Here is a 72,089-nt window from a genome sequence, read left to right on the forward strand (position 1 = left end):
GCGCAAGAAATGCCGATAGTTCCGGCCTTTTAGGTGCCATGGAATGAAGACTGGTCCTAAAATACGGTCGCCAATTATCCCGGTCCACACATTTCGGCGGCACCGATGCTGATGATTCACTGTCACCATACCATGGGGGTTCTGCGTAATGTCCTACAGATGACTGTTAAGAAAGTTGAAGATACTACTCCGAGTAAAGGTGGCCTCATCTGTGAATAGGATGGATGACACAAATCTCGGAATCGTGGTTGCCTGGTGAAGAAACCAGTGACAAAACTGTTCCCGATGTGGAAAGTCTGTCGCTAGTAAGCCCCGTGCACGCTGTAAGTGATAACAGTAGTAACAGGTGTAATGGGAAATGTTCCCCACGATCGTCTGGCTTACCCTGTACTGGCGGGCCAACTGCGTGGTACTGACACGGCAGCCGCCTTCCACAGTGTTAATCAAATTTTCGTCCAAGTCTGGTGTCCGAACATTTCTAGTACGTCATTCCTGATGTGCTGCTTCTTGAAACGATGCTGTCTCAGCCAAACGGCGAAATACTGTTGCTAACATTGACTACTGTGGATGTTGTCGGCGGGGGTAGGTCTCCTGATACAATCTTGCTGCCCGCCGCCCGTTGCAGTTTGCCTATCCGTAAGTAAACACGATGTCGGCAAGCTCTCGATTCGATTACGGACCTATTGTGTACAACACTGTATCACATCCCCTATAAGGTGAGTCAGCAAGAGAAGTGAATCGGACGCAACTTTACCAGTTACTATGGGAAGAGAGGGTACTAGGGCATGACGTATGAGGAAGAGTACCACCCTATAGGAGAAAACCACGCATACTGTAACTGTTGCTGCGTGGTACAGAGCGTATTAGACCGTATTCTCTGTAAGTGTAATTGAATAAATGGTCTCTAGCATGGAAACCATGCATTTCCGGACATAAGTTCATTAGACCTTTTTCGTTCCGTATTCTCTCATCGATCAATCCCTAGAGTTAGTACACGGTGGAGAAAATCACCCTGTATAATGGACGTGTGTGTAAATTTTACTCAGTATGTTCTGAACTTTAAGAGAATAGACTTGATAATTAATTCGATTTTTTGTCTGGCTTTTTTGCTACAAAATTACTGTACTTGTAAGATTTAAGTTTAGATCTAATTATGAACATAATTAGTTTCTGCATAACGTTTACAAAAGTTCCATTTATTTCATTACCATCAAGGGAAAGGTGAAACAAATAATGTAAATGATGCAGCCGACGAAGCCGGTGGCGTAAGATTGCGAGAGGATATTGAAAATCTCGCGCGCCGCAAACGTGCTCTAGCTTAGGTGGCTTTTGTAGGCTAATTGTTTGTCTCGAATTTCCATACATCACTGTGGTATGTTGGAAAAAGTCATCGTTTAGATCCAGAAGACATTATAAGATGTCTAGTACAGATCGCTTCAGGGATCCTGGATGGGCCTAGTTACATTTATTTCATTATTAAAGCGGGCAGTGCAAGCCGTTGGGTGGTAGATGATAGGTTCTCACACAATGAAGTAAACTCCGGGACGTCCTGTGTTTACTATGAAGCTGCAGTAGAAATGCTTGCGTCAAGTTTGTTGGCATTCTGGGGTGGTTACCAGGCCAGCGCGGCGTATTCTGAAGTTGCGGTTTCCGGGAGCTAATCTCTTACGTGCAGCCACAAGGATGACTTTGCCCCCAAATGCCGACTTTGAGATGTACCACGTATTTACTCAGCGCAGATGTTAAACAGAATCCCCGCGGTTCTCACGAAATTTGAGAAATTTACCTTTATGTCAACAGTGTTTCTGTTCCGCCAGTCCTGTGTATTGCCTCCCCTAACAGCCCCTATCTGTGCTACGTCTGCCAATAATATAAGATCGTTCAAATTAGCCACCAACCAACCTGCTAAATTTTTGTACGTATTTGTACGCCGTATCAGGGAAACTTTTGCACCGTTCCGCTTTATTTTGATGCTTTAGGCACTTTCTTGGTTGCCACATTGGCTACAAGCAACCTGTCGACGCGGAAAGAGAGTTTGGGCTGAGAACAGAGAACTATGTATTCTTATTTTTCGTTTCCTGGCGGTCGTCCTACGCTGACTGTGCAGTCTGGAGATGTAAGTGTTGCTTGAATGCTATAGGTATGAGCTGTGAGTTTCATGTTTCAGAGTTGTTGTTGTTTTTTAGGGGGAAGAGACCAAATAGCGAGGTCATCGGTCTCATCGGATTAGAGAAGGATGGGGAAGGAAGTCGGCTGAGTAACTCACATTTACACCTTGGGTGCAGAGCCGTTGGGTTTTTTTTCTCTTATTAAATTAAATTAAGGAACTCTGGTTTTGTTCTTCTTTCAGTCTCCCTCACGATGTGAATCAAAGTGCGCATAATTAGCTTCAGTATTACACGTTAGTTTTCTGTGTTTTTTTTTTTTTTAGAGTTACATTGCAGTAAGATTTCATGTTGGTTTTAATTTTGAATAAATGTTTGGTAACTGCGGACAACGGCCTTGGCGAAGTGGTAACACAGGTTTCCGTCAGACCACCGAAATTAAGCGCTGTCGGGTTTGGCTAGCGAATGGATTGGTGACCGTCTGGGTCCGTCGTACGCTGTTGGCAAGTGGTCTGCAGTCAGTCCCTTTAAGGTCGGTTGAGGAGCTACTTGATTGAGACGTAGCGGCTCCGGTCACAAAACGGCTGGGAGGGCAGTGTGCTGACCACATGCTACTCCATATCCACATCCAGCGACGCCTATCGCTGAGGATGACACGGCTGTCGGTCGGTGACGTTAGGCCTTCCGACGACTGTTTGGATGGAGTTTAGTTTCAGTTTAGTTTAATAACTGTGATATCGACTTCCGTTTCGAGCCCTACCTCCTACAGTTTCTCCCACGATTAGACGACCCTTATTTAACAAATATACAGGGTGGTCCATTGATCGCGACCGAGTCAAATATCTCACGAAATAAGCGTCAAACGAAAAAACTACAAAGAACGAAACTTGTCTAGCTTGAAGGGGGAAACCAGATGGCACTATGGTTGGCCAGCTAGATGGCACTGCCATAAGTCAAACGGATATCAACTGCGTTTTTTAAATAGGAACCCCCATTTATATTACATATTCGTGTAGTACCTAAAGAAATCTGAATGTTTTAGTTGGACCACTTTTTTCGCTTTGTGATTGATGACGCTGTAATAGTCACAAAAATATGGCTCACAATTTTAGACGAACAGTTGGTAACAGGTAGGTTTTTTAAATTAAAATACAGAACGTAGATACGTTTGAACATTTTATTTCGGTTGTTCCAATGTGATACATGTACGTTTGTGAACTTATCATTTCTGAGAACGCAAGCTGTTACAGCGTGATTACCTGTAAATACCACATTAATGCAATAAATGCTCAAAATGAGGTCCATCAACCTCAATGCATTTGGTAATACGTGTAACGACATTCCTCTCAACAGTGAGTAGTTCGCCTTCCGTAATGTTCGCACATGCATTGACAATGCGCAGAAGCATGTTGTCAGGCGTTGTCGGTGGATCACGATAGCAAATATCCTGCAACTCTCCCCACAGAAAGAAATCCGCTGACGTCAGATGTGGTAAACGTGCGGGCCATGGCATGGTGCTTCGACGACCAATCCACCTGTCATGAAATATGCTATTCAGTACCGCTTCAACCGCACGCGAGCTATGTGCCGGACATCCATCATGTTGGAAGTACATCGCTATTCTGTCATGCAGTGAAACATCTTGTAGTAACATCAGTAGAACATTACGTAGGAAATCAGCATACATTGCACCATTTAGATTCCCATCGATAAAATGGGGGCCAATTATCCTTCCTCCCATAATGCCGTACCATACATTAACCCACCAAGGTCGCTGATGTTACACTTGTCGCAGACATCGTGGATTTTCCGTTGCCCAATAGTGCATATTATGCCGGTTTGCGTTAGCGCTGTTGGTGAATGATGCTTCGTCGCTAAATAGAACGCGTGCAAAAAATCTGCCATCGTCCCGTAATTTCTCTTGTGCCCAGTGGCAGAACTGTACACGACGTTCAAAGTCGTCACCATGCAATTCCTGGTGCATAGAAATATGGTACGGGTGCAATTGATGTTGATGTAGCATTCTCAACACCGACGTTTTCAGATTCCCGATTTTCGCGCAATTTGTCTGCTACTGATGTGCGGATTAGCCGCGACAGGTAGCTAAAACACCTACTTGGGCATTATCATTTGTTGCAGGTTGTGGATGACGTTTCACATGTGGTTGAACTCTTCCTGTTTCCTTAAATAACGTAACTATCCGGACTCTTGGATGATGTCGTCCAGGATAACGAGAAGCATACATAGCACACGCCCGCTGGGCATTTTGATCACAAAAGCCATACATCAACAGGATACCTACCTTTCCCGCAATTGGTAAACGGTCCATTTTAACACGGGTAATGTATTACGAAGCAAATACCGTCTGCAGTGGAGGAATGTTACGTGATACCACGTACTTAAACGTTTGTGACTATTACAGCGCCATCTATCACAAAGCGCAAAAAGTGGTCCAACTAAAACATTCATATTTCTTGACGTACTACACGAATATGTAATAAAAAATGGGGATTCCTATTTTTAAAAACGCAGTTGTTATCCGTTTTTACCTATGGCAGCGCCATCTAGCGTGCCAACTATAGCGCCATCTGGTTTCCCCCTTCAAGCTAGACGAGTTTCGTTGTTTGTAGTTTTTTCGTTTGATGCTTATTTCGTGAGATATTTGTCCCGGTGACGATCAATGAACCACCCTGTACAGGTAGCGATCAACAAGTTGGCGTTCGAAGGCCGTACAGTTCAGAATCGGATGCCAATTAGGCATAAACGCCGTGAGCATTGAGGCAATCATCCCACGGACGTACCACGATGAAGGTACCCATCTGGTAAAACACCCTGTTTTTCTGCTTGAAGAAGTCCGTAACTCCCTGCTGCTTATTCTAGTCGGACAGGAATCATCGACCCTTCAAGGCTTTTTCAAGCAGTTGGGGACGTGACACTCGCGTGGGGAGAGATCTGGACTGTAGGGCAGGTGCTTGAATGTCTCCCACTTTTGAGTTTCTCAGTTGAGGCTGACCTCATAGATCGACCGCCATCTTGTGTCGAATCGCAAACAGCACGGGACGTGGCGCACCATTCAACAACCGTACTTTACGACAGGCATTCCATACACATTCTTCATTCAGCCCTTATAATCATAAGTACAGTAAAATGTTTCATTGTTGCGGTATCACCATTATGCAAAATGACTAAATTATTAAAAGAATGTTTCATAACAAGAAAAGCTGTTTATTGTGGTTACGAGAGGATGGCGCTCACAAGGTTTATGTTTCAGAGATCAAACCGTTAGTTATGCTGATTAGCTTCTACATCTACACCTATAGTCCGCAAGCCAACTTACGGAGCACGGCAGCGGCTACTTTGTCTACCACTGTAATTTAACCTTTCTCCTCTTCCAGTAGTCAATTATTCGCAGGAGAACGATTGTTGTAACCGTCCGCGTGGGCTCGACTCTCTCTAATTTTATGTTCATTGTTATGTGTGGAAGGACGCTCGATCGCCGTCGCGCTTTGCTCACTCTTCTCCCATCATTTCAGCACATGTATCAAATCAAAGCGTGCGCGGCGGGGGTTTCTCTACTTAAATACTACATCAGTAACATTTTTACATTAACGTCTTTCATCGGCTGGAGAGTAAGAAGTGTAACATGTTGCTCTGAAGGAGCAACGTGTCACACCACAGATACCCCTACAAAAATGAAATATGAAAACATCTTGTTAACTAATTATAAAATTTTTACTATCTATAACATTCGTTACACTTAAGGTCTCTTAAAATCGAATACTTTTCTCTTTTACAATAAAGACATGCCTAATCACATTTCTTGTCTCAGTTCTTTCAATTAATAAAAACAATGGTTCAAATGGCTCTGAGCACTATGGGACTTAACTTCTAAGGTCATTAGTCCCCTAGAACTTAGAACTACTTTAACCTAACTAACCTAAGGACATCACACACATCCGTACCCGAGGCATGACTCGAACCTGCGACCGTAGCGGTCGCACGGTTCCAGATTGTAGCGCCTAGAACCGCTCGGCCACCACAGCCGGCAACAAGAATGTGTGTGAAATCTTATGGGACTTAACTGCTAAGGTCATCAGTCCCTAAGCTTACACACTACTTAACCTAAATTATCCTAAGTACCAACACACACACCCATGCTCGAGGGAGGACTCGAACCTCCGGCGGGACCAGCCGCACAGTCCATGACTGCAGCGTCTTAGACCGCTCGGCTAATTCAATTAATAAATAACAATGTAAACATTATATTATGCATTTACTTGTTAGATAAGTTTTATTACCTAATTCATTTTATTTGAGGAATGGCACTGTGTCTTTTTAACATCCTCGTTTCTTTCTTAACATTATTTGTACAAACTGCTAGCGGATATTGGTTTAATCAAGAGACTGTTTCTTTTACTCTAATCCAGTAAAGACACGTTCACTACGTGTACAATTGTCAAAATAATTACTGTTATTACTCTCTGACTGCTTTGTTCATACATTGTTGCCCTGCCTTTAAAAAATACCACGAGAGATATTTGCTGTATTTGATCAGGCTCTATCATGATTTCAGTGTTCTTAATCAAAGATAATCTCATTTGATTAGCTTGTAACAGCCCAACATTGCAAAATTTGCTGAGATTTAAAAAACGTTAAGTCTTTATTTACAATAAGGAGTTACATGCTGACGTTTTCACCTACTCTACTTTCCAAGATTTCAGATTTGTGTTGAGTAAACATGTACGATAACGAAGATTCAACTATTTCGGAGAACATTTCTTTAGTGTGGTGGCACATACTCACTTTCCAACTTTTTGTCTCTGTAATACTCACACTTACACCTTATCCTTCTGACAGATTCTGTGTACATACGTTGTCGTCTTTGCGATGTGTTCCTTTCTTTTACACTTTCACACAAAATCGGTTCAGGTCATTCCTTCTATGATCCACCTGACCAAATGGTTCAAATGGCTCTGAGCACTATGGGACTTAACTGCTGTGGTCATCAGTCCCCTAGAACTTAGAACTACTTAAACCTAACTAACCTAAGGACATCACACACATCCATGCCCGAAGCAGGATTCGAACCTGCGACCGTAGCGGTCGCGTGGTTCCAGACTGCAGCGCCTAGAACCGCTCGGCCACTCCAGCCGGCCCACCTGACCAAGGATTTGACTATGCCTTACCTTGGTTTGCCTATCCTTCTTTTCTCCCATGCCTACACAAAGTCGGGTCCATCCCATCTTAAAAACTTTAATCTTATGAACAGCTTCTGACCCTTACGTTTATAACTTCCAATGGTGAAGGTACTGCAAAACCTAGTTACTGTAACGGACATTTCAAATGTGTGCCTAACTGCTTCTTTTGTATTCCTTTCTCTTCGTTACTATACCGTAACTCACGTTGTTCTTCCGAACTGTGCAAATACATAGCCATCTCTCGTGTTATCTTTCTTGTATTCATTTTCCCCTTTATTGTGCGTCACATTCTTACACATGTTGTCATAGACAATTCACCAACGATTTATTTACAGTTACCAGATTACTATGTTTTTATTTTTTATCGATAAAGCGGTCACATCGAACTCACTTTTACATAAATCCAGCAAGGAAAGTAGTTTTAATGATAATGCTCCATGTTCTTATATTCTTTACTTATTGTGACGCATTGCTGCACTCTATATCAAACGACTCTTCTCAAGTACTATTGAGTACATATTCAACGTTGCTCTTACGCTGTATTTATTCTTCTCCATAATTATAAGACAAGATATATCAGTAGTAGAGCAAGGACGCCACAACATCATGTTGCATTGTTGCAAAAATTTATTCGAGATGGCAGATTCAAGATTGCGGCGATGAATGTGGCAACATTGCAATGACATCATGGAGGGAAGTTAAAATTTTGAAGGGAAAACAGGTCACTTGGGCTACCTCCACTAACCTAAGAAAATGGCAGAAAAAGTTTGGTGGGAAAATACGTCAATTGGACTATCTACACTAACCTATCAGAAGACCACTAGCTTTTCCTTGGAATTGACGTGAAAAGACTCCGTATGTGGCCAGCTGCTGGATAGAGGAATTTGTGTACTTTATTGATTTTCAGTGGGATGTTGGAACTGTTTATTTAGGGATTGATTTCATATAGTTTATTTATCACCCTGATATCAAAACAGTCGCTCTGATGTGCTTGGGGTCACAATAAATAGCCTACAGACCTGCAATCTGCTCGTAAATTAGGCTGGCCGAAGTGGCGAAGCGGTTCTAGGCACTTCAGTCTGGAACCGTGCTGCTGTTACGGTCGCAGGTTCGAATCCTGCCTCAGGCATGGATGTGTGTGATGTCCTTAGGTTAGTTAGGTTTAAGTAGTTCTAAGTCCTAGGGGACTGATGACAACAGATGTTGAGTCCCATAATGCCCAGAGCCATTTGAACCATTTGCTCGTAAATTACCGAAATAACGCAGTACACTGATGTACAGACACGTTCACTACGCGTACAATTGTCAAAATAATGCATGTACAATGTTCTGCAAACACGCACACTATTTGCAAACTGTCGAAATAATGCACAGCCTACAGACATGTTCACAAATTAATGGAATACACTGATGCACAGCCACGTGCATTATGTGTAAAATTGTCAAAATAATCCATATATAACGCTGTGCGAACACGCTCACAACGCTGAAACAGCCGAAATAATGCAGTGCACAAACACTCATTGCATCGGACTATCGTTAAGAAATTCCACCGCGATCTATCAGCGAACTGTTCCCTATAGAGCTCTAAGGCGGAATGGTGACCGGATGCATTCTTCTTAGCGATCCTAATGGTGCAGCTCATCCCACATGCGAGATGCCTCTGGCTGCACATGTGTTTACCTATCCACCGTGGCTGGCATGGCTTCCATAGCGGCGGGTCCAGTGCCGAGCGACATGTTTGCGCAGCGGCTCACCCTCGCAGGCGCAGCTAAAAGGTTGTGAGTGTTATACTGACATCTCTTGTCTCTGTAAATAAGAGCCAAGTCTCCCTCTCGGAAATCGTAAAGTGTCACAGAAATAGTTAACGATCGCTTTTGTTGTTGTAGGAGCTTTCGTGATAACTCAGCTTGTCTGCATGGAAATTCTTGCCCTGACAGGAGTTTACGAAAATTGTCCGGAATAACACCGAATGCATTTTCCCTGATGGTCCTATCGAGGCATCCCTTGCTACCCTTTCCGGAAATCGTGACTTCCTGGTTTCAACATATGTCTCAGAAACGGTGAACGTTCTCACCGCTAAAAGCCTTCATCATGAATGTGCACGCTTGCGAAAACACCACTAATCGTAAAAGCATTCTTGTTGTTTGGAAAGAGAGCACAGACGGGAAAATCAGAACAATTACGCAAACAGAATTCGAAGCACTGTCTGCAGAAGAGATAAATGGCAGGAATTTTCGGTGTCCTACAGCTGTTGGTCTGAAGATGTCGTAAGCCGGCCGAAGTGGCCGTGCGGTTCTAGGCGCTGCAGTCTGGAACCGCGAGACCGCTACGGTCGCAGGTTCGAATCCTGCCTCGGGCATGGATGTGTGTGGTGTGCTTAGGTTAGTTAGGTTTAACTAGTTTAAGTTCTAGGGGACTAATGACCTTAGAAGTTGAGTCCCATAGTGCTCAGAGCCATATTGTAGATGTCGTAATGCACAATGGTGGATGAGGGACAGCATCCTGCCAAAAATGTATGGTCTGCTTCAACTTGTCTTTGAACACTTGAACAAAGAAGAAGACATCATGTTACTCTCAGAACTTTCCATAGCTTCCTTGCCTCCATCTTGTTCGAACCAGTCCGTAGAGGCTCCTTTGCCCCACCTTTCGGTGGGGAAATTGAGTTAGTACTTACGTATCTTCTGGTTGGCGCAGAACAATTCTTCTACATGGGAACGAGTATGTGACAGCAAGACGAATCCGAGAAAATCTTGACATGGAAGCACCGGGAACCAGGGAAACAATCACTTTTTTCTGTCGGGGCAGCATTCTACTCTATGTCTATCGAGGTAACAGTGATACACACGAGTTGACCACTGTACCTGACGCTTTCCAGGAATACAGAGAACCATCGCCCTCTGAACTTACGTGCATCTGCGTTTAAGGATGACAGAGAGTGGATGGATTGATCTGTTGAGGTGGAGTTGTAATGAGGTACGATTTAATGAAAGACTGATGATGCATTCTTGAGAGGGAGAGAGCTGTGGCTGCAGTCATTTGACCATTTTTTTCCGTTGTCCTGGCAGGATGCATCAGTTGTGTGACATAGTCTGCGTTCGACTCGAGTAAACCATGTGTTCTGTGTGTGACTTAGAGCTCTGTATACTTGCGATGCACAGCTACCGCATTTTTCTTATACATACGCAAATCCTTTATGAACTAGCTCTCACTTATCAGAGACACCATTAGCCTTTTAAACTAATTTGACTCCTCATCTGTTAAACAAGTCAATAGCTCTCAGTACTCTCTTGCTAGGGACAATTCCACATCCATCTACCGCCCCAGAATTAGCATGTTACACTATTTTAGTTTCACTGATATGTTAGCACGTCACAGTCTTCTTTAGAGACGAGTATCAACGCTCTTCCTTTTACCTTTTATTCCCCCCCCCCCCCTCCCTGCTCCGTTTCCGTATTTTAACGGCTATAAGAAGCACATTTTTCTTCGAAAATTGGGCTCCAAAATTCAGTTGCGTCTCATACTCGAAATTAATACAAAAATGTCCAGTGTTTAAAATTCCCGCCAGTCTTTAAAATTCGATGCTGCGGGAACCAGACTTTAAGGGTGGTGTTGGTTGGTTATACAGCTTTATGAAGCGTCATGGACTTAGTATGCGAACCGAAACCAAAATATCTCAGAAAATTGCCTCAAGAGAATAAAGAGAAAATGTCACTCGTGTCTTCCCATTGCTTTATTACTCAACATCGAAAGAAAAAAAAACAGTGTGGAACTAACCCAAATAGCAAATATGGACGAATCTCTATCTGGCGGCATTGCATTCCACTGCGTAACTGTGCAACAGTGTGCCGATGAGACGAACATGAGTTGCGGGGATTCACAAACTTGCTAACACTGCCTCCCTCCAGCCCCGCTTTCATGAAAGTGGCGCGATTGGACTGCGCAAAGGTTGGGAATTTGTACGGGTGCTGATAACCGCTCAGTTGAGTGCCCCACAATCATCATCATCATCCAGACCCGCCATCACAAACCCAGAACACTTTCTAGCATATGATGCGTCATTGCAGACTGTGGTGCCAGTGAACTTGAACTGAATCGGTTGTTTCTATTTTCTTCTTGTCTAAACTATTTATCGTCCACATTTCACTTCCATACATGGCTACATTCCACACAAATACTTTCAGAAACGACCTCCTGACACTTAATCTATACTCGATATTAACAAATTTCTCTTCTTCAGAAATGATTTCCTTACCATTGCCAGTCTACATTTTATATCCTCTCTACTTCGACCATCATCAGTTATTTTGCTCCCCAAATAGCAAAACTTATTTACTAATTTAAGCGTCTCATTTCCTAATCTAATTCCCGCAGCATCACCCGATTTAATTCGACTACATTCCATTATTCTCGTTTTGCTTTTGTTGATGTTCATATTATATCCTCGTTTCAAGACCCTGTCCATTCCATTCAGCTGCTCTTCCAAGTCCTTTGCTACCTCTGACAGAATTACAATGTCATCGGCGAACCTCTAAGTTTTTATTTCTTCTCCATGGATTTTAATTCCTACTCCGAATTTTTCTTTTGTTTCCTTTACTGCTTGCTCAATATACAGACTGAATAACATCGGGGAGAGACTACAACCCCGTCTCACTCCCTTCCCAACCACTGCTTCCCTTTCATGCTCCTCGATTCTTATAAAATGTTCAAATGTGTGTGAAATCTGATGGGACTTAACTGCTAAGGTCATCAGTCCCTAAGCTTACACACTACTTAACCTAAATCATCCTAAGGACAAACACACACACCCATGCCCGAGGGAGGACTCGAACCTCCGCCGGGACCATCGACTCTTATAACTGCCATCTGGTTTCTGTACAAATTCCAGTCAACATTGTCAAAACCTTTCTCTAAGTCTACAAATGCTAGAAACGTAGGTTTGCCTATCCTTAATCTATTTTCTAAGATAATTCGTAGGGTCAGTATTGCCTGAATTGCCTGACGTGTTCCAACATTTCCACGGAATCCAAACTGATCTTCCCCGAGGTCGGCTTCGACCACTTTTTCCATTCGTCTGTAAAGAATTCGTGTTAGTATTTTGCAGCAGTGGCTTATTAAACTGATAGTTCGGTAATTTTAACATCTGTGAACACCAGCTTTCTTTGGGGTTGGAATTGTTATGTTCTTCTTGAAGTCTGAGGGTATTTCGCCTGTCTCATACATCTTGCTCACCAAATGGTAGAGTTTTGTTAGGCCTGGCTCTCCCAAGGCTGTCAGTAGATCTAATGGAATGTTGTATACTATCGGGTCCTTGTTTCGACTTAGATCTTTCAGTGCTCTGTCAAACTCTTCACGTAGTATCATATCTCCTATTTCAACTTCATCTACATTCTCTTCCATTTCTATAATATTGTCCTCAAGAACATCGCCATAAAATAAAATTACGATATTGAACCATTATTCATAAGAGGAAAGGAAAAGTAGAAAATACCACTTACATACGAAACCCTTTTACATTATTCAGATGAAGCTTATAATCATTATTCACAAACGTATGTCCTTTATACTCAAATAAAATACTATTCTTGTTACTCTCACGCTTCAGGATAGGACAGTAACAGATGTATGTAGGATGGTTTAAGAGAAAAAAATTGCTTCACGGAAAAATAAAATGTGAAGTAATGAAGCATTAACTCGAACAGCCGACGGATATCATCACCCCACCGAATTAGCAAAAGGTGTAAATTCTCCTGGGGATTTACACACTTGACAAAAAAGAAGATTATATAACGTCATTTTTTCCACAGTTACCTAAATAAAACTAGTGTCAGTATCTTATTATCGGCTAACCCCATTCCATTTCAGGTAAATCTCTTGCCGTTTCTCTTCCTGGCAATACTGCAACCCAACGTAAAAGGAGCCTTACACATCACTAAAATAAACCTTCACCACTTTTAATATACGTTTAATGTTCAGTTCTAATCAAGTGAATACTAGGTTAAATACGTATCGACGCCTTAACGCCTACAAAACATTTGTTCAACTTTAAGTTTATACTTCGTTGCTGAACCAGCGATTACCTTTAACACTAAAAATTCTACAGCAGTAGACGATAACAATTGCACACCTAACAACATTCTTTAGGCGACGTAAATCTGTAAAGTTTCGCATATTATTCAATTTAAGAATCCATAAATAATAAAACAAGACTACCTTCGCCTCGGATAAGTAATTACAACAACGAAAACTTTTAAATCTCAATAACGAAACCATAAGGTAAACAAAAGTCTTTACCTTTCTGACGCAGATTATATGAGTAACACCACATCAGCAATGGTGCTACGTGCACTCAATAGAGGTTAACATTACCACCACGGGGGTTAGGAGAATAGATTTAAATTAATCTGATTTCTGGTCTTCCGTTAAATAGTTCCCTTTTCATAAGTATATACTTCTCATCTCAAAGACGTAGAATGCGTGTTTTTACACAGCATCTGTTTCCAATAAGCCTCTTTCTCTCACCCGATAGTAGTTCACGTAAAAACTTAAAAATTACACGTCTATATCATAAAGCATATTTACAAAATCATTGTCATTTAAACTACTGTTAACACACAGCTTAAACCTAGTACCCACATGAATATCAATACCAGTAAGTTTACTTCCTGAACTTGTAGTGAAGTCTAAAATCGATTCTTTATTGACTTTTTACTACAGCCTAAATACTTTTCATACGTTGGTTTACGATAATCGTACTCGCTGTGATATAGAAATTCTGTTATGGTTCAAATGGCTCTGAGCATTATGGGACTTAACATCTGAGGTCATCAGTCCCCTAGAATTTAGAACTAATAAACCTAACTAACCTAAGGACATCACGCACATCCATGCCCGAGGCAGGATTCGAACCTGCGACCGGAGCAGTCGCGCGGTTCCGGACGGAAGCGCCTAGAACCGCTCGACCACCGCGGCCGGCTTGTAGATAGTCCTCCAAACTATTCACATTTTTTGGGTCACAAATTACTTCACCAAAGTCTTTACTTTCTTCTGATCTCCACCCGACCTCACGAAATTTAGATTTGATTATTTAACTTCTTTACTTCTTTAAACCGTTCATTCATTTCGTTTCTTACTGGGTTACACCTGTTATTTAATTCGGACTTTAACTTCCTAGATAAAAAAAAAATGAAATGATCCTTTGGCCTTGCTGGCCGGTTGGTTTCATCTAGGGAAGTTCGGCCGCCGAGTGCGTGTCTTACTGCTGTCGACGGCACACTGGGCGACTTACGTATCTGTGATGAGGATGAAGTGATGATGAGGACAACACAACACCAAGTCCACGGGCGGAGAATATCTCCAACCCCGCCGGGAATCGAACCCGGGCCCGCTGCATGGGAGGCAAGCACGTTACCATTCAATTAGGCAGGCGGCCAGCTTCACTGACGTCATACCTATATTGCAAATTTCATCATTTGAAGAGTCAGCTTTTGTAGCTAACTCCTTCCATTGTATTTTTAAATCTGTAATATTATTTGACAACTCTTCTTATTTGGCTTTTATACTGTCACATAACTTTTGTTTGGTGTCTTACTATTGGGTTTGATGGATTTTAACGTTATTTGACAGATCATCTAATTTCCTTAACTTTTCTGTTGCTCTTTCGTAAGGGCCATTAGTTCTTCCACCTTGCGTGTGCTGAGTGGCACAAAGTTATTATAACAATATACAGGGTGGTCCATTGATCGTGACAGGCCCATATATCTCACGAAATAAGCGTCAAACGAAAAAACTACAAAGAACGAAACTTGTCTAGCTTGAAGGGGGAAAGCAGATGGCGCTAAGGTTGGCCCGCTAGATGGCGCTGCCACAGATCAAACGGATATCAACTGCGTTTTTGCAAATAGAAACGCCCATTTTTTATTACATATTTGTGTAGTACGTAAAGAAATATGAACGTTTTAGTTGGACCACTTTTTTCGCTTTGTGATAGATGGCGCTGTAATAGTCACAAACATATGGCTCACAATTTTAGACGAACAGTTGGTAACAGGTAGGTTTTTTAAATTAAAATACAGAACGTAGGTACGTTTGAACATTTTATTTCGGTTGTTCCAATGTGATACATGTACCTTTGTGAACTTATCATTTCTGAGAATAAATGCTGTTACAGCGTAATTACCTGTAAATACCACATTAATGCAATAAATGCTCAAAATTATGTCCGTCAATCTCAATGCATTTGGCAATACGTGTAACGACATTCCTCTCAACAGTGAGTAGTTCGCTTTCCGTAATGTTCGGAGTGCGCTGACGCATGTTGTCAGGCGTTATCGGTGGATCACGATAGCAAGTATCCTTCAACTTTCCGCACAGAAAGAAATCCGGGGACGTCAGATCCAGTGAACGTGCGGGCCATGGTATGGTGTTTCGACGATCACTCCACCTGTCATGAAATATGCTATTCAATACCGCTTCAACCGCACGCGAGCTATGTGCCGGACATCCATCATTTTGAAACTACATCGCCATTCTGTCATGCAGTGAATCATCTTGTAGTAACATCGGTAGAATATTACATAGGAAATCAGCATACATCGCACCGTTTAGATTGCCATCGATAAAATGGGGGCCAATTATCCTTCCTCCCATAATGCCGCACCATAGATTAACCCGCCAAAGTCGCTGACGTTCCACTTGTCACAGCCATTGTGGATTTTCCGTTGCCCAATAGTGCATATTATGCCGGTTTTCGTTACCGCTGTTGGTGAATGACGCTTCGTCGCTAAATAGAACGCGTGCAAAAAGTCTGTCATCGTCCCGTAATTTCTCTTGTGCCCAGTGTCAGAACTATACACGATGTTCAAAGTCGTCGCCATGCAATTCCTGGTGCATAGAAATATGGAACGGATGCAATCGATGTTGATGTATCATTCTCAACACCGACGTTTTCGAGATTCCCGATTCTCGCGCAATTTGTCTGCTACTGATGTGCGGATTAGCCGCGACAGGTAGCTAAAACACCTACTTGGGCATCATCATTTGTTGCAGGTCGTGGTTGACGTTACACATGTGGCTGAACACTTCCTGTTTCCTTAAATATCGCAACTATCCGGCGAACGGTCCGGACACTTAGATGATGTCGTCCAGGATACCGAGCAGGATGCATAGCACACCCCCGTTGGGCATTTTGATCACAATAGCCATACATCAACACGATATCGACCTTTTCCGCAATTGGTAAACGGTCCATTTCAACACTGGTAATGTATCACGAAGCAAATACCGTCCGCACTGGCGGAATGTTACGTGATACCACGTACTTATACGTTTGTGACTATTACAGCGCCATCTATCACAAAGCGAATAAAGTGGACCAACTTAAACACGCATATTTCTTTACGTACTACACGAATACGTAATAAAAAATGGGGATTCCTATTTAAAAAAACGCAGTTGATATCCGATTGACCTATGGCAGCGCCATCTAGCGGACCAACCATAGCGCCATCTGGTTTCCCCCTTCAAGCTAGACGACTTTCGTTATTTGTAGTTTTCTCGTTTGGCGCTTATTTCGTGAGATATTTAGTCCGGTCACCATCAATGGACCACCCGGTATACAGTCAAGAACACACACGAAGTACGTGAACTGTGTTTCGACAACGTTTCATATGATAAACTACTAAATAAAAATGTGGATTCGGCGTTGTGTACAGCTCATCTAATTAGTCGTACAGGTATGAGCACCGCGCAGCCGATGCGCTGTGCGTGGGTGAAGCGATGTGGCAACGATCCACTGTGTAGTCGTGGTGCAGCCAGCTGATCGGCCGCTGCACGGAGAATCGAAGCTGTGCTGTCACGTCTTATTGGCCGCCGCTGAGACGCTGCCGGAAGCTGCTACTGCACTCGTAGCCACGAAATCGGCACCTCGAATTCTTCCGTATCGTCGGCGTAGCTCACGTGCCACAAATTTTTACTGCTACATGCGAATACATCTTACTGTTGACCTCACTGCTACGGTCAACTACAGTATTTCCTTTTGTTTAATTCCTTATAACAATTCAAATGTTGTTGCTCTCCACCAAATCAAAATTATTTCTTCTTAAACATTTTAATTACATTGCGCGACATTAAAACGTGCGCTCTTCTTCACTGTGTACTTAGGTTGCCATGGACAACGCCGTATGTTCTTCCATTACTTCTCGAGAATTCTTCTTGTTTGCGATGAAGCTCTCTCCTCTTCACACTTCTTATTCTCGTTTATATATTTACGCTGTAGCGAATGCGTCAATGAGAAACTGATGTTTGATTTCACGACATGTTTAGGCAGTAGAGATACTAGTAATGATGTTCATGTCTGTACTAGGTATAAGCTGTGTATGATAGGACAGTAAATGGCAGTGAATATTTAAAACAAGCTGTAAGTTACATACATGGATATTTTTAAACTCTTAGATGAACTTCCATCGGGTGGGAGAGACGCTTATTAGAAACAGATGCTCTGAACCAACATGCACTCTACGGTATGGAGAGGGTAGTGAAATCTGGTTTCACAGGATAGAGCGGATCAGGTTATGGTTGTGGAGGGGCCCATAATCAGTTACTGTCAGTTGCACAAAACACACAAATCTTTACTTTCCTAAGAACCACTTCATTACATAGTGCCTTAAAAGGATCAAAATAAAACAATATGGCTGAAGGCCTAGTTAAGAAAACTTGAGATACCTCCTGGGCTGAAGGCCCAGAACCACACCAAAAACAAGAACAGCTGAAGGCCTGAACACAAGTTATAACAAAAATTGCTTTAAAGAATACACGCGGCTGATGGCCTTACTTAAAAAAAAATATTTCACGTAAATACTCGGCTGAAGGCCACACTAGACATTGAACAACTTAGGGCTTAGGGCCTGGATAACAAGAATTTCAGATAGAGAAAATTTAAAAAAAAACATCGTTTTAAACAAATGAATCTTCAAATTTTAATTAATGGCGACTGAAGACCTTATGTTAAAAATATTTCACGTAAAATCTCGACTAAAGGCCACACACTGGACATTGAACAATTTATTGCTTAAGGCCTGGGTAACAAGAATTTCAGATAGAACAAACTTTCAAATTTACTTTTTTAAAAATTCAATCTTAAAATATTAATTTAAGTCGGCTGAAGGCCTTATTTTAAAATTAAAACAAAGTAAATTAATAGACAGCTGAAGGCCTCGCACAGTACTTCAGGCTAAAATTAAAATCACAATCTAAAACCATCTGAACAGTGGTGCTCAGAAGTCTTCCAAGGGTCGGCCCGAGGAGGTAGCTCTAATGTAAGGTGAGGTCAGACAGGCAGCCAAGAGTAAGGTTAAATAATCGAATGACAACCCGACCCAGGGACGGACGAAGGACCAACCAACAACCAGATCAATTCCCTTCCGGCCGACCAACGGCATAACGGAAAGTATCAGCCGAGGACGAAGATATCAGCAGCACTACGTCTTCAAAATTGGCGTCTAAAAGCAGCCAATGCACAATAACCACTCTAAGAAAAAATATATGAATAAACATCTAAAAGGCTGTCGAACTACACGCCGTGCCGGACAGCATCAACAAATGGTTCAAATGGCTCTGAGCACTATGGGACTTAACATCTGCGGTCATCAGTCCCCTAGAACTTAGAACTACTTAAACCTAACTACTCTAAGGACATCACAAAACACCCAGTCATCACGAGGCAGAGAAAATCCCTGACCCCGAGCATCAACACGGCGAGGAAAAACACACTGCCGGAAATCTATGCTAACGACCAGGGCAGGTAACTGGGGCGTTAATGGCCACAAGGCTGGTGCACTTCACTGATAAGTAACAACCAATTTAATAGTTAAAGACCATAAAGGAAGAGGGCTGCAAAATTTTGCCGACTCCAACACACCATACATTGCTGCTAGCCAGAACGGCCAAGGAAGCAACAGCTGGCAATGAACGAAGAGATGTCACAGCAGTTGAGGTTTCACAACAGGTTAACTGATCACTCAACTTCCGTGTCCAGGTTCGGTGGGCAACGAACTTTGTAGCTCTCGCAGCTAGCACCTCACAATCCGACTGTGCATGCACGCTGCCAGTGGTGCCGGCCTGACCTTCACGCCGCGGAGACTTCCTCGCTGCTCTTTCCATCTGATCCACTGCCACACACACCACCATACGGAAATAAAGCAATCACACCAAAGATGGTACAATAGTACTAGTATTGATAAGCGCTGCTGCTGCCACTGATAGAGGCAAGTCAGCAACTCGTTATGTTAGTAACTGAGGGAGAAATAAGACGCCCCTCGATTGTGACAAAATGCCAAAGAACAAACGGCATCAACGCGAGCCTGCCACGGCTCAGGTAGTATGTACCGGTTGGTTATGATTGAAATGCAGCTAATTACAGAGATCCGGTGTGGGCTGTAGTCACCGTAAGGCGGCAAAACTTGGTAGTTATTGTAATGCGTTCATATGGAACCGATTCACACAGAAAAAAAAATTAGTTCCAATTTTGGCGACCAAGCGCTGTAGATACAAGACAGACGTATTGAAATATTTCCATACATACTGGATTAGTGGCGGGACGTGGGCAGAAAAGGTCAAACAAACTGGAAAGGCATAATGTCGATTTTATTATCAACCACCGCTTCGTTCAATGTGACTACTAGAAACGTCGGAGAGATGCTGCATCGGTAAAACGACGCGATCAACAGTTGTTGGCAGAAGTTCTTGTAGAACCTGAACTATTCGTTCGTACCGGCCTTCATATCAGGTAGAGACCGAGCGTTTACCTGCTAAACACGATCTTTTGTGTAATCCTACAGCCAAAAGTCACATGGATTCAGATCAGGTGATCTTGCAGGTGACGTATCTGGAAAAATTCTGGACAAAAGACATTCTCGGGAGGTTGAATTAAGCAGATCGTTCACTGGGCGAGCGACATGAGGTGTTGTCCCATCTTGCACGAAAATAGTGGTTTCCACACAGCTGTGCTCTTCCAAAGAGGGTATCACATGCTGTACACGGAAGCCTCGATAACGTGCAGACGTCACAATACACGTATAAGTCTCTCTGGATCTATTCTCTTCAAAGAAGAGCGGACCGAGAATAAAGGTGACTGTGAATCCACATCGCACACTCACATACTGCGAGCACAGTGGCTCCTCGTGCGCAACAGGCGGTTTGACAGAGCCTCAGACACGTCAGTTCTGTGTATTTCACTGCACCCTGTAATGAAAAATGTGCTTCGTCACTCGACAGAAACCCCGCCACATGTCATCTTCTTCGATCCGTGCCAGAAACCGAAGAGCAAATTCAGAACTTTGCTGCGGATACTCAGTTGCATCACTGTCTGGGTCTTGTACGAGTACCAGTGTAAAACAGACCGCAAAACTCTTCTTAATGCGTACGGGATAGACAATTCTCGTGACGCTGCACGAGTAGCAGCACTGCCCAGGACATGCCCTGCATAGTCGGTTACAGCAACAGCAACCTCATTAATAACTTCCACCAGGATGGGACACCGTCCTCTTCCAGGTGCCACACCAAGCCCACTCATGTTTTTGAATTTCATTGTCATCTTCTTTAAACCATTCAGTTATATCGGAACTCTCCTCAGACCTTTCAGTTATCGATACCCACCCAATTGAGCACTGTAATTGCTGCTGTTCACTTAAATTGGTGTCCGCAGCTCGTGGTCTAGTGGCTAGCGTTGCTACCTCTGGATAACAGGGTCCCGCGTTCGATTCCCGGCCGGATTGGCGATTTTCTCTGCCATAGGACTGGGTGTTTGTGTTGCTCTCATCATTTCATCATCACCTTCATCATTCGTGACAGTGTCTAGATTGGACTGTGAAAAAATTGGGACTTCTTACGGGCGCTGATGACCACGCAGTTGAGCGCCTCACAAATCAAACATCATCATCACATAAATCGGTTTCACTAACAGCGCACGGTCTCTCTTCTCGATAGCCATGGTGTTCACTCACGTTATGGTTTCTCAGATGACAGTGTGGATGTCATACCGTCACACAGTGTACAGCAGCAGATTCTTACCTGATGGCCAAAACTGGAACTACACTAGTGGCCATTAAAATTGCTACACCACGAAGATGGCGTCCTACAGACGCGAAATTTAACCGACAGGAAGAAGATGCTGTGATATGCAAATGATTAGCTTTTCAGGGCATTCACACAAGGTTGGCGCCGGTGGCGACACCTACAACGTGCTGACATGAGGAAAATTTGTAACGGATTTCTCATACACAAACAGCAGTCGACCGGCGTTGCCTGGTGAAACGTTGTTGTGATGCCTCGTGTAAGGAGGAGACGTTTCCGACTTTGATAAAGGTCGGATTGTAGCCTATTGCGATTGCGGTTTATCGTATCGCGACATTGCTGCTCGCGTTGGTCAAGATCCAATGACTGTTAACAGAATATGGAATCGGTGGGTTCAGGGGGGTAATACGGAACACCGTGCTGGATCCCAACGGCCTCGTATCACTAGCAGTCGAGATGACAGGCATCTGATCCTCATGGCTGTAACGGATCGTGCAGCCACGTCTCGATCTCTGAGTCAACAGATGGGGACGTTTGAAAGACAACAACCATCAGCACGAACAGTACGACGACGTTTGCAGCAGCAAGGAATATCATCTCGTAGACCATGGCTGCGGTTACCCTTGACGCTGCGTCACAGACAGGAGCGCCTGCGATGATGTACTTAACGACGAACCTGGGTGCACGAATGGCAAGACGTCATTTTTTCGGATGAATCCAGGTTCTGTTTACAGTATCATGATGGTCGCATCCCTGTTTGGCGACATCGCGGTGAACGCACATTGGAAGCGTGTATTCGTCATCGCCATACTGGCGTATCACCCGGCGTGATGGTATGGGGTGGTGCCATTGGTTACACGTCTCGGTCACCTCTTGTTCGCATTGACGGCACTTTGAATAGTGGACGTTACATTTCAGATGTGTTAGGACCCGTGGCTCTACCCTTCATTCGATCCCTGCGAAACCCTACACTTCAGCAGGATAATGCACGACCGCATGTTGCAGGTCCTGTACGGGCCTTTCTGGATACAGAAAATGTTCGACTGCTGCCCTGGCCAGTACATTCTCCAGATCTCTCCCCAACTGAAAACATCTGGCCAATGGTGGCCGAGCAACTGGCTTGTCACAATACGTCAGTCACTACTCTTGATGAACTGTGGTATCGTGTTGAAGCTGCATGGACAGCTGTACCTACACGCCATTCAAGCTCTGTTTGACTCAATGCCCAGGCGTATCAAGGCCGTTATCATGGTGAGAGGTGGTTGTTCTGGGTACTGATTTCTCAGGATCTATGCACTCAAATAGCGTGAAAATGTAATCACATGTCGGTTCTAGTATAATATATTTGTCCAATGAATAACCGTTTATCATCTACATTTCTTCTTGGGCCGGCCGGTACGGCCGTGCGGTTCTCGACGCTTCAGTCTGGAAGCGCGTGACCGCTACGGTCGCAGGTTCGAATCCTGCCTTGGGCATGGATGTGTGTGATGTCCTTAGGTTAGTTAGGTTTAAGTAGTTCTAAGTTCTAGGGGACTGATGACCGCAGATGTTAAGTCCCATAGTGCTCAGAGCCATTTGAACCATTTTTTTCTTCTTGGTGTAGCAATTTTAATGGCCAGGAGTGTAATTTTTTCCGACGTAAATCGGTCCCGCATTGACACATTAGCATATGTACCAAGTTTGCAATACGATAACTACAGCCCGTGTTGGACCACCGTGAGGAGCTGCACTTTAATTATAACCTCTAGGTACTTAGAGGAAGTGTACAGCATAACGGAAGAACAGAAATAAACTTATTATATATTTATTCTCCTATCCTCGGTGGTGCTTACTTCAAGTAAAGCGACTGTGAAAGAAAATAATTAAGGTAAATAGTATCAAGTTTCACGTCTTATTGGCCCAGTCCAACTACAGAATAGCCACGCCACATTCCATTTTGGCGACCGTCTCTTAGGGTCGCCAAAATGGGATGTAACGTCGCTCTTCTATAGTTGAACTGGTCCAAGAAGACGTCATCCTTACGGTATCAGTGATACCCTTTACCTTAATTATTTCCTTGTACGGTCGCCTTACTTGAAGTTTCCTGATGTCGTGAACCTGCCATGCAGTGCTTCCAATTCTCGCTCTGTGACTTCTTCACCTACTGCGGACGGCCGAGGGCTGGAACAAAGTTGAGAACTATTGAAGCTACTAAATGATGTAAACGTCTTTCAATAACTCTTTGGTGTTTCGTCTTCAATATATATCAACAGTTACCACAGTGGGTGTACAGATATCTTGTAAGTTCGTAGATCGGGACAACATCTCCGAATAGACTCTCAGAATCGAACAGGATATCTGAAGTGACATTTATCTTAACACGACTGACGCCCGGTACTCACAGCTTTATTTCTGCCAGTACCTCGTCTCCTACCTTCCAAACTTTACAGAAGCTCTCCTGGAAACATCCCCCAGGCTGTGGCTAAGCCATGTCTCCGCAATATCCTTTCTTTCAGGAGTGCTAGTTCTGCAAGGTTCGCAGGAGAGCTTCTGTAAAGTTTGGAAGGTAGGAGACGAGGTACTGGCAGAAGTAAAGCTGTGAGGAGGGGGAGTGAGTCGTGCTTGGGTAGCTCAGTTGGTAGAGCACTTGCCCGCGAAAGGCAAAGGTCCCGAGTTCGAGTCTCGGTCCGGCACACAGTTTTAATCTGCCAGGAAGCTTCATATCAGCGCACACTCCGCTGCAGAGTGAAAATCTCATTCTGGATTTCTCTTAAGTTTATAAGCTCTTTTCGAGCGTTGCCATTGTCGGCAACGCCTTTTGTTCTGTGCCTTCCAAAACACCAACGAGAAGCGGCGTCAAAGTCTAAGCGACACCGCCACAGCAGGTGGGGATTCCCGATCGTCGTCGCGCTTTGCCGATGTCCTGTGCTCACGCATCTCTCATCACATCGGCACATGTATCATATCAAAGTGCACACAGTAAGAGGTTCTCTACTTGTACACTACATCAACAACGCTTTTACACGAACATCTTTCATCGGCTTATGAAGACGTAATGTAACATGTTATTCTGAAGCAACAACATATCACACCACGGTACTATACTCGTAGGTATTTTGTGGATGCAAATGCTTCCAGTGATTGTTCTGGAATCGTGTAATCATACAATAATGTGCGTTTCTGCCTATTAAGCTCAATACATCACATAAGTTTATTATGAGGGTCAACAGCCTTCTCCAGCGTCATTATCCTGCGTAACAACTTTTCTGTACATAAAACCATCATGCGCGAAAACTCTCATGGACCTTCCGACTTATCCACTAAGTATTTCATGTTGTTGTAGTTGTGGTCTTCAGTCCAAAGACTGGTTTGATTCAGTTCTTCATGCTGTTCTATCCCTTGCAAGCCTTTTCATTTTCGAGCCACTACTATAATCTCCATCCTCCTGAATCGGCTTAGTGTATTCATCTCTTGGTCTCTCTCTACGATTTTTATCCTCCACGCTTCGCTCCAATACTAAAATACCGAGCGAGGTGCGCAGAGGTTAGCACACTGGTCTCTCATTCGGGAGGACGACGGTTCAAACCCGTCTCCGGCCATCCTCATTTAGGTCTTCCGTGATATCCCTAAATCGTTTCAGGCAAATACCGGGATGGTTCCTTTGAATGGGCACGGCCGATTTCCTTCTCCATCCTTCCGTAATCCGAGCTTGTGCTCTGTCTCTAATGACCTCTTTGTCGACGGGACGTTGAACACTAATCTCCTCCTCCTCCTCCAATACTAAATTCGTGATTCCTTTGCCTCAGAACAAGTCCTACCAACCGATCCCTTCTTCTAGTCAAGGTGTGCCACAAATTCCTCTTCTCTCCAGTTCTAATCAGTACGTCCTCATTAGTTACGTGATCTAACCAGCTAATTTTCAGCATTCTTCTGTAACACTACATTTCAAAAGCTTCTATTCTCTTCTTGTCTAAGCTGTTTATCGTCCATGTTTCACTTCTATAAATGGCTACATTCCATACAAATACTTCCAAAAAAGGTTTCCTGACACTTAAATCTATACTCGATGTTATCAAATATTTTTTTCTTCAGAAACGCTTTCATTACTATCGCTTGTCTACATTTTACATCCTTTCTACTTCGCCAGTTATTAGTTATTTTGCTGCTCAAGTAGCAAAACTCCCTCAGCATCACCTGATGTAATTCGATTAAATTCCATTATCCTCGTTTTGCTTTTGTTGATGTTCATCTTTTATCCCCAATTAAAGACGTTGTCCATTCCGTTCAACTGCTCTTCTACGTCTTTTGCTGTCTCTGACAGATTTACAATGTCATCGGCATACCTCAAGGTTTTTATTTCTTCTCCATGGATTTTAATTCTACTCCAAATTTTTCTTTTGTTTCCTTTACTGCTTCCTCTATATACAGATTGAATAACATCGGGTATAGGCTACAACCCTGTCTCATTCCCTTCTCAACCACTGATTCCCTTTCATGCCCCTCGACTCTTATAAGTGCAATCTGGTTTCTGTACAAATTGTAAATAGCCTTCGCTCCCTGTATTTTACCCCTGCCACCTTCAGAATTCGAAAGAGAGTATTCCAATCAACATTGTGAAAAATTTTGCCTAAGTCTACCAATGCTGTAAACGTAGGTTTATTTTTCCTTAATTTGTCTTCTAAGATAAGTCGCAGGGTTGGTATTGCCTTGCGTGTTCCTACGTTTCTAAGGAATCCTAACTGATGTTCTCCGAGGTCGGCTTCTACCAGTTTTCCATTCGTCCCTAAAGAATTCGTGTTAGTATTTTGCAGCAGTGGCTTATTAAACTGGTAGTTCGGTAATTTTCACATCTGTCAACACCTGCTTTCTTTGGGATTGGAATTATTATAGTCTTCTTGAAGTCTGAGGGTATTTCGCCTGTCTCATACATCTTGCTCACCAGATGGTAGAGTTTTGTCATGGCTGGCTCTCCCAAGGCTATCAGTAGTAGGCCTTGTTTCGACTTAGGTCTTTCAATGCTCTGTCAAATTCCTCACGCAGTATCATATCTCCCACCTCATCGTCATCTGTGTCCTCTTCCATTTCCATAATATTGTCCTCAAGAACGTCCCCCTCGTACACACCCTCTGTATACCCCTTCCACCTTTCGGCTTTCCCTTCTTTGCTTAGGACTGGTTTTCCATCTGAGATCTTGATATTCATACAGGTGGTTCTCTTTTCTCGACAGGTCTCTTTCATTTTCCTGTAGGTGGCATCTATCTTACCCCTAGTGATATCAGCTTCTACGTCTTTACATTTGTCCTCTAGCCATTCCTGCTTTGCCATTTTGCAATTCTTGTCGATCTCGTTTTTGAGACGTTTGTATTCCGTTTCGCCTGCTTGATTAACTGTATTTTTATATTTTCTCCTTTCATCAATGGGCAGTATTTCATATACACTAAAAAAAGGAAAGAAAGGAAGACTGTGAAGGAATTATCCGAAACGAATGGGAAACGGTTGATGTGGTGTACATCTACAGACAAATAAATGAGTCCAATTTCAGAAGAAGTTGGATGGTTTATTCAGGAGAAAGGGCTTCACAAACTGAGCAAGACAGTTTCGCGTTAGTTTACCTCTGGCTCTTAAGCAAGCAGTTATTCTGCTTGACATTGATGTCCTCCTGAGGGACATCGTGCCAAATTCTGTCCAACTGGAATCGTCAAAATTCCGAGTTGGTTGCAGGTCCACGCACATAATGCTCCAAACGTTCTCAACTGGGGACAGAGCCGGAGACCTTGCTGGCCAAGGTAGTGTTTGGCAAGCACGAAGAAAACGATTAGATACTCTTGGCGTGTGTGGACGGGCATTATCTTGCTGAAATGTAAGCCCTGGTTGGCTTGCCATGAAGGGCAACAAAACGGGGCTTATAATATCTTCGACGTAACGCTCTGCTGTTAGGATGTCGCGGATGACAACCATAGAAGTTCTCCAGTAAAATGAAATTGCACATCAGACCATTACTGTTGGTTTTCAGGCAGAGTGGCGGGCGACAGTCGGGATGGTATCCCACCGCTGTCGTGGGCGTCTCCGGACACATCTCTGCTGGTCATCGGGATTCAACAGTGAAGACAACTCTACTCCATTCGATGAGAGTCCAGGCTGAATGTGCGAGGCACCACTGCAAACGGGTTTATCCAACTGTTAATAGTCCTTGTGGTCACTGAAGCACCAGTCGCACGTCGGATCAATGACAATGATGAATCGGAGGCTGTGAGTGCCTCTCTGACGATTTCCTCGCGTTCTGTCGTCTAAGTCGACCGCTTTCTTCTTGACGCTGTGTTCGGCCATGGTTCACCCATTCCGGCCAACATTGTCGAATAGTGGCATCCCTCATACCCAAATGTCCAGAAATTCGCTGAATCCTCCATCTGGTTTCTTTGAGCCCAGCAACGCGTCCTCTCTAAAATGTTGACATCTCCACATACAGAGGGGTCCAAAAAATGTATCCACTGTTTAAAAGTCCGTAACTGGCAAACTAATTGACGGAGTTGTCTCATCTTTGGTAGTGTAATAGTTTATAGTTCCGTCAATCGCCACACAAGTGTTGTATTGTGTTGTTTTGTTTTGTCAGATGACAGTCGCCATATAGTCAGTGTTTTGTTCTTAGTTGCACCTTGTTACTCGAGTAAACATGGCTGGCGCAAGGCTTACATTCGATGAAAGGAAGTCAGTTTTGAAGTGGTATTTTAAGTACGAAAACATTAATCAGGTTCAACGGCAATGGCGAAATGAGTATCAAACAGAGCCACCGACACGTTTAACGATTCGTCGCATTCGAGACAAATTTTAAGCCGAAGGCTGTGTTAAAGATGTACACAAACAACGATCTGGACGACCTGTAACAGTAACAAGTCCAGCTAACTCACTCGCTCACCACAGGAGTCTGTGTTCCCGTGAAACGGAAGTGAGTCGCTGAAGTGATCGGCGAATTTTGAAGATAGCAAAGTGGAAGTGCTACATCCTACGATTGCTACACGCAATGAACGAAGACGACCAAGATCGTAGAATGGAGTACTGCGATTGGTTTACTAACATGATGCGCAACGATGAAGAGTTTGCAGAGATGATTGTGTGGTCTGGTGAGGCACAGCTCAAACTCAATGGTACAGTGAATCGCCACAACTGCATCTACTGGGCCGCCGAAAATCCGAACGTCCATGTAGACAAAGCCTTGAATTTGCCAGGAGTAAATGTGCGGGTTGTCTTACCGGGGCTTGATTGGGCCATTCTTCTTTGACAGCACAGTTACCGGTGAGGTGTACCTTCAGAAGCTTCAGACATCCATTTTACGTGCCATCCGAGACTTTTATGGAGGCGGAAGAGTTTACTTTCAACAAAATTGTGCCCCAGCCCACTACCAAAATCGTGTTTGGGCGTATCTCGACGAAAATCTACCAGGAAGATGGATAGGCCGTAGAGGTGCTGTGGAGTATCCACCACGTTCCCCAGACCTAACTCCTCTGGACTTTTTCCTGTGGGGAACACTAAAGGACGTCGTTCATCGACAACAGCCACTCACATTGGATGAACTTCGAGAATCCATCGTACATTCATGTGCAAATGTCCAACTGAACACGTTGCAGTCAGTAGTTCGTGTTGCAGTTCGGTGGCATCATTTGTGTGTGGATGTTAATGGTGACCATTTCGAACACCTACAGTGATATCTTTAAGTTGGACTTGAAGCTACACTTTCACCAAAAATGAGACAACTCCGTTAATTAGTTTGCAAGTTATAGACTTTTAAACCGTGGATGCATTTTTTTGGACCCCTCTGTATTATTCATGCGACTGTCTGAGCGGCATAGCTACTGTTCAAGTGAGTACAAGTAATGAAATTAGCAAAGACTTTATGCCCTGGTATTGACCTGTCCCCTGTTTACTACCCTTACTCAATTTGTGGCCAATTATGTCGGTTTTTTTGTCTTAGACTGTATTTTGGAGCTTCAGTGATTCATATATGAAATAAGCTTCAGATCAGCTTACATTACGAAGTTCTTTGTTCGTCAGCACAAAGATTCGTTTCTGATAAATCTTCAAATACAAAATGTTTAAATATCGGGATATTTTGTACGCACCATCTAGCATTATTAATATTGTCACACTTCTTTGAACACGGTTTTGAAAAACTTGGTGAGGACATTACGCAAATTTAAAGAATATATAATTCCTTAGTGCTAGGACTTTTGAAAGTATGGCATATTCGTACTCACTCGAGTAAAACGTCAGCTCTCGGAACGAAGACAAGAGTCGCATCTCAGGCTTATGGTTCGCTCTACCTATGGGCGATTTCTGTTGTGTGGCGCTCGTGCTGCTATAAAAGCAGACTGTTACTTCTGCTATACTGCGGGCCCCTGTGACAGTCTCATTATTCGCAGTGCTGTAAATCAACGGCGCGGCTGTATATATCACGGCATAGTACGGACGCCGCAGCAGCGTTACAACGGAGCACGCTCAAATCTTTCGTTTTAAGACCCCACGCTGTCCCATCAACTCACAGCTAAAGCTGGATAGTCGAAAATGTGGCTCCATTCACGTCTAAGAAAGGAAGCTGGTTTGCATATCGACGGGAGACATCTTTTTCGTAGCTGTTGACTCAGTAAAGTGCGTCGCTGTTGCATTATGAAGCAGGCTGAGGTCACGCTGACTTATTTATCCTGGCGAACAAAAGCCAACAGATAAGCCTCAGCTGAGCTCTCGTGTCCAATGAAAGGTTCTTTCTATTTCTCGTAAACACAGCATATGAATTTTCCATAGAGTCAAAGTGGCCGGAAAGATGGGGAGTTAACTGAACAATATGTCTGTTTCAAGTGGCTGCAGGAACACGCAAAAAATGTTTTAATATCAAATTATATAAACCGGGACAAACTGTAAATAGATACGTTGATCCTGATGTGTATTACCGATAGTTCGTATTGCCAAGCTGTACGGGCAATGAATGTGAATCATCACTAGAGAAAGTTTTGTTTGCTTCAGGTTGTTGTTGTTGTTGTTGTGGTCTTCAGTCCTGAGACTGGTTTGATGCAGCTCTCCATGCTACTCTATCCTGTGCAAGCCTCTTCATCTCCTAGCACCTACTGCAGTCTACATCCTTCTGAATCTGCTTAGTGTATTCATCTCTTGGTCTCCCTCTACGATTTTTACCCTCCACCCTGCCCTCCAATACTAAATTGGTGATCCCTTGATGCCTCAGAACATGTCCTACCAACCGATCCCTTCTTCTAGTCAAGTTGTGCCACAAACTCCTCTTCTCCCCAGTACTATTCAATACCTCCTCATTAGTTATGTGATCTACCCATCTAATCTTCAGCATTTTTCTGTAGTACCACATTTCGAAAGCTTCTATTCTCTTCTTGTCTAAGCTATTTATCGTTCATGTTTCACTTCCATACATGGCTACACTCCATACAAATACTTTCAGGAACGACTTCCTGATACTTAAATCTATACTCGATGTTAACAACTTTCTCTTCTTCAGAAGCGCTTTCCTTGCCATTGCCAGTCTACGTTTTATATCCTCTCTACTTCGACCATCATCAGTTGTTTTGCTCCCCAAATAGCAAAACTCCTTTACTACTTTAAGTGTCTCATTTCCTAATCTAATTCCCTCAGCACCACCCGACTTAATTCGATTACATTCCATTATACTCGTTTTGACTTTGTTTATGTTCGTCTTATACCCTCCTTTCAAGACACTGTCCATTCCGTTCAACTGCTCTTCCAAGTCCTTTGCTGTCTCTGACAGAATTACAATGTCATCGGCAAACCTCAAAGTTTTTATTTCTTCTCCATGGATTTTAATACCTACTCCGAACTTTTCTTTTGCTTCCTTTACTGCTTGCTCAATATATAGATTGAATAACATCGAGGAGAGGCTACAACCCTGTCTCACTCCCTTCCCAACCACTGCTTCCCTTTCATGCCCCTCGACTCTTACAGACTCAGACTTAAGGTTACAGACTCGAATTAGGTAAGGAAAAGATGAGTAATCCTCGAGAAACATTGCTTGGGAAAGGTCTCAGCTGCCGGTAAATGAAAGCGAAGTTTTAATTTCTGTTTTCCATTTTATAAGTTGTTACAAATCAATCAATGTCTGTGTACCATCTGATGATGAATCGCTAGGGGGTTTGAAACCAGTAGTGGAATAATAAGAGAATTGAAGAACAAAACAAAAGGCGACTGGTTGCAGTAATATCCAGAAACCTTTATTCATCACAGTCACTGTGATCCTCATCCATAATTGATAAAAGCTTTATTACATCATTTGCACTCATATCCTATAGTCAAGTAATCCACGAAGGTGAAATACCTTTGTAAGACCAGCAATGAATGCGAGTTCCTCTTGAAGAGCCTACTTAAGAAAAAAGGATGGAAGAACAAGACTTAACTTATCGCCAAGGACGAAGTAGTTACGAACGGGACACACAGTCGTCTCTGTGTTACCCCGGTTCCATATTTCTAGGTTCCCAAAAGGCCTTTCACACCGTTCCTCACAAGCCGTTTCTAATCATATCACGTGCCCACAGAGTAAAGTGAATTCGTATTTTCCAGCCGGAAAAATTACAGTTCGTAGTGTGTAATGCGAACTAAAGACTGTGTTTTATTTGTAGAGGGTATAGAAGGTGTAGAAAAAAAACGAGATTCTTACCAGACAACACTGACGGATGACATCGTAAAGTTCAAAGAAGGACAGCTCGTTTTGCATTATCGCGAAAAACGGGAGAGGGTGTCACTCGAGTTGCTGTGGCAACTGTTAAGATAAAGGCCTTTGTCGTTGCGGCGAGATCTTTTCACGAAACTTCAATCACCAACTTTCCCCTCTAAATGCGGAAATATTTTTTCCCGCCTACATCGGGAGAAATGACCACCGTAACAAAATAAGAGAAATCAGAGCTTGAATGGGAAAATCCCTGTGTTCGTTTTACCCACGTGCTAGTCGAGCGTGGAACGGTACGGATATAGTCTAAAAGTGGTTCGATGAACGGTGTGAGAGGCCTTTTGGGAACCTAGAAACGTGGAATCAGGGTAACACAGAAACGACTGTGTGCGCCGTTCGTAACTACCAAGTCCTTGGCGATAAGTTAAGTCCTGTTCTTTCATGAACAACTTTTAGACTATATCCCTAACGTTCCACGCTAGAATAGCACGTGGGTAAAACGAACACTGAGATTTTCGCGTACAAGCTCTGCTCTGCACTTAATTGTGACTTGCAGAGTAGTTATGTAGATGTAGATGTGATGTAGCGAAACCACCTAGAACTTAAACTGGGATGGTCGTACGGAACTGGAACCCCACTACTCCTAGAAGTCCAACATGTTAACAAATGGTTCAAATGGCTCTGAGCACTATGGGACTTAACATCTGAGGTCATCAGTCCCCTAGAACTTAGAACTACTTAAACCGATCTAACCTAAGGACATCACACACATCCATGCCCGAGGCAGGATTCGAACCTGCGACCGTAGCGGTCGCGCAGCTCCAGACTGTAGCGCCTAGAACCGGTCGGCCGGTCCGGCCGGCCAACATGTTAACAGTTACGCTACAAAACGTACGTTATTTTTGATATATCGCACAAAATGTGCAGTGGCGGTCATTAAGACAATAATTATAGGATAGCATACTTCCTTTGCTTACTTTCAATCCGAGTTATTGGTTCTATTTCAATAATGGCAGCCCAGTTAAGGTGGAAAGGGTATTTTCGTTTCAGCTGTGAGTCCTGAGAGTAATACGTGATGCGACTTCACCTTCTGCTTATCCCTAAAGTATTCTCACTACCAACCGATTTCGTTACGAGTATGGATTCGTTTAAAATTATCAGTGTTATTGTCTCTGTGAAAAACTATGATATAAGACTACGCTTTAGTAACACTGTGTGCATTACTCTGTGACATCAGATTTACGGAGACACCACAAAGAAACTTTAAAAATGACAACAACCTAAGTAAAACTGAAAACCTCGTACGTGCAGCGTTTATAACTTTCTTCGTTGTAGGTCGTTTTATGCAAACAGACATCTTCGTGTACTGTTTCAGAATACTTTGCTATAAATTGTTTATTGAATGTTCTCATGGCCGTATCTGTGGTATCGATCGGCGCGGAAGTTAGAATGTCCGCTAGAGGAGATGGACTTGATAGCCGTTGCAGCGCTGTGCCGTCATGACTCGCGCCACCGCCTTGTCACGTGAGTACGGCGGCAAATAGCCGTCCACGCGGATGCTATATAGGCACACGCCCAGCGCACAGCCAGTCAGTTCAGTGCTCGCGCATAATAATGGTGGAAGTATTTTCGCTGTTCAAGGATTGCTTAATAACTACCTTGCTTGTCACCCGGTTACTCCCTTTCGCCACACCTTGGATCTGTCTGTCTTGGATTTAGTGTCATCGTTGTGGCGACAGCTTTGCATAGCACCTCGTTGTCGTCTAGATTGTTCTTTTCCTGGTCTGTTGTCTTTTCCGCACTCGCATTTCGTTCGTCTACCGTTAGTTTGAGCTACACTTACGCAGCCAGCTATCCCTCATGGTGGTGTTCTCCATTTCTTCCGCAACTCCGACGTGTGCACCGACATAGTCTACCCGCGAATATACACTCTGTGATCAAAAGTATCCGGACACCAGGCTCCAGGATGAAAATGACTTACAAGTTCGTGGCACCCACCATCGGTAACGTAGAAATTTAGTATCCTGTTGGCCTTGATGACAGCTTCCACTCTCGCAGGCATACGTTCAATCAGGTGCTGGTAGGTTTCTTGGGGAATGACAGCCCATTCTTCACGGAGTGCTGGCAAGAAGTCGGCGTTCTAAAACATCCCAAAGCTGTTCTATAGGATCCAGGTCAGGACTCAGTGCAGGCCAGTCCTTTATAGGGATGTTATTGTCATGTAACCACTCCGCCACAGGCCGTGCATTATGAACAGGTGCTCGATCGTGTTGAAAGATGCAATCGCCATCCCTGAATTGCTCTTTAAACGTGGGAAGCAAGAACGTGCTTAATACATTAGTGTAGGCCTGTTCTGTGATAGTGCCATGCAAAACAACATGGGGTGCAAGCGCTCTCCATGAAAAACACGACCATACCGTAACACCACCGTCTCCTAATTTTACTGTTGGCACTACACACGCTGGCAGATGATGTTCACTGGCATTTGCCATATCCACACCCTCCCATCGGATCATGTGGATCAACACATTGTGTACCGCGATTTGTCACTCCACACAACGTTTTACCACTGTTTAATCGTCCAATGTTTACCCTCCTTACACCAAGCGAGGCGTCGTTTGGCATTTACCGGCGTGATGTGTGGCTTACGAGCAGACGCTGTGCCATGAAATCCAAGTTTTCTCATCTCCCGCCTAACTGTCATAGTACTTGCAGTGGATCCTGATGTAGTCTGGAGTTCCTGTGTGATGGTGTGGATAGATGTCTGCCTATTACACATTACGACTCTCTTCAACTGCCGGCAGTCTCTGTCAGTCAACAGAAGAGGTCGGGCTGTATGCTTTTGTGCTGTACGTGTCCCTTCACGTTTCCACTCTACTGTCTCATCGGAAACAGTGGACCTAGGGCTGTTTAGGAGTGTGGAAATCACGCGTACAGACGTATGGCACAAGTGACACCCATTCACCTGACCACGTTCGAAGTCCGTGAGTTCCCCAGAGCGCCCCATTCTGCTCTCTCCTGATGTTTAATGACTACTGAGGTCGCTGATATGGAGTATCTGGCAGTAGGTTGCAGCACAATGCACCTAATACGAAACCAAGTGCGCATGGTTTTGAGGGTGTCCAAATACCTTTGATTACATGGCATAGCATATTTTTTATCATAAACTGCCTCACAGAGACAGAGCTATAAATTCAGCATGAAATCAGCTTCTTTCGGGAAACGTCACGCGACTGAATAAGGCCACTGGCTGAATGTTTCCAAATGGTTCAAATGGCTCGAAGCACTATGGGACTTAACATATGAGGTCATCAGTCCTCTAGACTTAGAACTACTTAACCTAACCAACCTAAGGTCATCACACAAATCCATGCCCGAAGCAGGATTCGAACCTGCTTCCGTAGCAGCAGCGCGATTCCGGACTGAAGTGCATAGAACCGCTCGGCCACGGCAGCCGGCTGAACCTTTCCCCATGAAACAATAGAAGAAATTTTATTTCGACGTCTTTGACAGCTATATTCACGTTCGTAAGTTAAGGCAATTTCAAGGTACCATGAATAAGACCAAGCACAGGATTAAAAGTGGAGCAGATTGTGTGGTGAGACATGAAATAGTAAGATTGGTATAAAATGCACCAGAAAACAGGATGGCAGTGAGCCTGTGTGAAAACCCTTCATCAGTGGCATAGAGAAACCGAACACGGGATGTAATGCCTTCACACGGGTACAAAGCGTGGACGACTCCCTGTACTGAGAATCGACTGTAATGCAGACACCTGCCGATGATAGACAACAGACCGCAATGGTACTGTTAACGCCACAATCATTTGGTGTAGTGTGTCCTATGCACGTTTAACTGGATTTACGTCGGGGGAACGAAGTTAACACACTAGACGCTTGACGTCCTTGCGTCACTGCTACTCGTCCAATAGGTCACCTGTGTCTGATTGTGTATGATCGACCATCAGATAGAACCCAGGTTCATGTTTTTCACAGCAAAAGAACATACAAAATTAGTAGAATGATGCCTTTCAGACGCCAGTCAGAACAGTGTCCCATAAGTAAATAATATACACTACCTGGCAAAAAAGGTTAAGCACCTCGAAGACATGGTCAGTCCATGTAACTTTGTACATGTACACACTGTCGCCGAGTATGTATATAATTAGAGCTGCGATTCTCTGACAGCTATTACAGCTAAGGGGGTGCATTGTGTTGTAAATGTTTAGTGTTTTTACCAGGTATGCAAATGGCGAAAACAGCGACAAATCTTGAGCTATCGCTTTGAAGGACACGGAAATGTCATATACTCGATTGACACTGTGTTAACACAACCTCATAGAGTTTGAAAGGGACCTCATTGTGGGTCTCCATTTTGCCAGCTGGTCGAAGCTTGCAATATCCAGATTTGTGGGGCATTGAGATGTGACTGTGGCCCGATTTTGGACTGCATGTTAGGTGAGTCATGAAGTTTCTGGTCGACCACGTCTGACCATCACAGGGGCAGATCGGCCTATTGTGCACCAAACATATCGTAAACCCTTCACATCTGTGCTGCCATTCGGTAACAATTAATGGAATCGTTGCAACATTCTGTGTCACCCCATACCACTCGTTCGAGACCATCTGTAGCCAGACTAGAAATTTGCCATCACAACAAAGGTTGCCGCGATTCCTGTCTGTCTGTACTCCCCTCAGTGAATCCATAGACATCTCAGTCTGTATTCGGTAGGTTAAAGTCACTTCCACCCAGTATTGCATGATCTGGGTATTTATGCGTTACTGACTATAGACTTTCTTTGAATGACTGTAGAATAGTCTCAGCAGAAACGGGTGAACGGTAAAAACATCAAAAAATTACCTTGATTTCACCTACACCTGCTATACGCCACCAGATGACTTCGCTGTCACACTCAACTTCGACCTCAATAGAGACAATATTTTTGTCAACTGCAGTGAACACTCCCCGTACGGCCTGTAATCTGTCTTTCCAGTATGCGTTCCATCGCTGTCACACTCAACTTCGACCTCAATAGAGACAATATTTTTGTCAACTGCAGTGAACACTCCCCGTACGGCCTGTAATCTGTCTTTCCAGTATGCGTTCCACGGGTGAACGGTAAAAACATCAAAAAATTACCTTGATTTCACCTACACCTGCTATACGCCACCAGATGACTTCGCTGTCACACTCAACTTCGACCTCAATAGAGACAATATTTTTGTCAACTGCAGTGAACACTCCCCGTACGGCCTGTAATCTGTCTTTCCAGTATGCGTTCCATCGCTGTCACACTCAACTTCGACCTCAATAGAGACAATATTTTTGTCAACTGCAGTGAACACTCCCCGTACGGCCTGTAATCTGTCTTTCCAGTATGCGTTCCACGGGTGAACGGTAAAAACATCAAAAAATTACCTTGATTTCACCTACACCTGCTATACGCCACCAGATGACTTCGCTGTCACACTCAACTTCGACCTCAATAGAGACAATATTTTTGTCAACTGCAGTGAACACTCCCCGTACGGCCTGTAATCTGTCTTTCCAGTATGCGTTCCACGACTCGCTAAATATCTCAGAGCTTTCCACTTCGGGTTTCAGATAGCTCTCAGTCCCAAGAATAATCTGGGCGCGAGAACTTTCCTGGAGGGCAGTAAATTCGGTAACTTCATTACGGATACTTCGACAGTTTACTGATAAAATTGTGACAGTTGAAGTGTCTTTATTCTGACCGCCGTTTGACTTCCCTTGCTGCATACCGACTGGCGACTGTTCATCAGAGCACCTCAGGGTACTGCCTAGTCTAAAGAACCCTCATGTGTACTACATAAATACTCTGCTACTCGAGTAGCTGCTTCCTTTGTGTAGTGCACACCTGACCTATCAAGGGGAGTCCTATAAATCCCCACACGATAACGCAGGTCCAGAAATCTGCAGCCAAGACCGTCACAGAGACGACAAAGCCTATGACTGAGACCGTCCCCTCGGCTCCAAACCAAAGGCTGCTGATCAACAGTGGGAACGATGCTGTAAATTACGAGCTTTGCTTGCACCCCGCGTTCAAGCCCAGCAGTCTTCACCACCTCTGCCTGCTGCTTGTTTGAATTGAGGATCGCCTCATAACGCATGCGACAGGTATTGATGGTGCCGACGTGAGCCACAAGATGCAGACGACTGCACTCTGCACCCTCGATAGCCACAGGCAAGGCGTATTCCACATCTCGGATGAGACCCCCGGCAGACATATAGAGTGCACATTGACTTTCTTCCCAGCCCTGAACGCTACCTGCCTAAGGGGCTCCATAATGCGCCTAACACTGAAGCTTCCAATAACACAACTGGTTATGTTTGAATTGTCGCCTTGACCAGGAAGCATGAACTGCTGACGAATAGTATAGCAGCGTGTTGAGCAATGAGTCACGTTTCTGCACTAATCCGGACGACCATTGTGGGCGAGTATGGCGGCGACGTGAGAAGAGGTCCTTTCTTCCAATCTTTTGGAGAGGCACAGAGGTCATAGCGCGTAGGCTTTCTCGGCCGGCGTCTTCAGTAATTAAAACTTCCGGGCTAAGAGGCCGTGGTCCAATAGTGGAAATACTTCTCCCTGACGTTTCGTTGTCAGCTGCGGGCAACATCGTCTGAGGTGACTCTACGACTGGCTGCTAGGCCGTGGAGGTCCTGTTTATATAGAGCACGTAGAGGGCGCCACCACTCGTCACGTGTTGTCAACAGTAAAACTATCTCTGGGAGGTGTCATTACTCGCGATCGAAGGTAATTGATTGTCACATCTTTGGTATAAAGTCGATCGCCATATCTTATCTAACTTCAAGCCTTCTTCTTTCCTGTTAAAATTATTGTGGTGTTTAAAAATCTCTACCGCCTCTCTATACATACGTGCATAATAATGCGATGTCTTAAACACCACAATAATTTTAACAGGAAAGAAGAAGGCTTGCAGTTAGATAAGATATGGCGATCGACTTTGTACCAAAGATGTGACAATCGATTACCTTCGATCAAGAGTAATGACGCCAGACAGAGATAGTTTTACTGTTGACAACACGTGACGAGTGGTGACGCCCTCTACGCGCTCTATAGAAAAAGGACCTCCACGGCCTAGCAGCCAGTCGTAGACTCACCTCAGATGATGTTGCCCGCAGCTGGCAACGAAACGTCAGGGAGAAGTATTTCTACTATTGGACCACGGCCTCTTAGCCCGGAAGTTTTAATTACTGAAGGCACAGAGGTGTTAGTCCTGTCGTCATGGTGTGGGGAGCCTCTCGGCTGGTAGTGGTTGAGGGAACTCTGACGACACAACGGCACATAACGGCCTTCCTGCATCATCATGGGTTACCTCTCACACAACGGTAGCATGTTGTCATTTTTCCGCAGGACAAAGCTCGCTCACACACGTTATGTGTCTCTACGAACTGTCTGCGTCACGTTGAGGTACTCTTGCGCCAGTAAAACTCCCAGATCTGCCACCGATAAAAAATGAGTGGGACTATTTCGAACGTCAAGTGTGCCCTAGCGCCGGGATATGGCTCAAATGGTTCAAATGGCTCTGAGCTCTATGGGACTTAACTTCTGAGGTCATCAGTCCCCTAGAACTTAGAACTACTTAAACCCAACTAACCTAAGGGCATCACAACACATCCATGCCAGAGGCAGGATTCGAACCTGCGACAGTAGCGGTCGCGCGGTTCCAGGCTGAAGCGCCTAGAACCGCTCGGCCACTCCGGCCGGCGCCAGGATATCAATGGCTGATTACAACAGTAATAGGCCAGCTTGCATTCGAAGAGGACAAAACGGCTTCATGACATCCTTCTGAATCGAATCAGTGCTTGCATACGAGCAAGAGGTGGTGCAATGTCATAGGTGGGCACTTATTGCGAAGTTCTTCGTAAATTTGATTCGATTTTGTAATCACTGAAACACCAAATACCTTCGAATCCCGTGAAGTTTCATTGCGTGTCCTCCTCCCCTTCTGTGTACTTCATATTTTCTGTGCAGCACTGTTGCTGAAGCGATGTATCCCTGTTCGACGAATCTGAAAGCCTGCTGGAGGGAATGGAACTCCATGACGGCCGCTACACGCATTGCTGCATCTGTGAGAGATAATGTCGCGCCGCGCGGGATTAGCAGAGCGGTCTCAGGCACTGCAGTCATGGACTGTGCGGCTGGTCCCGGCGGAGGTTCGAGTCCTCCCTCGGGCATGGGTGTGTGTGTTTGTCCTTAGGATAATTTAGGTTAAGTAGTGTGTAAGCTTAGAGGCTGATGACCTTAGCAGTTAAGTCCCATAAGATTTCACACCCATTGAACATTTTTTGATAATGTCGCCTCTTTAGCGGTGGCCGCATGGTGCCTCCAGAGTGCAAGACAATGAGTAACGAACCTCACGCAGATTTTCTTCTTTCCTGTATCGCCGCCGACATACTGCGAAACAGTTATGTATATGGAGTGGAGAAGAACATTAAAAATGTAAATGAGGTCGTGTTTCCAAGCTTGCTGTGGTGCTACAAATATGGGAAGGCGTTTTCAAGTGTGGGATGAAATCAAATGTTTTTCCTTTGTTAGTAGTGTGGTATTGATAACAAAGAGAATTGGAAACCGTATTTCTTTCTTCAAAGCAAATTAGAGTAGTCTCTACTGACAGATTAGTGTAAGAAGTAAAATGCAGGAAAGGTGGAACGCGATTTCGTTGTCTTTGCTCATGTTTATTTGTTCATTGTAAAAGGAGTGAGTGAATCAGAGGACTGCAGTTGTTAATCAAGATAGAAAATTAGCACAATACTATTCGCTGATGATGCAGCAGTGATAGGCGAAAGTGAAAAGGTACAGGGCTTAGTCCTAAATGTACTGGAACATGTGCTAGCGGAAAGTTGAGATAAAACGTCACAGGCGGACATGCCGAATGATTAAATCTTAAAGTCGAGAACGAGAATCTGTAAAGGATATATACATTTTGATACCTGGGAAGCAGAATAGATAAACATGATAAGTTCACAAAAGGAATAGAAGCACGGTCAAGGTCAAAAGGCAGTTTGTGAGAATAAGTAGTCACTAATTTCCAAGAATTTAAGAACAGTGTTTAGTTTTTAATGTAGTAACATGGGACTGAAATCCGGAAAGAAACTCGTCAAATGAACTGTAAGTAGCGCAAAGCATCAGAGAGTACGTGGGAAGCACATGGATTTACTCATAATCAGTTCCTTTTGAACTTAACACATCAGGCCACTGTTCATTTCTCTTGTCAAAAGATTTCCGATCATATGATTATGAATCGTCTACTGTGAACCATATGTATCACATTCCACACAGATTTTATCATCACATGTTAACATTGGCAGGAGGTGGGATATTAGTTTAATTAGACTTCCCTATTCGTACTGGAAAAACCATTACCCCGTTTAGTGACTGGGAAATTTGGAAGTAACACCATTACAAATAGTAATTTCTCAGTTGACTTCAAACCATTCTTCTGTTAGTACATGCCTGCCGCTTAGAGCGCTAGCATCACTGAAGCTATCAAAAAGTTGGGCTCCTTGTCTTGTAGAGTTTCGCGACCCATTTTGTCAGCTAATAAGTGCTTGCAGCCTCATTATAAAATTAGCCGCACCGCGGCATTGCCTTCAGTTGTGTGTTGGCTGCGCTCTCGTATCATTCTCATTAGACAGATTGGTTTGGTCTCGGATTTTGCTACGTGTTAGGTTTTCACCCTTAGCTTACTCCATGAAAAACAAAATCACACCGTAACACCACTGCCTCCGAATTTTACTGTTGGCGCTACACACACTGGCAGATGACGTTCACTGGGCATTAGCCATGCCCACATCCTGCCGTCGGATCGCCACATTGCGTACTGCGATTCGTCACCCCACATAACATTTTTCTATTGTTCAATCGTCCAATGTTTACGCTCCTTACACCAAGCGAGGCGTCGTTTGGCATTTACTGGCGTGATGTGTGGGTTATGAGCAACCGCTCGACCATGAAATCCAAGTTTTCTCACCTTCCACCTAACTGTCATAGTACTTGCAGTGGATCTTGATGCAGTTTGGAATTCCTGTGTAGTGGTCTGAGTAGATGTCTGCCTACTACACATTACGACCCTTTTCAACTGTCAGTGGTCTCTGTCAATCAACAGACGGGGTCGGCCTGTACGATTTTGTGCTGTACGTGTCCCTTCACATTTTCACTTCACCATCACATCGGAAACAGTGGACCTAGGGATGTTTAGGAGAGTGGAAACCTCGCGTACAGACATATGACACAAGTGACAACTGACCACGTTCGAAGTCCGTGAGTTCAGCAGAGCGGCCCATTCTGCTCTCTCACGATATCTAATGACTACTGAGGTCGCTGATATGGAGTAGCTGGCAGCAGGTGGAAGCACAATGCATATAATATGATAAACGTACGTTTTTGTGGGTATCCGGATACTTTTGTTCACATAGTGCAAGTGGTGAAACTACTGACAAAAGCTGGCAGTCAGACTGAAATGGACCACAAGCTGGAAGTAGGGAATTATGTGGAAGGAAATCGGCCTTGACCTTGTCGTAGGAAGCATGTTAGCGAGTGCGAGTCCAATACCTTAGCACTGCCCCACCAGGTGCGGTCGGCGTACGGGACTGTGGCAAAAGATGCAGATGCTCGCTTACGAATGGTCAGTTTGCCTCGTACTTCAAAGCTTCTGGGACAGAGCTCAAGGCGTTTGTTATGGACGTCGGTGAGGTAGGGTGCTCAACGAGTGGGAGACAAGACTGGGTTCACTCACGACCTGTAGCTGCCGCTCGGTCAATGGGGAGAGACAGTCGGCACCGAAGGACGTCTGATAATTAGCGACAGTAAATACGATTAGTTATCCTCTTACCGTCAAAATTTACACTGATGTCCAAGTCGTTAAAACGGCAGTAACAGGAAGGATAGCAATTAACAGAAGTTTGCTTATTGAGCGTATACAGTAGAAAGAATAAATTATTATATTTGTGTTCTATTTGGATGCAAAATTTAGTGGACAGAGCTGTCACTACTGTTAGTAGCAAGGATTCAAAAACAGCTAGAGGTCATTGGAACTGAGATTGCATGGTAATGAGAACTTGTCATTCCCTGTCGCTGCGACTCTGTGTAGTAGTTTCTGGCGAGTGGTGACGTGCTAGTCACTCGGCATGTTCAGTGGGTGAGAGAGGTTCAGAACGTGCTGGCCAGATAATGGACTAACAGCCTCCTTACCGACGTAGGTCGGGACTGAAAGGCCTACACTATCGCGTTTTCTTGTTGAAAGACAGGACACAGACACCGGCCTTAACACGTCATAAATGTAATCCATGATGTTTTTAGTGTGTGGGTGTTATGTTGACGAGTTGCGCAGCGGATTGATCTGACAAGTACCCTTCGGCTCCTGCAAGAAACAGTTTCCACCCCACACTACTACAGAAGTCAGACAGACGCTCCTAACGTAGCAAAAAGAAATGCCCGAAAAACTTTCAGCAATAAATATCTACTGGAGTCGTCCGCTGTAAGGAAAAGACACAAAGATATTCTATTTTCTTACGTAACTAGTGGGATACTGGGTACTGGAGTATTGCTAGTTAGTGTAAGAAAAACATTAAACGAACAGAAAATAACATTTATTGCAAAATTTAAGAAAATCAAGTGAAACTTTTATTTATAAACTGATACACAAATTTCCGGGTTCTTTTCGGAATAGGAGGTTACCTCTTATGGATAGGAATCCTGTTAATGACATTTATATACAAAGTGTGGGAAAGCTCCTTTATCCTTTTCTTTAAGAATGTTATTTACTTGGCAGGCTGGCTGACAGCCGCACCTACTCAACTTGAATAATTATCCGATTGAATTTTTCTAAGTACGGTCGAGGCTGCCGCGTGAGAAATGTAATGGAGTAACGTGAATGAAGTATGTTAATTCCAATGGAGGAAAGATGGGGCTCGACTACGCTGTAGCGCACAATACCGTGAGTTGCGATATGTAAATATGACACTACCCTATCGAGTTTGGGGTCAAATGAAACGTCTTGATACGCATAATACGATGGTGAGGACGGAATATGTAAGAAATGAAGGTCAGGAGACCACGCCACCTTACAATGTTCAATTTAAGGGCTTCACGAACAAGGGGTGACGGTACGGCGTACCATTATTCCTGGTGCTAATCCTGTATGACGATGACGAATGCAATGTAGCAATGTTCGTTCTCCTTGGAACCTGCACAAATGGATGTGCCCATAAGGAGTGAGATGGCACAGTGGTTAGCACACTGGATTCGCATTTGGGAGGACGACGTTTCAAAACCGCATCAAATTTTCCTCATTTAGCTTTTACGTGATTTCCTTAAATTGCTAAATTGCTTCTTACAAATGCCGGGATGGTTCTTGTGAAAGGGCACGGCCAACTTCCTTCCCCATCCTTCCCTAATCGATGTGAACGATGACCTCGCTGTTTGATCCACTCCCACACATCAGCCAACCAACCAATTATGGATACGCCCATCGTGATGTACGCAGAACCAGGCGTTATCTGGAGAGACAAAGTGATGCCACTAATGTGTCTGGTGTTGTAGTTGGGTCCAAAACTGTTGGGGCACCTCTCTCTGCGGCAGCGTCCAGGAAAGCCACAACAATGTTCGCCGTGCTGACACTTTGTGTTGCTCCACGCATTGTCGTACTGTCTATGCGGATACTTGTCTTGCTACGAGAAAAACCCATTTCCTGACTCAAGCAAGGACGCAGCCACGATTTTGTCAAAGGAAGGTCCGATTTGTTAAAGAGGACCTCAAACAGACTCATGTTTATCGTTTCATTCTCAAAACACATTTATTTATTTATTAATGATATGTACATAATTTTCTTTATGGAGGCCTTTATAGAAATAGTACTTGGTCTATAGCAGTAGTTCCCAACCTGAGGGTAATTACCCTCTGAGGGATAAAAGGAAATTTCCTGAGGAGTAAAAACTAAACGATTCGATTCTGTTTGTCAAGAAACTAAATTATTTTCAAATGATCATTACTATTATCACAATTATATAAGACTCTAATACTGATTATATAAATTATCAGTGATTACTTTTTCTTAATTACGAGGGTTCGAACTTTAATAGTGGCAACCACGTATTTATTTATAGCTCGAACAAAATAGATACGTGTTTCAAAGTTTTACTGACCTTCAACGTAGTCACCAGCATTGTGTATAACCCGTTTCCAGGGATGTGGAAGCCGTAGGATACCCTTAGCAGTGCCAGATGTGTTGACAGTTCGAGTCCCGCGGTCTATTGCCCGACGAATTTGTAGCAGTTCTGAAGCGAATGTCGTGAAGTGTGCCTTCAGTTTAGGAATCGATTTGAACTCACAAGGGCTTAAGTCATGGGAGTTCAAATGGCTCTGAGCACTATAGGATTTAACATCTGAGGTCATCAGTCCCCTGGAACTTAGAACCGCTTAAACACAACTAACCTAAGGACATCGCACACATCCATGCCCGAGGCAGGATTCGAACCTGCGACCGTAGCGGTCGCGCGGTTCGAAACAGAAGCGCCTAGAACCGCTCAGCCACACCGGCCGTCGCCATGGGAGTGCAGCAGGTGGTATAGCACCTAGCAGCCCCATCAGACAAACAAATCAGTAACAGCTTGCACTGTACGTGCTTGAGCATTGTTCTGCAAAATAATGTTAAGGTCATGCAGAAAGTGTCATCACTTGTGTCTCTAATCTGGTAGTAGGTTGTGTTCCACAAATGAACAACATAGAGACAGAAGTGATGACACTTTCTGTAGGACCTGACCATTATTTTTCAGGACAATTCTCAAGCACATACAATGCAAACTGTTACTGATTTGTTTGACTGATGGGGCTGCTAAGTGCTATACCACCTGCTACACTGCCATGACTTAGGCCCTCGTGAGTTCAACTAGATTCCTACACTGAAGGAAACACTTCACGGCATTCCCTTCAGAACCGCTACAAATTCGTCGGGTAATAGACCGCGCCACTATAACTGCCAACACAACTGGCACTGCTAAGAGTATCCGACGACTTCCACATCGCTGGCGACGGATTACACCCAATGATCGTAACTACTTTGAAGGTCAGTAAAACTTTGTAACACGTATCTATTTTGTACGAGCTTTAAACAAATAGTTTCCACTATTAAAGCATTAATGCGACGGAGGTTACAAGTTCCTCACATACACTATGTGATTAAAACCATCTGGACACCTCCAGAAACGTACGTTTTTCATATTAGGTGCATTGTGCTGCCACCTACTGCCAGGTACTCCATATCAGCGACCTCAGTAGTCATTAGACATCGTGAGAGAGCAGAATGAGGCGCTGAGCGGAACTCAAGGACTTCGACGTGGTCAGGTGATTGGGTGTCACTTGTATCATACGTCTATAAGCGAGATTTCCACTCTCCTAAACATCCCTAGATCCACTGTTTCCGACGTGATAGTGAAGTGAAAACGTGAAGGGACACGTACAGCACAAAAGCGTACAGGCCGACCGCGTACGTTGACTGACAGAGACCACCGACAGTTGAAAAAGGTCGTAATGTGTAAAGGCAGACATTTATCCAGACCATCACACAGAAATTCCAAACTGCATCAGGATCCACTGCAAAGACTATGATAGTTAGGCGGGAGGTGTGAAAACTTGGATTTCATGGTAGAGCGGTTGCTCATAAGCCGCACATCACGCCAGTAAATGCCAAACGACGCCTCGCTTGGTGTAAGGAGCGTAAACATTGGACGACTGAACAGTGGAAAAACGTTGTGTAGAGTAACGAATCGCGGTACACAATGTGGCGATCCGATGGCAGTGTGTGGGTATGGCGAATGCCCAGTGGACGTCATCTGCCCGCGTGTGTAGTGCCAACAGTAAAATTCGTAGGCTGTTGTGTTACGGTGTGGACGTGTTTTTCATGGAAGGGGCTTGCCCCCCTTGTTGTTTTGCGTGGCACTATCACAGCACAGGCCTACATTGATGTTTTAAGCACGTTCTTGCTTCCCACTGTTGAAGAGAAATTCGGGGATGGCGACTGCATGTATCAACACGATCGAGCACCTGTTCATAATGCACGGCCTGTGGCGGAGTGGTTGCACGACAATAACATGCCTGTAATGGACTGGCCTGCACGGAATCCTGACCTGAATCCTATAGAACACCTTTGGGATGTTTTGGAACGCCGACTTCGTGCCAGGTCTCACCAACCGACATTGATACCTCCCCTCAGGGCAGCACTCTGTGAAGAATGAGCTGCCATTCCCCAAGAAACCTTCCAGCGCCTGATTGAACGTATGCCTGCGAGAGTGGAAGCTGTCATCAGTGCTAAGGATGAGCCACCACCTTGTTAAATTGTAGCACAACCAATGGATGGTGTCACAAACTCGTAAGTCATTTTCAGGCAGGTTTCCGGATACTTTTGATTACACATTGTAGTCCATCGCCGGCCGGAGTGGCCGTGCGGTTCTAGGCGCTACAGTCTGGAGCCGAGCGACCGCTACGGTCGCAGGTTCGAATCCTGCCTCGGGAATGGATGTGTGTGATGTCCTTAGGTTAGTTAGGTTTAATTAGTTCTAAATTGTAGGCGACTGATGACCTCAGAAATTAAGTCGCATAGTGCTCAGTGCCATTTGAAGCATTTGTAGTCCATCCACTACACACATATGTCGTGGATCGTCCCGTACATCGCTGATGATACAAGTGTGACATATGTCTAACAAATGCTAAATATCTCAGAATGTCTTCTCCAAATTGTAGATAGTACCTGCAGCCGTCCAGAAATTGTTTCATCACTTGCTTCAAAACAAATAAATGAATTAATCGTCAACGCGACACAGTAGTATCTACATAAGGGCTACCATAGTGCTGTACACAGTCTTATTATTATTATTATTATTAGTCGTGGCTGTGGTCAGGTACAAAGCATTGACAAGCTGAAGTTCCAGTTTCTGGGAGTTCAGACGGGAGGAGTGCAGCAATCGAGTGATTTACGAGCAGTAAGTATAGTGCACACATTTTAACTTGGTTGATTTTAAATGGGGCTGCAGTGTGATGGTCAAACAACTGCCGCAATAGAGAGGAATAATGCAGGAGAAGTATGTTTTGTAACAGGGGTCTATCCTAACCATGGATGGTTAGCTTTCTTATCTGAGAAGGAGTTGTGAGCAGCTCTTTGTAACGGGACATCTTCATCTAGCATTACTTTTCCTCAACAGTAGTTGTCGATACCAGTATTATTTATCGAATTGTGGACAGCTCAATAATGTCTCAGTTGCTTTTCTGAAAACTCTCATCAAAATTTATACACAGTACGCTATATTTCAAGCTAAAATTTATGAAAATGAATTACTTTATAATTTTTTTAATCTCGATGTAGTAATAGATAAGTACTAGTTCTGAACGTACAGTTCAAATTATATTTTTTTAGAAACATTTGAAATTACGAACTGTTGGCTCACTTAAAATTTCTATTATTAATTACTCAATACTGTACTGGTTTGTATGTTTATTTCTGGATTCATTTATGGAATAATAATCGAAAGTAATAGCGTAACAGCAACTAGCAGGAATTCATTTGTTAAGAAAAATAGTAAACCATTTGGAATAGGGCTACTTTCGTAGAGTGTGTGAGTCGTAAGCATGCCTCTGATGTGATCGGACGTATTTTTCTATTTTTGCGAAAAATGTAATTGCGGCATTTTTAATGCGAAAAATCAAAAGACTGTTAAAGTAAGCTATACGGACGATAATCGAGAATACGAGCTTTGAAACGTTGTTATACAGAGAATGCTGTCAGATTCTAACTTCTGTCCATTAAGAATATACACTCCTGGAAATGGAAAAAAGAACACATTGACACCGGTGTGTCAGACCCACCATACTTGCTCCGGACACTGCGAGAGGGCTGTACAAGCAATGATCACACGCACGGCACAGCGGACACACCAGGAACCGCGGTGTTGGCTGTCGAATGGCGCTAGCTGCGCAGCATTTGTGCACCGCCGCCGTCAGTGTCAGCCAGTTTGCCGTGGCATACGGAGCTCCATCGCAGTCTTTAACATTGGTAGCATGCCGCGACAGCGTGGACGTGAACCGTATGTGCAGTTGACGGACTTTGAGCGAGGGCGTATAGTGGGCATGCGGGAGGCCGGGTGGACGTACCGCCGAATTGCTCAACACGTGGGGCGTGAGGTCTCCACAGTACATCGATGTTGTCGCCAGTGGTCGGCGGAAGGTGCACGTGCCCGTCGACCTGGGACCGGACCGCAGCGACGCACGGATGCACGCCAAGACCGTAGGATCCTACGCAGTGCCGTAGGGGACCGCACCGCCACTTCCCAAATTAAGGACACTGTTGCTCCTGGGGTATCGGCGAGGACCATTCGCAACCGTCTCCATGAAGCTGGGCTACGGTCCTGCACACCGTTAGGCCGTCTTCCGCTCACGCCCCAACATCGTGCAGCCCGCCTCCAGTGGTGTCGCGACAGGCGTGAATGGAGGGACGAATGGAGACGTGTCGTCTTCAGCGATGAGAGTCGCTTCTGCCTTGGTGGCAATGATGGTCGTATGCGTGTTTGGCGCCGTGCAGGTGAGCGCCACAATCAGGACTGCATACGACCGAGGCACACAGGGCCAACACCCGGCATCATGGTGTGGGGAGCGATCTCCTACACTGGCCGTACACCACTGGTGATCGTCGAGGGGACACTGAATAGTGCACGGTACATCCAAACCGTCATCGAACCCATCGTTCTACCATTCCTAGACCGGCAAGGGAACTTGCTGTTCCAACAGGACAATGCACGTCCGCATGTATCCCGTGCCACCCAACGTGCTCTAGAAGGTGTAAGTCAACTACCCTGGCCAGCAAGATCTCCGGATCTGTCCCCCATTGAGCATGTTTGGGACTGGATGAAGCGTCGTCTCACGCGGTCTGCACGTCCAGCACGAACGCTGGTCCAACTGAGGCGCCAGGTGGAAATGGCATGGCAAGCCGTTCCACAGGACTACATCCAGCATCTCTACGATCGTCTCCATGGGAGAATAGCAGCCTGCATTGCTGCGAAAGGTGGATATACACTGTACTAGTGCCGACATTGTGCATGCTCTGTTGCCTGTGTCTATGTGCCTGTGGTTCTGTCAGTGTGATCATGTGATGTATCTGACCCCAGGAATGTGTCAATAAAGTTTCCCCTTCCTGGGACAATGAATTCACGGTGTTCTTATTTCAATTTCCAGGAGTGTAGAAAGAGGCGACAATGAAATTAAATTATTCTTCGTTGTTGTTCTTGTCTTAACGATTTAATTTCATAGCACAGTTCGGACAAGTAATCCAAGGTAGTCCACTGATTACTGCCGTGTTTAAAGTAGAAAGCTTTGTGCTCGTGTGCCACAAATTTGAATTGGATACCTTTTACTTACACACTTATTTTATTCTGTGTTGGTGTTGGTTTATAATTTCGTGCTTTTAATATAAGATATCTGTATTGCTACAGGAAGACTAAAGATTGCACTCTGTTTCAACAGAAAAGAACTGAGCTATAGTGCGCCACCTCAATGGTTAGCGATCGCGATGCTCAGCATGAATATAACTTTCAACCGAAACACATCCCTGGAAAAGACACTGTAGTCGCAGATGCTCTAGCTCATTTACCTGTTTAGCTGAGGAACAGAAGAAGAAATCAATGAACATAGATTCGATGTCTTGCGCCTGAAGAACGTTCCGTTCGAAAATTTCATAGGAAACACCCTGAGAAGCATAGATAAGGACATTGTGTATGTTACGTCCTACAGTAGTGGAAGACTCGGTGCCAAACTAATAAGTTGTTTATGCTCGTTTGTGCCCCATGTCAGACAAACGTTTGCAGAAATCCCCTTCATTCTCATACTTCATGACTCATCTACGTTCGACACATTGTCTACAAGTATCGCTATCGCCTTTCCAACGGAGCTTGCCCTGGTAACAGAGAATTTTAAATCTGATCATATTGTTCCTGGGAGTCGTCCCGCTTTAAATTCTGGTCATCTTGTATCTGGGAGTCGTGCCATATTGACTATCATTTGGTCCCTGGCCTTCGTCCCATGCTACCGGTCTAGTTTGAAGATGAAAGTGTAACTTTTTGCTATAGCATGATGTGTTAATTTCGTGTTTCAGAGTCTGAACTCTGAGAAGCTAGCTATTTAATTCATTCTTTTTGCATCTTGGATGCGAAGTTCTCTAGGTTATTTTGCTTGTCTGAAAATACTAATTGTGTAGATGGGAATTTGTTCTTCTTCCAGTTTTCCTAGCAATGTCAATCAGTACCACGTTATTAGCTCATTTTTACATGTCAGTTTTCTGTGTTTTTGATTCTCAAGAATAACATTGGAGTAAGATCACATGCAGTTTGTAAATCTGAGTAAAAGTTTAGTAGTTTGTGAAATGGACTTTTATTTAGGAGCCCTTCTTCCTACAGCTCCTCCCATGATTAAGCCACTCGTATTTAACAAGTATAATCGGGAATATACTAAGGTGTTGTTTCAACTTTATCGCGTTTCCGCTGTGTGCACCGCCAAAAAATTAATGGAGTTTTGCATATCATGCAAAGATTTGTTCTTTAGGGCCCGCGGTGCAAAATATGTCCTTTAATGACTGATTATTATAAATATCAGAGAGCTAAACTGCTCTTTAAATGGTTTTTATTTTATACATCACTAACAATGAGCCCATTTCGTCATATGGCCATCATCAGGCGCTCTGTAAATATATAAGTGATAGCCTCAATATAATGGTCTGTAAGTATGATTCGATGATGATTCATTTGGTATTTTTACCTTGCATGTAATATCATTGCAGGTGTGTCCTATCTTTTATCAGAATTATTAGTTTCTCCTTAGATGTACATAGGAGACGGATACCTGACTTTAGTCGGTTTTTATGTATGCTATTTTTCTCTTGACGGCTTGGATGACAGTTGATCAGCAATACTACATGTTTACGTAATTACCATTACGAGTAAGTGATGTGTAGAAATTCGGTTTGTCTTATCATTTTTATAGCTTTGGTTCTGCTTATATTTTTAACTGTGATTTTGTTTTAGATTTAGTTGAGATTTTTATATTACATTTTTATTTTTCGTAATAATTTTGTTATTCTCTATGATTTGTGATTTTTCTTGGTTTTATATCTTTGTTGTATAAGCCTCATGTTGTTATCGCTGTTACTATTGATATATGTCATTTAGTGTCTCTGATTCATTACTTTACCCGTTTTCTTGCTTTATAGTGTGAATAAAGTTTTCTTTATACTTTTTGTGCTTTAGGTCGGTTTATTTATTCAGTAAATTCGTGGTGTTGCTGTACGTGTGTGAATATATCTCTTTTCCTCAAGGATATTCATGATTGCTCCTTTTTGCTTAAATTGGAGGATTTCTAGTGCTGCGTTTATGGGTTTTACGTCTTGTTTATGTGTTGGTAGATGTTGCAAAAATGGGAATGCGTTGTTTTCACTTTCTCTGGTGTGCCCATTATATCTAATGTTGAAGTTTTTGCCGCTTTCTCCTATGTACAATTTGTGGCATGTGTTACTCGAAATGTCGTAAACGTCGGGTTGCTGTGTATGGGAATTTTCGAGTTACCTTTGTGAATTTTTTCTTTAGGCTCTGTGCGTTTTGATATGCAGAAGCGATGTCGGTTTTGCTGAATAAAAATGGCTCAAATGGCTCTGAGCACTATGGGACTTAACAGCTGAGGTCATCAGTCCCCTAGAACTTAGACCTAGTTAAACCTAACTAACCTAAGGACATCACACACATCCATGCCCGAGGAAGGATTCGAACCTGCGACCGTCGTGGTCGCGCGGATCCAGACTGAAGCGCCTAGAACCGCTCGGCCACACCGGCCGGCTTTTGATGAATACTTTGTTAATTTTAATTGAGATGTTCCCTAGGCAAGTTGTGGTTACGTATGTTGTTTTCTTCTTTTTCGTTGTATGTATGTTTAATGTTATTTCTTTATTTATATTGGGCATATTCGTTGGCTATAGAAATTCAGGCAAAATCCATTGTATAATTTCTCGAGATCATGTTGTTACTCCGCTCATGCGTTTGACTAAACAAAGACAATATCGCAGCGTCACACACAAATCATAAAACGAGCTTTGGCCATATTTGTGTTTTTACCATTGTATTCTTATTGTTTTTTTTAATGCCTGTATGATAGCATTTACAGAAGATATAAAGTCTTCGTTGTCTCAAGAACTGAAATATTCTCCAAAAGTGGGACACTGTGGTAAATGCATTTATAGCATTAAAAACAAGAATGGAGTGTTGCTTGTGTTTCTAGAAACATAACGTTTGTTAATTTTTGTTTGCCTCATGAGGAAGTGTTACATTAATACTGCGAATAAAATTTGACAGCTGCAATATCTTGTGCAAAATTATTAGTAAGTTACTTGATCCAGGAATTCTTCCGAAGTGGACGTAGGAGACCATTCAGATACGAACAAATTGAAATTCTCGGAAAGTCATGATCACACAGTTCTTTATGAAATGATACGCTTTTCGAAAAATCATCGTCAGACCTAAGTCGTGAGCCAATGTACAGAAATTATTAAAGATAAGTAACACATACTAGTATAGCACATGAACAGGACAAACATAGTATGTACAGTTATTTCATTGTATACATATAGCTCTAGTTTTAGGCTCAACGAACTGAACACATAGACTGTATACGGAAATACAATTCTCGTTTTAAAAAGACTACTTGTGGTAGTACAGTTGTCAGGTCAAACTGGCTACTATATGTTAAACTGTCAAAGTAGTAAACTAAACCGAAAGATGGCATAATCATTACCTAAGACAGTTGACATCGACTAGAAAATATACTAAGACGCTTTCTCTGCAAAACCAGGTTAGAACTTTAAGGAAAGAAGAAATTTATACCGTTATCAGTTAAAAGTTAAATAACAATAAAACGTGCAGCGAGATATATTAGCGACATACATAAAAGTTAAAAGACAATAAAATTTACATTCAGAAAGGACAGTAACACAGTAGAGAAACACTATTTAACTGCATGAGATTCATATACATAGGATGTCGTAGCATGTGCTGTTGCATCAATAACTAAAATAATGCACGAAGTACAGTAACACGGAAGCAGTAAAACAGAACTAAAACAATACCTGAAGTTACAAAACATATTCGATATAATGTACTACATCTCGCTTAATTTGAGAAAAGGTACATGTTAGACTGTACGAGGTGCATTCAAGTTCTAAGTCCTCCGATTTTTTTTCTAATTAACTACTCACCCGAAATCGATGAAACTGGCGTTGCTTCTCGACGTAATCGCCCTGCAGACGTACACATTTTTCACAACGCTGACGCCATGATTCCATGGCAGCGGCGAAGGCTTCTTTAGGAGTCTGTTTTGACCACTGGAAAATCGCTGAGGCAATAGCAGCACGGCTGGTGAATGTGCGGCCACGGAGAGTTTCTTTCATTGTTGGAAATAGCCAGAAGTCACTAGGAACCAGGTCAGGTGAGTAGGGAGCATGAGGAATCACTTCAAAGTTGTTATCACGAAGAAACTGTTGCGTAACGTTAGCTCGATGTGCAGGTGCGTTGTCTTGGTGAAACAGCACACACGCAGCCCTTCCCGGACGTTTTTGTTGCAGTGCAGGAAGGAATTTGTTCTTCAAAACATTTTCGTAGGATGCACCTGTTACCGTAGTGCCCTTTGGAACGCAATGGGTAAGGATTACGCCCTCGCTGTCCCAGAACATGGACACCATCATTTTTTCAACACTGGCGGTTACCCGAAATTTTTCTGCTGGCGGTGAATCTGTGTGCTTCCATTGAGCTGACTGGCGCTTTGTTTCTGGATTGAAAAATGGCATCCACGTCTCATCCATTGTCACAACCGACGAAAAGAAAGTCCCATTCATGCTGTCGTTGCGCGTCAACATTGCTCGGCAACATGCCACACGGGCAGCCACGTGGTCGTCCGTCAGCATTCGTGGCACCCACCTGGATGACACTTTTCGCATTTTCAGGTCGTCATGCAGGATTGTTTGCACAGAACCCACAGAAATGCCAACGCTGGAGGCGATCTGTTCAACAGTCATTCGGCGATCCCCCAAAACAATTCTCTCCACTTTCTCGATCATGTCGTCAGACCGGCTTGTGCGAGCCCGAGGTTGTTTCGGTTTGTTGTCACACGATGTTCTGCCTTCGTTAAACTGTCACACCCATGAACGCACTTTCGACACATCCATAACTCCATCACCACATGTCTCCTTCAACTGTCGATGAATTTCAGTTGGTTTCACACCACGCAAATTCAGAAAACGAGTGATTGCACGCTGTTCAAGTAAGGAAAACGTCGCCATTTTAAGTATTTAAAACAGTTCTCATTCTCGCCGCTGGCGGTAAAATTCCATCTGCCGTACGGTGCTTCCATCTCTGGGATGTATTGACAATGAACGCGGCCTCATTTTAAAACAATGCGTATGTTTCTATCTCTTTCCAGTCCGAAAAAAAAAAATATCGGAGGCCTTACAACTTGAATGCACCTCGTGTTTTCAACAGCACAGGGAGTTTTCTTTTTTCCATTAAGTCAGATCAAAACTGTGCCTAACTGTGCAAAACTAGAATCACAAATAGTTCATAGACATGCCACTTTCGTATAACCCAAGAACGTATCGGTTAGCTGGTTGATACGGTCGCATGTTTCTTGGTTTTCCTTCCACTCCAAGAGATGGAGCCACCAACCGTGCAGGCCATTTGATACGTGGCGTTACGCTAGAATTGTCCCATATGTTCATTCACAGCAGATGATAGTGACACTATTATTGCTAATGTAAATATCTGTCCTGCTATGTATGCTTAATATAGCTACGACTATCCTCAGAATACTTTCCAGTACTGGTCCTCCATCAATCACTGCACTTTTGCTGTTACATACTGGTAATTAGAGCAGATGTGCTTTGTGTAACACGACTGCAGTTTACCTCATGACATCCATTTACAGTGGCTTCTTGACACTTTATAATTTTAGACTCATTATTGTAACTTTTTTGTGACCTGTATCTCTCTGTCTTGTTACATATGGTAGTGATATTCCCATTTTAACTATTTTAATATACTAGACAAATAATTTGTACAGTTTTGATCTTTCTTTATGCAAAAAAAAAAGAAAAAAGAAACAGGCAGTCGTAGCCGTTTACTGCATCTGGCATGCCGTGAAATCTGTCCACCTTTGTTTCGGCGATTATATGCGGAAACTGTGTTAAACGAGTAGCGGCTCATTATAAGGCCAGCACCAACGATAATTGTTCTAGAGGAGCGCTCTCGACAGGGCGTAAAACACCAACAAAATTGAATCTCGCGCATTAACTGAAACTAATGGGAAGTAATTAAAGGGATCTGTTAAATCTCTCTGTTCTCTCTAAGCTCATTTGCTGCGCAGTTACAATAACAACATTAAGATGCTCTATAGAAACGCTGACTGACGCCCGTTGAGTTTGAAGCAAAACACAAAACAATGGATGTTAATTGATTGCGTGAAATGTGAAGCGTGAAAGCCTTCGATGGTTGCCGAAACGGTCTCATGTTGAAAGTTATCTTACAAATAAATTAAAGCTTTCAGTGGAATAAATTCAGTTTCTAGTGATGACGGTCGAGAACTGTAATTGATAAAAGGGAAATGAGGGTGAAATTCAAATTCTGCTTCAAAATTTTTCTTTACAAGAAATAGCTAGTAATATCGCTCCTGTTTACTGTCGTACCAATGTAATAACTCATTTATTAGTAACAGTGATGCTGAAAAAGTCACGCCAGTATTCTGTTCTGTTTCGTTCTTCATTCCTAGCTCACGTCACTTGCTGAATTTTTTATCCAAAAGTATGGCAACGAAACAGAAACCACCCTGCCATCAATAACATCCCCTACCAAAATTAGAAGTGGTTCAGACAGTGGATGATGGTGTTCAAAACGTGTCTTTTTGTTTTTAACTGAGCTGTGTTGTGAAATAATGTGCTGATATCTACGTATACTGATTATGAGAACCGTCAGTAGGTCTGATTCCACTCTCACACGCCAAACGGCAGCAATACTTCATGGGGTGAATTCTCCACTGCCAGTTGCAGCTGAGGTCACTAAGCTGATCTGGTGCTAGTCAGTGTGAATCCTGGTAGTGCAACAAATTTTTATTAACAGCACTTGACTGAGAAGTAGAAGAAATGCGATAGCTGAAAGTTTCCGATCTCCAGATAGTTCGCCAATTTCTTGGGTCAAAAATGCAACCTCTGCAATGTATTATGGAGTGAGGATACTGTACGAGGGGTGTTCAATGAGTAATGCAACACATTCAATAAAATTCTTTTGGGTTTGGGACCGCATTGTCAAGTATAAAATTCCGAGGTTTCGGTGACTATTGCTAGACGCATTGCTCAGGGTGTTAGCAATACATCCCGAGGAAGGCGTCTTGCAATAGTCGCCGAAACGTCGGAATTTCATAGTTGAAAATGCAGCCCCAAACCCAGAAGAATTTTATTCACTGTGACAACGACCGCTGAAGCCTACGTTTACATTTAATGCAGCACATGTTTTTCTTGGCCAGTTTCGGTTGAAAAAATGCGGAATCTGTTGTGGGACATCCTGGAATATACCCGATCGGCCACTATAGTTGGAGAACTGACAGTGGATAAAAGCACGGTGAGTCGTTGGACGAAGTGTCTCTCATAATTGTATACCCGTCCGATCTCCGGCGTTCCTGCCGGCCGCACACAGCTGTGACTTCTGCAGTGTGGGAACGTGCAGACACTCTCATTCGAGATGATCGACGGATAACACCAAAACACCTCTCTGGATGTCTCTGTTGGTAGCGCTGACAAACTCGTCCACCAGTTGAGGTACTCAACTGCGTGCCCTCTGGTTCCCTCTCCGCCTAACATGAGGCTATAAAGAGCAACGAAGGACGATCTGTGCAGAATTTCTTGCGCGTTATGAGGCTGATCCTGACAATTTTTGTCAAATATCATCACAGGCGATGAAACGTGGGTTCATGACTCCGAACTGGAAACTAATTCGCAATCCACGTAGTGGTGCCACACCAGTTTTCTTCGGAATAAAAAGTTCAAATCCTCGCCCTCAGCTAATAAATCGCAGCCTCAGTTTTCTGGGTCGACTTCAGCGTACTTGTCACCACAAAAATACAAACGAACATCTCCTTCTCAATGACAACCCAGGACCTTACACAAGACTGCGCACCTGTGAGGAGCTCAAGAGACTATTTTGGACTGTTCTCCCTCATCCACCCTACAGCACGGATCTCACACCTTCAGGCTTCCACCTGTTTGGTTCAAATGGCTCTGAGCACTATGGGACTTAACATCTGAAGTCATCAGTTTCCTAGAAGTTAGAACTACTTAAACCTAACTAACCTAAGGACATCACACACATCCATGCCTGAGGCAGGATTCGAACCTGCGACCGTAGCGGTCGCGAGGTTCCAGACTGAAGCGCCTAGAACCGCTAGGGCACAATGGGCGGCTCCACCTGTTTGGCCTAATAAGGGAAGCACTCCACGGGAAGCAGTATACGGATTATGGACAAAGATGTTGACCCCGACGTCGACCAACAAAGTGGTACCATGCGGATGTACAGTGTGGTAACATGCAGACATACAGTCCATCCCAGTAAGATTGCGTAAGACCGTCGCACTGATTGGAGATACTGTTCAAAAGTAGGATTCTGTAGCCAAAAGAATGGAGAATAATATGGTGTTTCAGAATCCTGAATAAAACGAACCTACTTTCAGAAAAAAATATGTTGCATTACTCCCTGCAGGCCTCTTGCATGATGGTGATGGTGATGGTGACGGTGGTGGTGAGGGTGTTGGTGATGGTGATGGTGTTAGTGTTGGTGATGGTGGTGGTGATGGTGGTGGTAGAGCAGCATGTATTTTGTCACCTGATGGCAGTCTTTAACGGCAACACTAAAATCTTGACGTATGCTGTGGTTAAACGTGACAAAAAAGTCAGACACATACAGATAAGGTGGTTTTCTCTGTATCTTACAAAATAATAAGCGACAGGAATATTTATTTACCTACATAATGTAAGAAATGTTACCCTTTTTGCAGAGTTTCAGCAAAAGGTGCTATGAACTTACGCACCAACCTACCACATCGCACGTTGCGATGTGGTAGGTTGGTGCATAAGTTCATAGCACTTTTTTCCGTAGTGGTTTATTTATCGATTGTCATTTTATATTTATAGTTGAGCGTTGCTACTAGAGTTTACATTTTCTCATTTGGAGATATTGAGTGGAGTTCTGAACGCTAGAAAACGAAGTACCAACTGGAGAAATCGGAACATTTCCGACATATTCTTCTCTCTGAGTTTAATAGAGGGGTGAACTCAGTGGAGGCAACCAGAAATATTGCTCTGTGTATGGGGATAATACCACTGACAGAACAGGGCAAGAAAATGGTGTTCTCATTTAAAGGAGGTAGTTTTGATATTAGTGACCCCTAGGGTTTGCTGAAGGTCTTTGAAATGCATTAATCCAGAATTACCCAAATCAGTGGACTCTAGAACTGGCAAATGTGATGAACAGTGATCATTCGACCTTCGTGCAACATCTGCATGCAGTGGGGAAGGTTCAAAAATCGGGTGTAGGGGTATATCACGCTGTAAGCCAAAATCACAAAAATCAGCAGGTGGCCATACGTGCTTCTCAGTTTACTCGTCATCAGTTGGCTCGTGAAGAACACCGACGATACATATTCTGTATCATTACTGATGATAAGAAATGCCGTCTTTAAGCTAACTTGAGGAAAATAATGGAATGGTTGAGCTCAAGCGAAGCTACTCCACATACAAAGGGCATTAAGGTGGCAGTCCATTTTACCACCTTCAATGGGCAACATATAGGAGACAGTCCATTCCGTGGGAATCACCTAAACGAAACGATTCGTATGATATGTCGCACGCCTTTCTGTGGGCGTAAAAGACTTAATCTGCATATCAGATGATAATGAAAGTGTTCTTGGCTGATCGGAGTATGATACTAAGTAATCCCTACTCCATTTGCATGTGCACTACTGACCATTAAAATTGCTACACCAAGAAGAAATGCAGATGATAAACGGGTATTTATTGGACAAATATATTATACTAGAACTGACATGTGATTACATTTTAACGCAATTTCGGTGCATAGATCCTGACAAATCACTACCCAGAACAACCACCACTGGCCGTAATAACGGCCTTGATACGCCTGGGCATTGAGTCAAACAGAGATTGGGTGGCGTGTACAGTTCATCAAGAGTAGCGACTGGCGTATTGTGACGAGCCAGTTGCTCGACCACCATTGACCACACGTTTTCAATTAGTGCCAGATCTGGAGAATGTGCTGGCCAGGGCAACAGTCGAACATTTTCTGTATCCAGAAAGGCCCATACAGGACCTGCAACATGCGGTCGTGCATTAGCCTGCTAAATGTAGGGTTTCGCAGGGATCGAATGAAGGTAGAGCCACGGATCGTAACACATCTGAAATGTAACGTCCACTGTTCAAAGTGCCGTCAATGCGAACAAGAGGTGACCGAGACGTGTAACCAATGGCACCCCATACCATAACGCCGGGTGATACGCTAGTATGGCGATGACGAATGCACGCTTCCAATGTGCGTTCAACGCGATGTCGCCAAACACGGATGCGACCATCATGATGCTGTAAACAGAACCTGGATTTATCCGAAAAAATGACGTTTTGCCATTCGTGCACCCAGGTTCGTCGTTGAGTACACCATCGCAGGCGCTCCTGTCTGTGATGCAGCGTCAAGGGTAACCGCAGCCATGGTCTCCGAGCTGATAGTCCATGCTGCTGCAAACGTTGTCGAACTGTTCGTGCAGATGGTTGTTGTCTTTAAAACGTCCCATCTGTTGACTCAGGGATCGAAACGTGGCTACACGATTCGTTACAGCCATGTGGATAAGATGCCTGTCATCTCGACTGCTAGTGATACGAGGCCGTTGGGATCCAGCCCGGCGTTCCGTATTACCCTCGTGATCCCACCGATTCCATATTATGCTAACAGTCATTGGTTCTCGACCAACGCGAGCAGCAATGCCGCGATACGATAAACCGCAATCGCGATAGGCTACAATCCGACCTTTATCAAAGTCGGAAACGTGATGGCACACATTTCTCCTCCTTACACGAGGCATCACAACAACGTTTCACCAGGCAACGCCGGTCAACTGCTGTTTGTGTATGAAATCGGTTGGAAACTTTCCTCATGTCAGCACGTTGTAGGTGTCGCCACCGGTGCGAAGCTTGTGTGAATTCTTTGGAAAGCCAATCATTTGCATATCACAGCATCTTCTTCCTGTCGGTTAAATTTCGCGTCTGTAGCACGTAATCTTCGTGGTGTAGCAATTTTAATGGCCAGTAGTGTACATGCGTTTCGGTAGCAACACAGACCTGAAATGGAGGGATGTGGCGAGCCACGATGCCGACGGAACATTTTGCTCTAAAAGCATCTTTGCAGACCCATGTCAATGGTTAGGGATGGGCCATATATATCACGGACGCACATGGATCTCGACAGAGTCGCATAGTTGTTTCGCCACAGGTTGCCAACGACGCTTTTACTGCCTCAAGTGTCACAAGGGATAGGTGACTGCACGGTTTACACTAATTGGATAGGCCGTAATTTTGGAGGCGGAGGAGGAAATATATAGTTAAAACACCATGCAGCACTCTCGTGAACAGTGCATGGAGCATACTATCTACACATACAGATTAATGCTAGTAAAGGCGTGGGCCTATCTCATCGGCGATACAGTTGAAAATTTTGAGGGAAGCGAGACTGCACCTGTACGTCATTTCTTTAGGGGGATGGAGTTAGTGGATAGTACGACTGAAAGTAATGTATTGAGAGAGGGGAAATAATTCCTGTATGTAGCACACTGGTTGGCAGATTCTAAAGTTGTTCACAGAGAGGGAAGAAGTAGCTCGATAAATGCAACTGACAGACAAGGAAGTGCTCTATCTCCGTAACGATGTGTTGATACATAGAGCGCTTATTGCTCCACAGGATGTGGAGAGAGATTTATTTGATCACAATGGACTCTTAATACATCAACGTTAAGTGGGCTTATAGTCTCGTATATTCTTCAAGTGGGGAGGTAGAGAAGAGTCATATTAGTTAATATGTTCTCTGGAGAATTGCGAGAGCATCACTGGGAACATCACTCCAGCGCAGGGCGAGAGTACACAGCCATTATAGACAGACTAGGGACAAAATATCTTCTGCTTCACAGAAGAGCGCAGTGAGACTATATGACTTACACCTCAGTCATGAATAAGCAGTTTTATAGGTTGACAGGTAGTGGGCGGCAGATGCAGTCGTCTGGCACCCTGCTAGTCCAATGGACATATGTTACACATGACGATGTTACAAGCGTGTCCCTCCACGCAGTTCAGTGTTTACTTTGCAGTAGTGTACTAAACACTCATTTGTGATGCGTTCTGCAAAGCAAGACTGAAATGTTGAACGTCAGCTAGGATGGTTTTCCAACTACGTTAATTGAGGTTGTTTAAGTAAAGTATATTGCAGTTCTGCAGAGTATACTTCTGTTTTTAGCTGCTTGTTTGAATTTATTGGGTAACAAAGCATTGTCATTTATAACTACCTGATACTTGTATCAAATTTCGTGTGTCCTTCTTTAAATTTAATTATCAGCGAACCATTTCTATCCTGAATTATTCTGTAAACGAAGTGATAATAAAAACAGTATAATAGTGCAGCGAATGGGTTGTTTCTCCTAGAAGTAGGCTACCTACTGTTATTAAGTTAAGCTGCTTGGTGGAGAAACTCTTTCAGGAATCCACAAATAACCATTCATTTGAGGCCTAATCAATTCCAAGACTCATGCTCTGTTGCGCTAGTATTAGTCTTAGTCGTAGGAAAGGGGATTTTTTGTTAAAATTCAGTAAAGGCGAGGTTGGGCGATGAAGTCTGGGGTCGCTGGCAGTGTGTGGTAATAGTCAGCAGCCAGTAGGCCGGGCAGAGTAAACATGGCGGGGAGCTGCAGCAGCATATTGCACGGACGATTTGTTGGGAGTGGAGCAACAGCGAGGCAAGGAACTGCAGCGTTGCTTTAAGTCATTGTGATGTATGAGGCGAGGCAGTAGGCCAGAGCCGAGAGTGGCGATTTGTCAGTGGCTGACGTATGGGAATTTACCCCTGCCATAGTTTCTGTCTCTCTATGACACTACGTCAGAAGCGAGGGGGAAAGCGGTACAAATAGTGAGGCACTTTTACCTTGAGTGGGTGTGCCATGTCAGTCGAGAGTTGGGCCGAACCTGTGCTGCTCTACACTTATAGTGGACAGTCTGCCAGTGATGTTGTAAATACTCTGTGTAAACCTGTACTTTGTTTCTATGTACAGGGTGTCCGAAAAGTCTTTCCCTGATTCCATAAATTGATAACTCAGGCTAGAAGTAAGATACAAATATGAAACTTGTGTCGAATTGCCGCGGTGGTCTCGCGGTTCTGGGCGCGCAGTCCGGACCCGTGCGACTGCTAAGGTCGCAGGTTCGAATCCTGCCTCGGGCATGGATGTGTGTGATGTCCTTAGGTTAGTTAGGTTTAAGTAGTTCTAAGTTCTAGGGGACTGATGACCACAGCAGTTGAGTCCCATAGTGCTCAGGGCCATTTTTGTGTCGAATTGTTTACAACTATCAAAGTTTTTTTTTATCTTTTAGGTTCGCAGTACGTAAGTAGTGCATGAGGTGCGGTGCCCAAGAAGCCATGTTAACCAATCAGGAGAAGGCACAGTGTGTCCTGTGGTACCATGAGACACGCTCACCAACCACAGTGCAGAGACACTTCCAGACAACATTTGGACGGAATCCACCTGATGTCACGAGCATTAAAGCCTGGTATGAGAAGTTCAAGAACACAGGATCGGTTGCTGACCTTCCGAGGTCTGGTCGACCAAGAACCTCAGCAGACAGGGTGGAAGCTGTAAGGCAGTCTTTTCTGCGAAGTCTGAAGAAACCGGTGCAGAGGGCCTCACGTGAATTACAGATGCCAAAAAGCTCTCTCCATGACATGTTACACAAACGTTTATTTTTTCGTGCATCAAGGTGCAAATCGTTCAGGCCTTGTTGCCTAATGACAGTACACGTCGATATGACTTTGCGGTCGAAATGCTATCACGTATTGAGGACGATGATTGTTATCTCAGACGAATTGCCTTTTCCGACGAAGCGACCTTTTTTGTCAGTGGAGTAGTGAATCGCCATAATGTGCGCATTTGGGGTTCACAAACCCCTGGCGAAGTCATGGAGTGCACCAAAGGCAGTCCAAAGGTGAATGTTTGGTGCGCGCTTCTTCTTCGCTGAGGCTACCATCACATCTGCAGTTTATCTGGACATGTTGCAACTGTATGCTGTTCCTCAGCTGCTTCAGTATCACCCCGAGGTCTTGTTTCAGCAAGACGGTGCACCGCCTCATTGGGGTTTGGACGTCCGTGCCTATCTCGATATGACCTTTCCTGGGCCATGGACTGGTCGTGATGGGCCAACGGTTTGGCCTCCACTCTCTCCTGACATAACCCCATTAGACTTCTTTTTATGGGGTTATGTCAAGGACGAGGTCTACCGAACACGTGTACCAGATCTTGAAACCCTGCGGTAACGGATAACCACAGTCGTTGAATCGATCCCTCCAGTGATGTTGGCTAATGTGTGGACGGAATTTGAATATCGCCTAGATGTGCTACGTGCTACCAAGGGTGCTCGTGTGGAAGTTTACTGATGTGTGAAAAAAACTTTCATAGTTTGTAAACAATTAGACACCAGTTTCATATTTGTATCCTACTTCTAGCCTGAGTTATCAACTTATGTAATCAGGGTAAGACTTTTCGGGCACCCTGTACTTCTTCGGCCAGTATTCCACCTCCAGGGACACAACACCAGGGCGGTACGGAACGGCAGATGGGTACGTGGAGATTGCACTGTCTGCCTTAAGAAGGGCAGTGACAGTGGTCTGCAGCGGGTCTAGGACGGGGCCTCGTTCGCTTCCCACCTGGCGTACCAGGGTCCGAGTGAGGCGAACGCTGTGTGAGGCGCGGCTGCGCTGCAGCAGGGCGGGACATGGCGACGAGTGTTGCCATCCGGCAAACACCACTAGCGGCAAGTTGCCGCACAGCATCCACGAGGGGGCAGGTTCGAGTTCGTGCCTGTCCTGGGAGCAGCGGCAGCCCAAGGGTCAAGGATGACCAGTACATCCACCTTCGTCCCATGATCAGACAGAGTAGGCCAAACGGGGCACAGGGTGGCTGGGACCAGGGACTGTAACAGTCTCCGGAATCGCGGGCAGCTACACAGCGCAAGATGCGTCGTCTCGGCGGGCGGCGACCGGGCACAGCGCGGCCAACTTCCAGCTGAGTGGCCTTGATGATGGAGCAGCGGCGTAGGCATACCAGGAGTTGCTGAGCCGGTTGGACTTGCGGAACAGCGCTGCGGGCGGCGCGCCAACACTACGCTGCACCCATCGAAGTACTGCGAATTATGTGAATAAAGCAATGATATCGAATACCGCTGTATCACTCTGCACTGCCCATTTAGGCTATTGATCTTGCTCGGCCTCCTCACAAAATACGGCGCGGTGGGTCCAGGCTTCAGCTCGGACATCTGGAGTTTCGGGTTCGACCATCGATGGGCCGCAACAGCTTCCTACTTGGCCGGGCCAGAACATTAACATTTCTACACATACTCAGAGCGATTCTTGCATTATTGCATGCCAAATGATGCGGAACAGACTGTAAGGATCGCAGGTAAGTAATCCTGATAATCAAGCTAAATTAGGTAAACCTGTCAGAATATTATAAAATGGTAGTGATTCTGATAAGCAGTTGTAATTAGATGAACCTCCCAGGATGGCGAAAATTTTAGTAATTCTGACGAGTAATTACAATTGCGATGTACAAAATGATACCCCTCGCAATTTTCGCAAGAACATATTAACTAACATGACTCTTCTCGATCTCTGTACTTGGAGAAAATGCAGGACTTTCTGCTTATTTAACGCTAGTATATTTAGAGTCCACTGTGATCGAAGTGACCGCAGATTAAATCTCTCTTCACACCCCATGGGGCATTAACACAACGTTTCGGAGAGAGAGAGAGAGAGAGAGAAAGAGCCCTTTCTTGTCTGTAAATTGCATATATCGAGGTACCTCCCTCTCTCTGAGAAGAACATTGGCATCCTACAAAATGTGAGTCTGCCAACCAAACTGCTATGTACAGGAATTATTTCTCCCACTCTCAACACATTACTTCAGTCATCTTATCCACTAACTCCACCTCTGTAAAATAATATACAGGGTGATTCAAAAAGAATACCACAACTTTAAAAATGTGTATTTAATGAAAGAAACATAATATAACCTTCTGTTATACATCATTACAAAGAGTATTTAATAAGGTTTTTTTTCACTCAAAAACAAGTTCAGAGATGTTCAATATGCCCCCCTCCAGACACTCGAGCAATATCAACCCGATACTCCAATTCGTTCCACACTCTCTGTAGCATATCAGCCGTAACAGTTTGGATAGCTGCTGTTATTTCTCGTTTCAAATCATCAATGGTGGCTGGGAGTGGTGGCCGAAACACCATATCCTTAACATACCCCCATAAGAAAAAATCGCAGGGGGTAAGATCAGGGCTTCTTGGAGGCCAGTGATGAAGTGCTCTGTCACGGGCTGCCTGGCGGCCGATCCATCGCCTCGGGTAGTTGACGTTCAGACGATAACCTTTTTCGTAGGACTCTCCATACAGTTGATTGTGGAATTTGCAGCTCTCTGCTAGCTCTGCGAGTCGATTTTCCTGGGCTGCGAACAAATGCTTGCTGGATGCGTGCTACATTTTCATCACTCGTTCTCGGCCGTCCAGAACTTTTCCCTTTGCACAAACACCCATTCTCTGTAAACTGTTTATACCAACGTTTAATACACCACCTATCAGGAGGTTTAACACCATACTTCGTTCGAAATGCACGCTGAACAACTGTCGTCGATTCACTTCTGCCGTACTCAATAACACAAAAAGCTTTCTGTTGAGCGGTCGCCATCTTAGCATCAACTGACGCTGACGCCTAGTCAGCACCTCAAGTGAACAAATGTAGAACTAAATGAAACTTTATAGCTCCCTTAATTCGCCGACAGATAGTGCTTAGCTCTGCCTTTTGTCGTTGCAGAGTTTTAAGTTCCTAAAGTTGTGGTATTCTTTTTGAATCACCCTGTATATAAAGAACAGATACCACTGGTGATCCTGCAGCTCTCCCGAAGAATGAAATTACAATGAAATACAGACCATTAGCTGCTTACAGGCGTTGATAAATATCAATGGGGACAGTTGAAAATCTGTGCCTCGACATGTCAAGTGTCATGATATTGAGGGCAGTAATCTTCTATATGTTCAATACTTTCTGATTCACTTGACATGGTGTCTGGTTCCATGGCTTTCAAGTTACAGGCAGTCCCTCATCATCGTTTTCGGACCATCCCCTGCGACCAGCTTTGCGAAATAAGCGGCGTCACTTTCTGCGCAGCCCACCCATCATTTTGCACGACAATGCGCGGGCGCACACAGCGCAAGCTGTGGCTGCTCTGTTCGGTCGATGAGACTGGGAAGTATTGTACCATCCACCATACTCTCCGGACTTAAGTCCTTGTGACTTGCCGGCCGAAGTGGCCGTGCGGTTAAAGGCGCTGCAGCCTGGAACCGCAAGACCGTTACGGTCGCAGGTTCGAATCCTGCCTCGGGCATGGATGTTTGTGATGTCCTTAGGTTAGTTAGGTTTAACTAGTTCTAAGTTCTAGGGGACTAATGACCTCAGCAGTTGAGTCCCATAGTGCTCAGAGCCATTTGAACCATTTGAACCTTGTGACTTTGATTTAATTCCGAAGATGAAGGAACCACTTTGTGACATTCGCTTCAGAACTGTTCCAGAGATTCGACAGGCAATAGACCGCTCCATTCGCACTATCAACAGGAAAGGCTCTGCTAACGGTATACTACGCCTTCCGCATCGCTGGCAACGGGTTCTACACAACGCTGGTGACTTGTTTGAAGGACAGTAAAAGGTGCAAACATGTAACTATTTTGTATCGGTTGTGAATAGATAGTTGACACTATTTAAGTTCGAAACCTCGTATTTCACCACTGCAGGCATATGTACACTATCTGATCAAAAGTATCTGGGCTCCCCAATGTAACGTGGAATCGATCACATGGTATCACCAGCCAATGTAAAAGAAGGTGTGAAGGTGTTGCCAGTAGAGAGGCAGTAACAGTGGAATGGTTCGCTGCCGAGAGCTCAACGACTTCCAACTTGGACTAATCATTGGATAACATGTAACAAAGTTGTCAGAGACATTTCAACCCTTCTACAACTATCCACTGTGACTCTTAGTGGTGTGATTGTGAAGTGGAAATGCAACGAAAGAATCATAGATAAGCCGAGGCCAGGCAGACATGCACGGGCAGCAGGAACCATTGGGCATTGCGTAGGGTGGTTGTGAAAAATCGTATGAAACCAGCGGATGAAATTTCTCGTGGGTTCCAGAGTGGAACCAGCATCTAGCTAGCAAAATGATTGTGCGCAGCGACTCAAATAGAATTCGATACAATAGTCGAGGAACTCCTCATAAGCCACGCATTTCTGTAATCAATGCTAAGCGACGCTTAGAGGGGCCACTGGTCCGTGGATGACTGGAAATGAGTGATTTGAGTGATGGATCGCGCTGTACCCTGTGCCAGTCCGATGGAAGGGTTTGGTTTTGGCAAATGCCTAGAGGACATCACCCGCCATCATGTTCCGTGTCGGCAGTGGATTGCTGGGGAGGTGGTGTTACTGTATCGGGGTGCTTTTCGTGGTTAGGGTGTGGTCCCCTTATCGCACATAAGGAAACGCTATATGCGGAAGGACACGAACACTTTTTGTGGCATTGTGTACTGCATGTAGTAGAGAAACAGTCCGGCGCTGATGATTGCTTGTGTCAGCATGCCCGTGCATCCTATCATAAAGCGCCGACTGTTAGAAAATGCTTTGTGGGCAATAACATTCCTAAAATGGCCTTGTCTGCACAGAACCCGATCCGAACCCAATAGAACACTTGTGGGATGAGTTAGAACATCGATTTTTCTCAGACCCCAACGTCTACCGTCACTGCCTTCTCTGCTTTCAGCTCCTGAGGAAGAATGGGCTGCCATTTCTCAACTGACATTCAGACATCTCAGTACAAGGATCCCCAGCAGAGTTCAAGTCGTCATAAAAGCGAAGGATGGATTCAACCCATTTTAATATACTCCGTCTTCAGGCTACGAGTGGCCTACCGGGACCATCCGACAGCCGTGTCATCCTCAGTGGAGGTTGCGGATAGGAGGGACGTGGGGTCAGCACACCGCTCTCCTGGTCTTTATGATGGTATTCTTGACCGAAGCCGCTACTATTCGGTCGAGTAGCTCCTCAATTGGCATCACGAGGCTGAGTACACCCCGAGAAGTTGCAACAGCCCATGGCGGTCTGGATGGTCACCCATCCAAGTGCCGACCACGCCCGACAGCGCTTAACTTCGGTGATCTCACGGAAACCGGTGTATCCACTGCGGCAAGTCCGTTGCCAACCCATATTAATGTGGAGGAATAATTGTCCAGATGCTTCCGGTCAGATAGTGTATGTGAAAATGAGAGACAGTCTTTACTTTCTTCGTGGAGAATTTCACAAGTTAATACATTTTAGATAGACAATTTCTAAGATATCCAGATGTATTTTGTACACCAAAAGTACTTGTGTAAGAGTAAATAGCGTTTAATTTAAATTTATTTTGTTTTGTGTACTTGTTGTAGTGTCTATGCAGGTTATGCAAGTGAATATTTTCTGTTCCAGTTGTGCTTTTCCTTAAAAACAGCCCGCTATCTGAAATCCCAATAGCCGTGGCGAGCGCTGAAATTTTGCATGATATAAACGTCGAATAAGGGCTATTCAAAACGAAGGAATAGATTTCAGTCATTTATTGCTTCCAAACCACAAAAGATAAAAACGCAATTCCAGCGTTCCGTTGAGTACCGTTTGTTACACGGCAAATATCAAAACGGTGGCTCATTTCCTGCCACACACGAAGCAGCTGGTCTTTCGTTATCGAATTCGCGAGCTTTCAAGAGTGTCAGACATAGGGGGAATAAGAACGTTGTCTTTTGCGTAGTTCCACAGATAAAAGTCACAAGGTGTGAGGTCTGGGAGGCCACCAGCGAAGACGTTCATCTTCTACTCCTCCTCTTCTAATCCAACGTCCTGGAATGGTGTCATTCGGTAACGTTGTACGTGCTTAGAGGAACATTGTAAGCGCATCCGACGTTACCTGAAAGACTCCATTCCAGAGAATGTTGGACTGGACGAGAAGGAACAGAAGATGAACATGACAGGCAGTATTTTTTCCACTGCGTTAGGGAACTGTGTTTTTACGTTGAGGTGTCTCACGGTCTCCCCTGGTTTATTGCAGAGTAGAGTACAGCAAAAACCTACCGCATTGCGTGACAAGTAAATAAGTATAAGCTTCCGAATTGCGTCGTTATCAGTAAATGACGATCGTTTTCTGTACTAAATAGCGTCTGTAAACAAAGAAAAAAGGGACAAACGGAAGGAAGCACAAAATAAGAACAGCTTCTACTTGGTTATATCGAGGACAATAATGTCGTAACTTCTACGTTTGCAATAGATCACATTTACAAAAGATGTTCGATATTTACACCGTTTTCACGAATGAAGTATTGCATCGCTCAATCATACCTTCACGCCGAAGCCCAAACGCTGCTAGTGCTGGCAGGCGCGTCATCTGGTGACGTCACATGTTCAACATTTCTCATCCATTTAGGGGTATTTCCTGACAATTGCAACCCCACGTATCTTGCGTTAAATTATTGTCTCAGCACCATCTACGTCGTTTCGGCGTTTTAAACCATTAATAAGAATCACTGTATATGCTGATATCCGTTCAACTGTTTGATAGTGTTGTGGACTGGCAAGACAGCCAATCCACAGTGACGGGTAGCCGAAAGGCACGCGTTTAAGCTCACGCAGGCTGGCGTGAGGTCTGGAACAGTTAAAGGAGTTATACTAGCAAGAAAAGTACGTAGCTGCTGGAATACTTAACTTTAATCCATAATTGGTGAACATCGGTCTGACGGTACATGCATCACAAGATAAATAGCAATTGATAATGGCGCCTTTCTAGGTCGTAGCAAATGACGTATCTGAAGACTATGCTAACTATCGTCTCGGCAAATGAGAGCGTAATTTGTCAGTGAACCGTCGCTAGCAAAGTCGGCTGTACAACTGGGGCGAGTGCTAGGAAGTCTCTCTAGACCTACCGTGTGGCGGCGCTCGGTCTGCAATCACTGACAGTGGCGACACGCGGGTCCGACATGTACTAATGGACCGCGGCCGATTTAAAGGCTACCACCTAGCAAGTGTGGTGTCTGGCGGTGACACCACAGTTAGACTATCGTGTACAAATTTGAAGTAAATCGGTCAAGAAATGTTCGAGATTTTCGCTAACAACATTTCTCCTTGAGAAAGGATACATACTTATATGCCGTATATGTTTAAGAATACGTATCCTACGTCAGTCCGAACGTTTATCTGAGTGTCATGTAAAAACCTGATGTAAATTGTTCAAGAACTTTTCGAGATTTTTGGCAGCAACGTTAAACAAACACTTGTCTTTGTACAGTAGTTAGAATACACTTATCTTTGCTAAAGTTTTTAGAGCGAAAATTTCGACAAATTTCCTGCAGCTGCGCATTAACTTCCTCCCCAAGTAATCTCAGTGCATGAAGTGTTATCTTAGAATGCGGCCTGTGTAGGCGTTCTCGCTTCTGAGCGACTCAAATTTATGGCCGTGGGTGATATCCTCTCAGTTTTCTTCGCTCCGAAATCGGCACATA

The sequence above is a fragment of the Schistocerca piceifrons genome, chromosome X (genome assembly GCF_021461385.2).
Source record: "Schistocerca piceifrons isolate TAMUIC-IGC-003096 chromosome X, iqSchPice1.1, whole genome shotgun sequence".
Classification (NCBI taxonomy): Eukaryota; Metazoa; Arthropoda; class Insecta; order Orthoptera; family Acrididae; genus Schistocerca; species Schistocerca piceifrons.